Source organism: Cynocephalus volans, chromosome 6 (assembly GCF_027409185.1).
Source record: "Cynocephalus volans isolate mCynVol1 chromosome 6, mCynVol1.pri, whole genome shotgun sequence".
Classification (NCBI taxonomy): Eukaryota; Metazoa; Chordata; class Mammalia; order Dermoptera; family Cynocephalidae; genus Cynocephalus; species Cynocephalus volans.
Genome location: NC_084465.1, coordinates 80,165,411 through 80,230,543, shown reverse-complemented (window position 1 = coordinate 80,230,543; position 65,133 = coordinate 80,165,411). Strand labels below are relative to the sequence as shown.

Genomic DNA, 65,133 nt, shown 5'->3' with positions numbered 1-65,133 from the left:
CTGCTGCTCCCTCAAACTGTCGTCCCCTCTCTTGCCATCAATTTCCTGAGTTATCCATATTTAGTTTTTCACAAATTATTCTCCACCCAATCACATCTTGAAATGCTAAAAAAAGGCTTTTGCTCTCAATCATCTACTTTCATGTCATATATCCAGACAATTGTTCTTCAGCAACACATCTGGAGCACGTACTATGCTTGGTACTAGGAATACAATAGTGAGTTGGAGCTTACAATCTAGTAGGGGAGACAGCTAAGAAACAGTAAAACAAATTTTAAAATACATGCAGATATTGAGTTGAAGGAAATGAACAAGGAAAATGCTAGATGATCACAAGGGAAGCCTACCTACTTGGGTATTGGTCATGGAGACTTTTCTGAAATAGTGGTCAAAATAGCCCCTTGTTCTAAGAGGAACATAGGGCGAACCTTCAGAACAGAGCAATCAGATCTACAAAGACCTGGAGCATTTGAGGAAGGATCCAGCTAAGTTCCCAGGTAGGGCATAAAGTGAGGGACCAAGAATCCAGGAAAGAGACCTGCTAGAGTCAGCTCCAACTGACTTGAATGCTCAAAAGTCTGATGCTAATAGTAGAAAATTCAGTCAGGCAAACATAAAACATTATCTAGAAGTGGCAATTAAGTTTAGTTAAGCACTTCCAGAGGAGAAGTCTAACTTGGAGGACCAGGGAGCACCACAGAGCACAGAAATACCTGGAAGCAGGCAGCAAGAGGGAATTCTGTGAGCACATAGCAGAGCCCCAGTTACTGAATGCCAGTTCCAGGAAGGTTCTTTAAGAGTAAGGATGGGGCCCTAATGCAGAAGGATAAACACAGGAGGTGAACTTCGGTCCAGGGACAAAAATGAAGACTCAATCACAGGAAATAACACAGAAATCCATTTAACAAACTTGGGGTAACTTGTGGGCCTGAGCTCTTGAGTCTGAGCTTTTGACTGGCACAGTGGGAATAGTAGGAAAGTTTAGATTTAAAAAACTGTTTTTTCAAAGATTAAATCAAAGCTCTCCTTTGCCATTTTTTTATGGTCTTTTTTCAGTCTTCACCATCCACTGTCCCTCAGACACAAATATCTATCCTATATTTATTCTCTTTCACCCAGCCACTAGAAACCTTTTAGTATAAAAATCTTGAAGTAAAATACATCTCCTCCATTTCTACACCAAATTGGTTGCCAGTTTAGTCTATTCTACATCTTCCACCCCTTCTTTTCATTCCCACTGGCACAACCTAATTTAGTCTCTCATTAAAGTCTCATATAGAATATCAAATAGTCTTCTACAGTAACTTTTCTCTTTATTCAAAACAATATGACAGATTTTTTTCTTGATTAAATGCCCAGCTTGAATCACATGACTCTCCTTTAAAAACATCATTATATTAAAAGAAAAAATTTAAAAATTAAAATAACAGAGTTTATTTGAGCAAAGAACAATTCCCAAACTAGGCAGCACTCAGAACTAGAAGAGGTTCAGATAGCTTTGCCCAGTTGTGTGAGCCCTGAGCTTTTACAGGTGGAACATGGAAGCAAAGTAGAGAAATTACCTAATTGGCTACAGCTAGGCATCTGCCTTATTTGGGAATGGTGTGCTGAGTTGGCAGCCTGTGATTGGCTGAAGTTTGGCTGTTTGTGATTGGATGAAACCTGGATATTTGTTACAAAAACTATACTCTTAAATCAGGTTTCAGTTTGTTTCCATACTAAGTTAGGTTTCAGTCTGCTACAAAGTACAGAGACAACCTCAGGCTAATGGCCTCCTGCTTATCTAATTTAATGAATAATTTCTTTTTCTGACCAAATCAAGTGAAAGCCTCTTTCTGTGGCAATCTGGGTCTCCCCATGTTTGAGCCACAGCTGTGCTGTTTGGAGTCTCGGCTCCTACTTCTTCCCTACACATAAACAGACTCCAACCAAATGAACAGTGTGTATTTTTCTATCTCCCTTCATTCACTCAATGTATGTTTATTGAGTTCTTCCTGTATGTGAGGTCATGCTAGGTACTGGCCATTGGGGGTGGACAAAATAGAGTAGTAATGAAGGGCTTGGTCTACACCAGAGGCTTTTAAGTGTTTTGTCTCTAAAAGAATTTGCTCAAAAGAAAGTTTTACTCAGAAGTCCACTGTGTAAAATGCATAAAGGGAGAGTTGTTCTAAATGAGATTTGGAGCTGCCTATTTCTCTTCCTCCATAGGATCCTTCAGAGATTCTGCAAAATACCTTAGGAAGCCTTGATTTTGATGAACTATGCTTTCACACACTCGCTTCTCAGAGTAGACCATAAATTTCCCTAATTTCTGCCAACTGCTTTTTGTGTTTTATTCTCCCTCAGTCATGTACTCTTTTATGCAAACTCTGGACCAAATTTTATTTGATAGCAGCTGTGCCACTACAAAAGACTTTATTATTATTATTATTATTATTATTTATTTTTTTTTTTTAATTTTTTTTTTTTTACAACCTCAAGCATCAGTTGGGTGTGTGGTGAGTCAGTTTACTTACAGGCAAGTAGCTTAGTAGATTATCAGATTACAGATGTGATATGTGAATGGGCAATCCTACAATAGTACCATAACTTCTGAACAAATCAAACACTTTTAGCTTCTTTGCATGAGTATGTAGTGTATTACAGATTCTACAACCTTAGAAAGATTTTTAAAAATCCCGTACAGATGCAGGTGAGATACAGATAAAAATTCCAATTCTAATGTACAAATGACTGGAAAGCACAGAAATTATTTTTAATTTATATATACATATATTCTCACTTTTAGTTATTTTTTACTTACTAAAAACTTGCTGTAAAGATAGATTGACATACTATTCAGTAACATTCACAAAAGTTTAATTCTAGAAGCTCACTTATCCATAAACTACTGTAGCACTTAATTTAGGGTTTTGAAAACTTTTTGCCCCCAGAGTTCACAGGATCTGTTTATATATTTATCTCTTGAAAGTCTCCAGATTGTTCCTCATGAAGGCAGAAGTTGTGTTATTTGTTTTGCAAGCATCAGTTGTCAATAAAAGTAGTGTAACTAGAGAGGAACAATAGCTAGAAAAGGGGAAGGAGGAGTGAGTTTGCTTGGGATAATATTTAACATCTGTAGAGGCTTATTGAGTTCTGGGTAATGTTCTTAGTACATCACAGATGTTAACTCATTTGTTCTTCTAAAACACACTGTGTAGTAGCTACTATTTCATTTCTAGTTTACCCGTGAGAAAACTGAGCTACAGAGAGATTAAGAAACTTACCTAGGATTCCTCAGGTAGTAGCTAGGACCAAGCCCAGTCTTGGTGGCAACACACTGTCCAGCAATGCTACAGACTGTCCTGTCTAAAACAGGACACTGAAGATCACAGATAAACACAATATCAACTTTTGCAGCTGCCTATGTCCTCGTGTTTTAAAAATTACCAGTTAAGTTCTCTGTCCCAACAACTGTCTCCTATACTCTCAGTAATGGCTGAAATTCTGTCATCAGTAGAATTTCATAGTTGTTTGTGCAAGTCCCTTTCCTCACCAGCCCTGTCTTATGCTTCAAGTTCCCTGGGAGCAGGTGTCATGTCTCACTCCTCTTTGTACCTCCCTAGCACAATGCCATACCATACATGCAGCTATGTGCAAAAGTAACTTTCTGTGTGCAAGGAATCAAAGTAAATTATCCTTGAGTCTTAAAGTTTATCTTCAAGAATCCTAGAGAGGCAGAGTGCTAACCTTATATGAGTATCAGGCAAGCCCTGGGCAGGGACAAGTTTATCAGATGACCTCGGAAGCATCCCAGCTGAGCACAGGATGTGGAGGGAATGCTGCTGGGATGCAGGATGGGCTGGGATGCAGTAGGAGGTGAGACAGCTTCAGAGAGGAGCTTCGTGGGCTCTGCCTTTCTTTCCTAGGGCTCACCCTGGGAGCAGAATATGCCCTCTCTGGCACCCACCTATAATCCCAACCCACCCTTTAATCCAAAGAATCCGTTCATTCAAATACTACTGAGCTTTTGCCCAGTGATCTCAGTTCCATGGAGACTGCACTTTCTGCCACCTGCTGGACCATGAAATCTCCATGGCCCCTCGGCCTCTCTCTGGAGCCAGTGCTCTTTCCTCTGCCTGGCTGGTTCCCTTCTCCATCCACCCTTTCCTAAGTACCCTATTTAAAATAACAGATACCCACCACCAAAGCTGCCTGTCTCCCCTACCTGTTTCATTTTCCTACTGCCTGCTTACCTCCATCTAACACACTATGTTTTACTGACTTATTTGGTTTATAGTCTGCCTTTCAGCACCAGAATGTAAATTCCTTGAGACCAGGAATCCAGGAATTTTGCTCTGTTCTACTCACTGCTGAATATTCTGTGCCTAGAAAAGTGCCTGGAAAGGGTAGACATGTCACATTTTAAAAAAAAGTCTCATATCTCCTTAGGACAAAGTAGCACTAGACTATGGCATCATATGGAGACCTTCAATCTTTGTTTATAGTGTTAAGAGTTCTTGGTTTCACAGCCCTGCTCACCCTGTTTGAAATGACCTAACAATTATTTTTTTATTGAATGAAGTTTCCTCCACCTTTACTATTCATTCATCACCACCAAAGATACTACCTGGTATATGCGTACACACACACATACATACATATACACATACACGCACATATACACACGCACACCCCTGGATACTATATCAGATATATGAAAAACTCGGCTGGTATTAATCACTCAGTTTTCTTGGAATAAAGACGTCACATCCTGGGAAATCTCCTAAGTTACCCTCTGTCCCACTTCCTTAGATGTTTACACTAAGGCACACATACCATGGATGTTATCATTTCTCATTCCCAGGATAAACATATCAAAGCAGGGAATAGAGACCTTCTTCCACTTCTATGTAAAGAATTAGGTGCTATTGCCATTCCACTTCCCAGAATCAGGTCTCTGTGTGGGCACCCACCTGCTTCTCGGCACCTTTGTAATCCCCACCTGCCTGACCCAGGCTGGCCGCAGCTCCCTACCTCACCCACTTCCCTTCCTGAGTCTCCTTCTCATCAATCAATATAAGTAAAGCCCAGGGCTGGCTCCACCAAGACTTTAAACAAAGCCACTCCCATGTTACCATGGCAATAATCACTCCTTATATTATGATTTTTATGCTGTCCTTCTGTATCCTTCCTCTTTTCCAGGGAGCAAATACTTAGTAAAAAGTAATCACAAGAGCTTGTATCAGCAAATCAGTTTAGAGCTGGGTATTTCAGGAGACTGGGTTACTTTTATTCCCTATTCCCCTGCAACTGACAGTTCCAGAGAATATTCAGAAATGTCAAGTAGGTTCAGGAAAAGTAATTTTGGTGCAAGGAAGGGAGCTAAAACTGAGAGCTCTGCTGAAACTAGGGACCCTGGGAAAAGGCGGATAGAAAATACCACCTGATAACCAAGAAACCCAGGAAAGAAACTTGTCTTCTGCAGAGATCTGGTAAAGAAAATCAAAACAAAGTAAAACATGCTCTTGTGAAAATGCAGAATTCCAAGTCTGTCCTATGTGTGGGTGTGGGGAAAAAAGTTTACACTATCCTCCTTGTGTTGGAATCTTCTAAAAGAGAGCAATTAACATAAAAATGGCCATGGACCAGAGAGACCAGCCAGGCACCCGCCAGACACACACTCAAAAAGGCTCCATAGAAACCTGTCTACAACCAGCACACTGGACTCCAAGAGAAAAGTAATCCCCATGGAAAATGAGTTCACAAATAAAAAGTTTAGCAGTCCCCCCTCATCTGCAGGGGATATGTTCCAAGACCCCTGTAGATTGTCTGAAACCTTGGATAGTGCCAAACCCTATATATATATATACACACTCTATGTTTTTTCCTATGCATACATAGCTATAATAAAGTTTGATTTGTAAATTTGGCATAGTAAGAGATTAATAACAATAACGAATAGTAAAATAGAACAATTATAACAATATACTGTAATAAAAGTTATGAGTATGACATCTCTCTCTCTCGTAATATCTTACTGTACTCACCTATTTTGGGACTGCAGTTGACAACAGGTAACTAAAACCACAGACAACAAAACTGCAGACAACGAGAAGTTCCTGTATAGACCATTGCAAGAAAATATCCCCACAAGCAAGAGTCAACAGCAAAACAAATAGCTCTGTTTAGCACTTCCAATTCAACTGTTTAAACTTATCAAAGAAATGTTTAAAAAATAAGAAGCAATAAAGGAAGAATGTTACAAAAATAAATATGTGGATTGACAAAGAACCCAACAAAAGTTCTAGAAATCAAAAATAAGACCATTAAAACATGTTGAGTGTTTACCAGGTCCATGCGGCAGGCTGATGAAAGTGAAATGTCATCCAGGTACTCTCTAGGAAAGCTTGAAGTGATTCCATCTGCATTCTATAAAAGGGAAACCTTCCCAGGATATCAAAAGGTCAGCACTGTGCCCCAATTCTAACAATAAGAAGGCACATTAATTCTCTCTGGAGCCCCAGTGGCACTGCACTAACAGACTCAGTTCTTGTTGACACAATTTCTTGCCATAACATAGCTCTCTGCCTAGTGAACACACAGGCATCCTTAGAAGAGAAGCCTTGTGGACATCAAGTCTAGGGGCTGGGACAAATGCTGAGGGTATAATGATGGCCAAGGAGTCTTCAGGGTCATGCCCTTAGGTGGAGTAAGCAATATCTTATTTATTCTCCTTTTGCATTAAGCGCTGAGTGCAGGTATGACCCTGGAACTATTTGTTTCTTGAACTTTAGGCAACAAGACTGACTCACACAGTGTTTTCTGTGGCCATATCATTGACACTGACCTGTGGCTGGAAATAAAATATAAAACTCTTTGCATTTATTCAGCATCCCGGAATCCTGGCAATGAGCAAGCGTAAACTGGCCCCCTGGGCACCACTTTTGCATTAGTAACTTCCTTCTTCTTAGCTTAATAAATCTTTGTTGGGTTATTGCCTAACCTGAAATGTTCCTCCAGGGTACCTTGCAAAAGGGAAAATGGCCACAAAATCAGAACCTCAGAATGGTGTGCAAAGCTCCCTTGTGAAAGCTGTCATTTTTTAAAAATTGTGTACTAGTCTTGATCTTAGTGCCACTGAAATCTGTGGTGTTTCTGAGTGACAACAGCAGGATGTACTATTGTTTCTGGTATGGTGAGCTTTAGGGATTAGTTTTTTAAGTTTAATCTTCTTGGATCACATATGCCAGAATAAATATTATATTACTTCATACATGGTCTCTTGTTTACTCTAGTTCAGAACATATAGTTGGTCAACAAACAGAGGCAGTTTTGCCAAAATTCAGTAGTGTCTACTGTTCAAAATTTTTGCAAAAGTTAACACCTCAGACCCATAAAAATATAAATTTTATTTTTACTTATAAGAATAATTCTGTAAAAAAAATTCTTTCTTAAAATTCATGCCTTAGTAATCTTGAGCAATCATTTTAGGTCCCTTTATCAACTTTTCCATGATCCAGTAACACTAAACTATCTAAATTACTCTAATAGGCAAAACTATGCAGGAAAAGCTTATGATAAATAGTTGGCAAATGATGCTGAAATAGTATGACCATGGCAACCAACTCACTACAAAGTATAAATATTGAACATAAAATGAGTGACCAATTACATTTTGAGAATATCATGCTTAATAAATGAGCACTATAACTAAACTTCAGAAATCATAGCTATAGATATTGATGATTTAGGACACATACTAAGATGTGCTTTCAAAAAATGTTATGAAAATTTTAACATCTTCTCTGCTTTATTTTCTTTCCCTGTCTTCAGGAAGTTATTAATTCCCATTTTCTAAATGAGTTTCAGATGTAAAGTTTAGACAGATCACCTAAAAGCCTTTTGAAAGCACTCTGAGGAAATAAATTTTTTCATTTAAGAGCAGTATAAAATGAATCTGAGCCAGGATAGTAAAATGAATCAAATGAGACTAATCTTTAAGTTATACATAAAATATCTATGTATTCATTTGAAATTTTTTAAAAGTTATTTTACTAATGGGCACAGAGAATGAGTATGCTTTGTAATGATGAATAAGCTAATTATCCTGATTTGATCATCACATATTGTACACAAGTATTGATAGTCAACTCTGTACCACTCAAATATATATAATCAATTATGTTTCAACAACAACAAAAAGTTATTTTACTATCCATAGTTTGGTGCTTAAAAAACAAAAACCATCTTAGTTTTAATTCTGATATTTTAAGCAAAGTGACCTAATGATTTTCATAGAGAAATCTCCTTACTGAATTACTACATTTCAGGCCCTGGATACATTCAAATATTCTTCAAATCATATTAGCAGCCTCCAGAAATTCACCAAATGGTTTAACGTTTATAGTAATTAACTGGTAGAATTACCTGTACTAAGAGAACCTTTTATTTGGCAACTCAACATAAAATGGGAATAATAGAAAACTGGTTTTACTGTAATTAAGACATGCTTCTAAGATTACATTCTAAATATTCACTGAATTGAAACCCAATTTTTCCCCATTGTGCAGAGTCTAAAGGCCTATAATGAACAAATGTGATCTTTTCCTATAAGCACAGAGAAGAAAAAAATGCAGTATGGTGCACATAGCAAAGTTTAGTCTTGAAATGATGACGAGGTCTTTAAAAAATCAAGTAGAAAGTAAATGTGACAAATTTCTTCTCTGTTTGCTTTTTGGGCTGACCTATTACTAAGGACTGTAATAATAAAGGTATTACAGAATGAGTCATATAGAAAACACATGAAAACAGGAGAATATTGAGAACATAGTACATGTTATTCTTTCATTGATACTTAAAGAATAAAATATAAAAATTGAACAGTGCAAAGTGTCCCAAAAAGATCTATTTGTGACAGTAATATGTGATCCTATTTCTTTAAGTAACAATCATAGCAGCTTTTTTGAAAGCCCCCAAATTATCCAAAATGATTTTTGAAGCCAATTCTTTTGTTTGGAGAAATAATACAACAAAATCAATTGGTATAAAAGATACATTACACACAAGCATACTCACTAGATGAAAATTTGGAATCATAGAGTGCAGACAAATTATTTTGGTCTCCCAAGAAATATACTCAATTATATGCATCAAAAAAATTGAGGTCTTGGAAAGTTATTTAATACTATTTGACAGATGAGAAAATTGTAAGCATAATAGTACTTTCCTTTTGACCCTATTTAATAGTAATGTGTGTTTCCTGGTGTAGGTTCAAAATATTAAAATGCATGGGTTTTTGCCTGTTAAAGCAAACTTCACAAACTGAAGTATTATATCACATGACATACCATGTGTTTTATTTACCAAGAGAGTACTAATATGCAATGTACTTGTTATTTCCATATTACATCGGTATTGATTTACCACTGTCCCTTTCAAAACACCTACCATTTCAGTACATTGATGGATAGATAATGAGATATAAAGCTCTAGTCATGACCACAAGACAATCTGTTCATATTTGATAGGAAGATAACAACATAATAGCTTTTAAAGGAGTAAAGTGAAAAAAAAATCGGAGTAAACTTCATAGAACTTAAAGTATTACAAGACTTTTACAGAAGTCACTTCCATACTTAAGGAGGAATGACAGCTTCCGCTTATTCAGTACTCCACCCTAAGGATTGCATTTGTCATCCAGCAATATTGACTCTAGGGTCAGATTCCAACTGCTAAGGACACGTCATCTTAATGCATGTGAAATCTGCCTTTTATGTATTGCTAAAGTAGTTAGATTTTTTTGTTAAAAAATGACCCATTTCCAGCCTATTCAACCACATTAGTAGCATATCACTTTGATGGGAACTTCTAAGTATTTCCTGAAATTATCCACTTCAAATTCCAAAAGAATGATATTTTTGTCTCCTTTATAAATGCCCATTTTCAAAAAGATCAGAGTTCATGGGGAAATCACTTAACCTCTTTGGATGCTCATACATTTTAAATTACTTTTTATTCCTTCTACTCTATAAAGTACACCTCCACCATGATGTAAAAGGATTCCAGGCTGTGGAACTTTATACCAGGAAAAAAAGAGACTTGAATAGCTATGAGACTAGGATTCTTTCCAGCTTAGCACAGGGTATAAAATTTCTGATAGTCAGGAACAAATATTAGATTATGCCATAAAACGAAGTGTGGCAAGCTAAATGCCAAATTCTAAAGCTGTGGGCTCTTTGAGAATAGCTAAGCATAGAAACTTGAACAGTAAAGCAAAAGTTTCTAACGTGGGATCTATGAATCCCTCAAAGAAATCCTTGGATTGGATTTAGTATATAAGTAAACTCCCTGAAATAATTGTAAAATTATGTGTGTAAATACTGTATATGTACATTTTTCCTACATAGAAAGTTGATAAGTTTTATCATCTATACAATATGATTTATTGTCCAAAGCATATTTTAAGAATGAAAGAGATGATCTCAATTATTATGCCCAGCAATAGGCTTAAACTGAGACTGTTACGGGAAAACTGTGAAGTATTGTTATGTTATCCACGACCCAAAAATGCAATACGTTACTGCACCAGAGGATCTGGCTTTCCATTATTTCAACCCAAGTACCATCTGTGATTTTTTTGGGGGTGGGGGCATTTGGCAGGTACAGGGTTCAAGCCCTGGACCTTGGTCTTATCAGCACCACACTCTGACTGAACTAACTGGCCAGTCCCATTTGTGAATTCTAACTTAAGGCAACTGATATACACTCAGGTGTATCCCCCAAATGTCTTCTCACCTGCATTCAACACTGGTTTTTTGCCTTGTGATTTGCAGTTTCTACTAAACTTGGATTCAGGGCCATAGCACAGTCCTCAATGTGCTCATACTTTCATTTTACTTTGTGTGCTTTGCAAGTACCTCTTTCTTCGCCCTCCTAAATGCATGATTATTACCAAAGCTTGATGCTGAGCCTTCTGCTCTACACTGTCCCACAGGAAACACATCTAACTTAATGACATTAAATGTAACATATCAATGACTGTGACTGTGTACTGTAGAGAGTCTTCACAGAGGAAACTGAGTTAAAATAGGTCATTAGGCTGGGCCCTAATACAATATGGCTGGGGGCCTTATAAAAAAAAGGAAATTATGAACAGACAGGTAAAGAGAGAAGATCATGTGATGACACAGGGGGAAGATGGCCATCTGCATGTCAAGGAGAGAGGCCGCAGAAGAAATTAACCCTTCTGACATGCTTTACACTTCTGGCCTCCAGAACTGGGAGAAAATATATTTCTGTTGTTTAAGCACCCCACCCAGTCTGTGATATTTTATGACAGCCCTAGCAGACTAATAAGCCAAGTATTTTCTCTTTCCTTAGCTCATTTAGTATTCAAGTCATGTATGATAATAGTATCCCCATTTTATAGACAGGAAACCCGAAGTTTCAGAGTGAACATGCATCAGGAAGCAGGACACAGATTGGAATCTCGTAGATCCAAATCGCATCACTTTGAGCTTTCAGCAGATGATGAACTAGAGAACACCTGAGCTTTGGTCCCAGCTCTGCCCTAAGCTAGTAATGGGACCTCCAGGATATCAGTGACTTTTTGACATCTTCATTTTTTCCATCTGCAAAATGAGGAGGTTGCATTGAATATTCTAAAATAGACTAAGCCATTCTAGTTTTAAGAGATTAGCTCAAATCATTTTTTTAGTCAACTCGTAAAGAAATTATCTCTGTGAGCTCATTGAGATTTGAAAGAAAATTTAATATTTTGAGCAGCACTATTTTCCCCAAAGAATTCAAGGCTTTATTGAAAAAAAATACATACTATATTTGAAAATGTTTTGAAATATAATGAGCTTAACTCATTTTAACATGTGATTTTTATAGGGCTGGCATCCCATTAGTTAATTTCCTGTTGTTAAAGATTTCTCCATTGTCAGCTTTTAAGGACTGCACATAGCTTCATGAACAAAACACAGGATTAAAATTTTCTGACAGAAAATTTGAGTTCCAGTCTTAAAATTCTTTGTGAATATAGTAATTGAACAATCTTGAGTGACAAAAAAAAAAAAAAGTTGCAGACCTTATTTTCTAGGTCTGAAAAACGGGGTAAATGGCTTCCTGAATGCCTAGCAGGAAAGTGTGCCGTTAATAAGAGAATATCTGTGAAAAACTTTTGAACTCTTGGGTGGGAAGTTGCCACATATATTCAATGGCAAGGTAATTATTATAAGCTCATAGTGTTAGGCTGTCTTCTTTCAATAACCTCTTCATTTTTGAAATATTATATGGGTACTTGATTTGTATTTTTTTCACACCTGTAACTTTTTTTAATACCAAGAAGGAGGAAATGTATTGTGGAAAATAATTTGTACCATAATGGTATATGGTACAAATACAGGTTAGAATTGTGAATCATCTCTCGTGTGTTTCCAACTAAATAAAGGTAATTTGTTTAAGAGGGAGGAAAAAAAAATCTACAAACCACGAACTCCATCCAATCACGTAAAGACGAATCAGCCTTCAGGCAAATCAAATGTCTTCATTTAAAGCTTACCTGGATTTGGCACTCTGCCCATTTTCCCCCCGAGCCTCTTAACAATACACTTTCACAAACAGTTACAAGCATGCATACTGAAAAGCATACCCTTTACAACATTATTTTTAAAAACAAGGAACTTTTTAACCCACGGAAGACAATTGCTTGGGGAAAGGAAGGTTTATTTCCAAGTGAGCAACGTGTAAATACTGGACTAGAGGGTGGGGTTGAGGTGAGCTCCGGTGCATAAATAGAGACTCCCGCCGCACCAGCACACACTGAAACTTGGATTGCATCCTGGCCAGCCGGCTCACACAAGACAGGTGGGTGGGGACATCCAGGTAAGGCTCCTGACAACAGCTTTGGAGGAGTGAGCTTGCTAGACTGAGCTTTGGCCTCTGATTGCTTTGTATAGTTGCAGACATTCAACAGAGGAGTGCAAGGTTTCAAGGGCAGTGAAGTGGGATCTGGAGAGAGTATGGAATTCCTACCAAAGGTTTACAGGGGTCTTTCTTTAGCTAGAGCTGGCTCAGGGTTACGTTCCTGAGCACGTTCAAAGTGATGTTCTCTCCATGTTTCTTCAAGTTTAAGGATGGGTGAACTCTAGGAGTTTTCAAGGCTGGGACAGGACCCAGGGATTTCTGTCTAAGTCACTAGCTAATGCTCTGCGTCTCTCCCACTGGTTAATGCAAAGTTCTGCAGGCTCTTCAGCTGTGAACCTCAGCTCAGATTGCCCACGTGGGATATGTTACCGCAAATCAGGAAACAGTTTTCTTTCACTGTCTGGTGTAAAGATATTCTTGCTGCTTCTTCAGTCTTTAAATTCATGGGATAGGCTGTCAGAGGAGAGAGCTGGTTGTTTTCCTGAAACATTTATGAACAGGGACACCGAAATCTCCTGCAAGTTCATTTCTTGCTAACGAGAAGACGACAGGGATATAGTAACCAGCAAAAAGTGCTGATTTCAGAGACTGTGTGTGTCTGTGCGTCTCCGAATTATCAATATCTTCCATGGTTAGCATTCTGGTTTATGCAGGAAATTCACAGAACAAAATTTATTTGTATTATGAAAACTCGGTAGAGCGAATCTCAGAAAGTCAGCCCAGAGCAGGATGTTTGCACAGCAGGAGTTACATTAGCCTTCCTTGAGTCACCCTGCCATAAAACACATGTAATAGAGCAATAATCTGTGGAGCTATTGCGAGCAGTCCTAATAGACTTAGGACAACAAGAATTATCAGTGGGCTAAATAAATAAAGTGCTTTACCACGAATTTACTATTCATTTTTCAAATATGAAAAGTACAATATTTTTTCAAACACAGATGCTGTTATAATAAAATACAAAATCAAATATTGATAAATTCAAAGTCATTATAATATATTTCTGAACCTACTAATATTCCAAAAGTAAAATTATTCTCATATAAAAGTTCCTGAATTTTTTTAAACATTAAAAAGAAGTCTTCATACCGAGAGGGCTGGGTATTGCTGTTCTATAGTACACTTGAATTGTTTTTGCAGAACTCTAGAAGACAAAAATTGTTATTGGCATTTCCACATCTTCATAAGCGTAGGCAATGAAGAAAGCATATTGCTACTTTTTGCCTATGTCTTTTCTGAGTAAGTCATTTTGTGGCTACATACTATGACTTGGATAATAATTTAATTCAAGACATTATTTAGATTTGGTAACATAGGAACTCCTTTTTAAAAAATCAGCTAGTGCTTAGTAAAGCTTCCCACTCGAGCTATCAGATCATGAGAAACTTGCCTCGTAAAAACACTGAGCAATGGTAGTCTATCCTACCTCCTTTGTAGAGTTTATTTGCCTTAATTCAAACCCTCTACCAATATTAGAGTTAGATGCTGTAGTTTCATATTTCTTTTTATGCAATGTTAGTGTTTGGCTTTACCAGAATCCCAGATCTCCAGATTTCCACTTATGGCCCCCGGGTAACCTTAGGGACTTGCTGGTGCGACTTTGTGTGTGAGCTCACTCCCTCCTTCTCACTCGTGGAACTAAGAGCCTTTCACTTTCCTTTCATGGACATCTGCTTCATCTTTTCCTAAAAGTGAACTGCGAAACACCAGAAAAAAAAATTAACAAAGAGCCCCCCTGCCCCGTGGGGTTTGTTTTTGTGTTATAAATCTCACGGATATTTTTGTGCACTAAAGTGCATGCCTACAACCACCCACCTGCACAGGCCCACACAGAGAGTCAAAGAATTGTGTCACCGGAAGGAACTTGTCATTGATGTGTATTAGTCAATTCAGAGCTAATACAGAGTTGGTAAATGATACCCTAGGGAGAGAGTTGTGTGGGTGAAAGTCTTCAGTTAAGTGACAAAGTTGGCAGGTTCTAAATGAAATAATCATCTTATTCATACCTCATTCTTCAATGGCAGTGTCCTCATTTCAGCTGAAGGTTAAAGAAGTGTGGATGTTTAGAGTAATTGTTGCAGGGAGGGAAGACGGAAGCCAGCATTGCAAAATAGCAAGATTCAGAAGCCTTTGTTCTGGACCCATCTCATAAATCTTCATCTCTCTGAACCTCAGATCCTTTATCTATACAATGAGGCTTTGGGGAGGTGGGGAAAGAGGAGTAACCCCTAAGGTGCTTTCTGGTACTATATTTTTGAAATATACAAATTAAGTGTAAATTTTCTTAGCTATAAGAGTATATACATCTATCTAGCTATTAAAATTTATCTACTTCTATATAGACGTATAACTATTTAGATAGCTCTATATCTATAGAGATGTTCATCTTTATATCTATGTGGATCTATATCTATTGATGATATATAGATAATAGATAGATATCCATGCTATATATTCTTAGGAAGATTCCATGGAAAGGAGCTTTCACTTCAATCTCAGTTCCACTGTTATATTCCACTGTTATGATAAAATCTGCAGATCTTGAAGACAGCTAATTCCTTTTCGTTTTACTGACTTTCTGTTTTCCGTATCAGATTTGCCATGGAGAAAATTTCAGTATCAACATTCTTGCTCCTTGTAGCCCTCTCCTACACTCTGGCCAAAGAAACCACAGTCAAACCTGGAGCTAAAAAGGACACAAAGGACTCTCTACCCAAACTTCCTCAGACCCTCTCCAGAGGTAGGAGTCAGCTTACTGTTGGCTTCCGACTGCTAATTAATTGGGAAAGATTTTCTAACTCTTGGTGCTGAAACCTGTGTGCTGAACATATTTTGCTATGTGCTTCTTCCAGATTTACCATCATTTATAATTATTTCCATTTTCTCTAGAGGTTTTTCTTTTTTCATATCGAGTACATATTTATCCCAGTCTTTACCATTGCTTTTCAACAGCTTTGAGCCTGAAATTATAATAGCTTTAAATATGCTGGTCCTTTTGTTCTAGGTTGGGGTGATCAGCTCATCTGGACTCAGACATATGAAGAAGCTTTATATAAATCCAGGACAAGGTAAGGGTGAGGGTTATACGGAGCTCTCTCAAAGCTCTCAAGAGCACCATCTAGTGATATCTAGCTATGCATGGAATCTTACTCATTAAAAATTATCCAATCTCTTTGTCTCTTAAAGCAACAAACCTCTGATGATTATTCATCACTTGGATGAATGCCCACATAGTCAAGGTAATTTATTCTTCTAAATACGATTTCCTTTATACGTTTTTAGCCTTAGGGCCAGGGTTTGGATCACTCATGTTTGTGTCTTTAGAATCTAGACCAGTTGAATAAGAAAAAATATTTTATGCAGTAAAAACATATTTTAAAGTAACTTCAAATATTTACACATGTTTGTGTTAACCATTGGCTCATATTTTGGAAAACAAGCTCTAGGATTCATCCTCAACTTCTTGATTTCTCTTATATCCCACACCCAATACATCAGCCAATACTAGCTTTACCTCCAAATATATCCTAAAGCCAGCACCAGCTTCATGGCATGCCACCTGTGCAGCCACACAAGGCCCAGAGCATAGAGGTTTCCCACACTTGGTTTGATGCTTTGTTGTCACTGTCAGAAAATTCTTACTAATTCTTGAACAAGGGCTTCTGTGTTTTCGCTTTGCACTGGGCCCAATATATTACGTAGCTGGTCTTTCCCAAATTCAACCACTTCCTACTGCCTCAGTACTACTGGCTTGGCCCAGACCAAAATGACATCTTGTCTAGAATCATGTAACAGCCACCTAACTGGTTGCCCTGCAGTCAGTTCCCCTCATGAAAGCCAGAGTGAGGCTGTTAAACATAAATCAGGTCCTGTCATCACATGCTCATGTAGCTTCTCATCACAGATAATTGAACCTAAACTCCTGACCATGGCCCACAAGGCTGGACATGATTTGGCCAGGGGCTATCTTTCCTTCCCTTCCACTTTCCTCTTCCTCTCTCCACTCTGCCTAGTCTGGTCTGACCTTCATGCTGTTCCTCAAACACCTGAGCTCATTCCCACCTCCAGGCCTATTCCTCCTACCGTTCCCTCTGCTGAGAGTGACCTGCCCCAGCATGGATCACTCCCTCCCTTTACCATCATCCCCTCAGAGAAAGCTACCCTGACCACATCTTAGTCCTTAAACCCCTTGCTTAGATTTACTTTTCTTCAGAGTACATATCACACCTGAAATCATTACATATTCATTTGTTTACTTGTTTACAGTCTCCTGCACAAGCATTTGAGCTCTATGGAAAAAGCAATGCTGTTTTTTCTCGCTACACTATCCCCAGTGCATAAAACAGTGCCTATCATAATGTAGCCATTAGGTAAATATGAGCTAAAAATTCATAATAAAAGAGTGAATGGATGGGTGATTGAATGAGTGAATGTAAAGAAGAAAAAATAGTCAATGGCATAGACAATTACTTCACTAAACATTTGCTGAAAGTGCAAAGTAGGATATTGAATTTAATCACAAGATCGCACATGTGTAATCTAAAAAACATAAGGTTCTCATAGAGTAGGATAATGGTTATCAGAGGACAGCAAAAGGAGAGAAGGGGGGAGAGGAAAAAAGATGGATTCGTGGTTACAAAGTTATAGGCAGAAAGAATAAATACTGGTGTTCTAGGCTGACTAAAGCTAATAATATTCTACAGTATGTTTCTAAATAGCTAGAAAAGAGGATCTTTACCATAATCACCACAAAGAGAAGATAAATATTTAGGTAATGGATATGCTCTCTACAATAAGTTAATCATTGTGCGATACACACGTATTGAAACAACGCACTGTACCCCACAAATGTGTACAATTAAAAATAATTTAAAAAGGAATACTGTACTTAAAATGCCCTTCAACTTAAAATATAACGGAGAACAATGGTTTTAACCAACGCTAAGATGGATGCTTAATGATTTTTCTTCCTATTACAGCTTTAAAGAAAGTGTTCGCTGAAAATAGAGACATACAGAAATTGGCAGAGCAGTTTGTCCTCCTTAATCTGGTTGTAAGTTTACTTTTTATCATCACTCACATTTCCCCAAAGCTCATTATTTGAAAAGGATGATTCACTTTTCATATACATCTCAGTCATACTGCATTAACTGGGATCTCTTCCAACCAGCCTATCTCAGATTGGAGAAAATGAAAAGATTTCATTTTATTAATAATCTACCTGACATGTCTATCTATTTTTATTTAGTAATTAATCATCTTAGGTTGTCTAAAACATACTCTCCTGTGGTCAGGGTTTTCTCTGTTGCTATAACAACTGGAAGGTTTCTGTATTTTGCAAATTACTTCCTGTGCCCGTCCCCCTACAGTCCCAGCTTCTTTACACCTATTCTTAATCCTTGTCTCCTCCCTCCTTGGAAGAGACGGCTCTCTGACGTGCATCTAATCATGCCTCCAGCTTTAGCTTCGTGCGGTTCCGTCTTACTTCTCCATCACCACCCCTCCCAAGGGTCAAGCTTTCTGTCTTTGCAAGATCTTTCCACTCAGCATACACATGTTTTTCATACTGCTTCTAAAAGCAAGCAAACAAAGAATGACTCTACCTAATCATATGTCCCCTTGAGCTGCTCTCTCTCCCACTCCCTAGGTTGACCTCTTCAAAGAGCAATGTATACCAGTAGTTCTTCCTCGCCTCCCTTCCATAGGCTCCTCTTCCTCTTCCTCTTCCCACTCCTTGATGTTAGTGACTTGGTGAATCTCTCCTCGACCCACTTGTCTTTTCATATTTTATATTCTCTATGGACGATTTCATCAACACCTACCTTTCATCAATTCTTACACATATTCCGATAATTCCTACATCTTACCCAAACATACAGCAGCTTCCCACTTGTCTATCCAACCATGTTCCAGATAGCTCATAATTACCTTAAGCCTAACATGTGGCACACTGAGCTAATCATCTTGGTTCAGGCTTTTCAAACAGCTCAACTTTCTCTATTTCCTACTTCACTGAAAGTGGTGCTTTTCTAGACTGGGCTCCCCTACTCACCTACAACAGTCAAGAAGCTCTGTGCTTTTAAATTTTAAGTATTCCTGCTATTTGTCACTTCTCTATAAACTCAGGACCACTGTTTCACTGTAAGACTTTTTCGCTTTGCCTAACTTACTGCAGTGTTACTAATTGGCTCCCGGCCTGCAAGATAAACCCCATCTAATCCCACGTGGCTGTCAGGGTGATTGCTGTAAAGATCAAGCCGGGATCACGGAACCTCTTCTATCATCCCTCCAGTGGTTCTTAACTATTTCTGAATAAATGAAAATGCTGTGACATGGTGTGCAGGACCATTCACGAGCTGGCCCCTGAGGTGGCTCTTGCATCTTCTCTCACCACCACTGCGCTCATGCACCCCCGTCCTTCAGTCCTTCCCCCAATGCCCTTCCTCTCCATACTTTTGCACAGGCTCTTTCCCTTGCAATGGCATGACCTTTTCCTCGTAACTGACGCCTATTCACTGTTCAAGATTCCTCCATCCCCACTTCACAAAGTCCTAGTGGAACCTGCAAACTGGATAAATGTCCTCCATCATGACATTTCACCCACTGGATCCTCAATATTTATTTTCCTACCTGTATCTCTCAATAGACTGTGCATTTGTTAAAGATAAGCACTGTGTCTTGCTAAATAAATAAAATTCTAAATAAAAATTGATAAATGGATGGATGAATGCTCAAGAAAATCCTGTCTGTTCCTGTAATTTCCCAAAAAATGACTTCTGCTTTTTTAGTTAATCTCCTCCTGCCTCATCTGAGATGTCTTCCCTGAACACTGTGTCTCCTTCCAAATTCCCCCTTCTAGAACTTTTTTGCTCTTTGTGCATTGCATCCGCCCAGCTCTTTACCTGGTGTTCTGCATACATTCTGCTCTTATTATTTCATGCATATAATTTGTCTTCCCATCTATATTATAAACTCTTTGTGGCACCAATGTGCCTTATAATATCTCAAGGTAACTGGGCCAGTAATGGACACAAGTTAACAAGTTTGAAAATAATTGAAGAGTAAACAAACTACAAGTGTCTTTCTTTTTTAATCTTAGTATGAAACAACTGACAAACACCTTTCTCCTGATGGCCAGTATGTCCCCAGAATTCTGTTTGTTGGTAAGTGAAAGTGACAGTGAGATGAATCTCACTCTGAAGATTATACAAGTGCCACCACATCCCTCCCTCTGTCCTCCACACCCTCAACTGCCACCTTCCCGTGGCCAATGTCATGACCAAGCTCTAGCGAGTATATGCGGTAGGACACTGCTTTAAGTTTCACAACATATTTTCATTAGAAAAATGTGAACTTCTGCCTATTTCCACATATGACTTTTTTTTCTCATCTGCTAATTTTAACTTTTCATTTTCCACCACAAATACATTTGAGCAGAAAATACCGATTAACTGTTTACATGTATTCATAACTTTCCTGAATACATCAGGCCTGTATATATTTATCTTTTAATCAGACAAACTTTAATTTTTGTGTTTTTCTTTCTGACACTTTTGATAATTATTTTTAGGAAAGTTAGGAATATGGGCTAGGAAAAAAGAGATCGGAGGAGCCATGCTCCTTCCTGCCACTGGTACTTTTCACATGCTCTTCCCTCTGCTGGAAAGCTCTTCCGGCTTCCTCCTCTACCCCAAATGTCTCCTCATTAATTACCCTATTATCACTGTCATTAACCCACTTGGGCAAATCCCCACTCTGTGCCTTTTCAGCACCATGTTTCTCAAATTGGTAACACTTTCCTCAGTTTTAATTTTGCATTTATTGGGTGATTATTTAATAAATATATTCCCACACAGGACTATAAAGCCCAAGTGGCAGGGCCTGTATCTGTTTCCGCTCACCAACATATTCCCAGCATGACTCTGTGTTGGGCTATCAATAAATATTAGTTACATTATTAAATAAATGTATCGAGTTTGGCTTTGTTCAAAGTCATACTGATTTAAGGACAATCCATAATTAAATCTGTCACATGGCAGAGCTCACTCTAATCAAGTGGTTCACCTTTGTAATTCATCAAAGTTTACATTAAATGTATAAAACAGAGGAAAGAAAAACAAGTGATAGGAAAAAAAGGAGGAAGGCGGAACTAGAGCATCAGAATTTAGAACATTTAGAATCCTGACATTGAAAGGGAATTTGTAGGTCACCCAGTCATACCTTGTGCAGGAATTCTTTGTACAGTATCCCTGTCTGAGGGCATTTTAATCCATGGTCATCCATCGTAGGAAACAAGTATGAGGCAGCTTGCTCGTCCGGCTCTATAGTTCTCCACTCTGGCTGCTTATTAGAGTCACCTGGAGGATTTTAGCAATCACGCCACCCAGGCCACAACTCAAACCAATTAAATCATTATCTCTGGGGGTGAGACATGGGCCTCTGCAGTTTTTAAAGCTTTTTAGGTGATTTCAGTGTGCAGCTAGGGCTGTGACTCACGGGCTGGGTGTTTAAGAAGCCTTTCTTATGTTGTTTATTACAAAGATTAGACCACATCTTTGCATTCTCAAGCAGAAGTACAGTTGAACAAATGAATGTCTGCTTCTTGTAATTTGCCTCTGTTGGTCCTAGTCCAACATTCTGAAATGACAGAGATTGTCCTGTCCCGTACCAGGGACAGACTGCAAACATGCAGATAGCTCTCCCATATCTTCTCCATCCAGTTTTCAGGACACGTGCCTTAGGCTCTTGCAATCACCTCTTTCAAGGCAAGGTTTGCAGACCTCTCTTTATCCTACTACTCCGCTTTCGGGTGCATCTTATTTTTAAAATACCATGAATTAGATGACTTGAAGCTAAATATAAAACATGGCAAAATAGATTTAAACCTAAAGGAATATACATATACCTAAGAGAAGACTCAAATTTCTATTTTAAAAATGCAGCTAATTAACAACATAATGAAAAATAGTGAGGGGCACTATATGCTTATTTGACCTTTGCTGTTCTTAAGGGCTTGCCTTCTTTTATTTATCAAAAAAAAAAAAATTTTTTTTTTGAAAACCAGCATTGTATATGGGTTTCTAATTACCTAGGTTGAATTCTTAATAAAACATATCAACTACAACATAATCATTTCAAAAGTTTACAATAATTTTATAATAAAGAATGCTAATGTTTTCACCAAAAAACAACAACATAAAAACCACCACCAGCAAAATATATATTATTCTGTTTTCAGGGGACTATAGATAGGATGATGGGGTCCATAACTTTTCCCACAAATAACACAGCACAGCTGTCGAATGCTCCTTGCCCTGCATTGGCTACTGACTGCCACAGGCTGGGGAGCAGAGTAGATGGAGCAGAGCTGGACCCCACGGGACACACACTGTGTTCCTTCTCAGGGCATGGATGCATAGGCTTCCTAAGGCGATAGAGGTTACTTGAAATCAAAGCATTTCATTCCCTTTTTCTTTACCTTTGCAGACCCATCCCTGACTGTTAGAGCCGACATCACTGGAAGATACTCAAATCGTCTTTATGCTTATGAACCTTCAGATGCATCTCTACGTAAGTGTGACCTTCAACTTAGAGATGTCCAAGTGTTGAGCATCTCTGTTGCTATAGTGATGGGACCAGAGGGCTCTGCTTAGGGATGTCAGACAATCAGTGTGACTCTAATTAACCTTGTGTCCTCAGACAGATCACAGTCTCTTTCCATCTCAGTATTTTTTTAAAATCCCAACTAAAGATAAATTATTTAGGTTAGGTACCGTTTTCTCTTGGAGGATTCTATGACCACGTTATCTGCTCTTCAGTTAGGCACACTAACAGCTCCTATCAGAGAATTGAATGTAATTGTTGTAAAAATCTGGATGCTTTAATTTTTTTTTTCACAAACGAAAGTGAAATAATTTAGTCCAGCATGCTGAAGTTGAATTCACGTTCAATTTAAGGCTCAGTAGGAAAGGTGATCCAAATAAATAGTTCCCTGTGGTTGCCATAAATGAAAGGGAAAATAAGAGAGAGACTTAAGGCAGATGAGGTTCCTAAATGAGAGGCTGAACCTAGCTATGAGATCTGATTAGTCCTTCTGGGAAGAAAATTTGGTTTTATCCTAGGAACCAATTCTGATCACTTAGTTGCGGCTGCCTAGAACTACACCATCCAATATGTTAGCCATTAGGTACATGTTGCTATTTAATTTTAAATTAAGATAACTCAGTTCTTCAGTCACACTAGCCACATTCCAAGTACTCAATGCACAGACACTGAATATTTTTATCATCACAGAAATTTCTACCAGACAGTGCTGACTTAGAACATTATGTTGGAAAGGAGTGTGAGGTTATGTCTGGGCAGGAGGAAAGATCATCATAGTCCATTAGCAACATCTCTAATGGATGCTGGGAGGACCAGAGGAAGCACATTCCAAGTACTGGCCATTCTTGAGATAATAGATAACATATATATATCTTAAGTCTGAGCTTTTGAAAGGCAGGTATCCTAAACAGGTAATGTCATAGTGTCTTGTAGAACAGGCATTTAGTATTTGTAGGAGTGATAAGCAGCTGCTCGGTGCCTGTCATGTGCACATCTTATTTTAGTAGAGCACATATCTCATTTTCATGAATTGCTGCTGAAGCAACAGTGACCTAGAGTCTGGGCTCTGGAGCAGCAGCTCCATCACTTGTTAACTGTGTGACCTTTAGCAAGTTACTCAGCCTCTCTGTGCTTGTTTCATCATCTAAAAATGAAGTACTAATAGTTTTTGTGAGAATTAAAGGAATTCATGTGTGTAAAACACTTGACTTGCTTTTATTTTTCATTTATATTCCACCTATTTCTTAAACAATTTGCAATAGCTGCACATACCTAACATACTTCTTAAGAACATGACTTAAAATTTACTTCTAAGTTAGCCAAAAGTATTTTCTGCTGATGGAGCTTATAAAGGAATTCTTTTGTAATTTGGGGTTGGAGAGGGAAGATCTGAGAAGGAATGAATACACTAGAGAACTGGATTATCACAAAAGCCTTTTCACATAATTTTAGAAAAAAATTTAAAATAAGATTACAACTATTCACCCTAGGATTAAAAAGCACCCCATTAAATGATGAACAGAGTAACATAATTAGGGGGCCTATTATACCTATTAATGTAATTTCTGATGGTGTCTTGACTCTCCTTTTTTTTTCCCCCATTAGTGCTTGACAACATGAGGAAAGCTCTCAAGCTGCTGAAGACAGAACTGTAGAGAAAAAACAAAACCTACAAGCTCTTCCCTCTGTGTTAGGTCTTCAGACTTGGAACCAAAGGAGATTTTAGAAGACTGGAGTACGCAGACGCACTGATGGGCATACTGAGTAGATTATAGTTTAATGTTACAACAGCTACTTTTTAAAAAATGTTGTTTCATGTACACATGTATGAAAACAATACTGTATACTACCATAGTGAGCCATGATTTTCTAAAAAATAAATCCTTTTGAGGGTGTTCAAACTGAAGTTTGGTTTTGTTTTTTTCTCAACTTGATCTTTCACAGAAAAACTGTCTGGTTCATTCACCAAATAGGACTAATGGACACACACAAAATGCTCTAGGAGGGGACAAGACAGAACTAGTTCAAACAATGAAGACCAAAGACAAATTTCTCACGATCACTCACTCAGCACACCACAGGTTCTCACTGTGACTAAAAGTAGGCACGAGCTTCACATCGACAGAAATATCAAACAGCACACGCTTTAGTGTGAAAGAAGATGTGGAAAGGCACCTCAAGAAAATCAGCTGCCTACTTAGAGAAAACACTCCCCACCCAGACCAGAAACTCCCATGCACACACTTTAAAATTTAGCAATTCAGATTTTAGTCAGATTTTGCCCAACTTAATGCTGTGTCTGGGAAAGCCTCTGGCAGGTAGCTTTCTCCTTCAGAAGACTCATTTCAGTGAAAAGGTCATCCAGGAACATCTACACCCCTGAGCACACCCTAAAGAAATCCTGAGAATTGGTCTTGTAATAGATTTGGTCTCTCAAGGTTCTAGAATGCTGCCCTGGATAAATTCAGTTTGAATTGCTCCCATCTTCTTTGACAACATGTGACTAACTGGGGGAAGAGCGAAGGGCATTGAGCAATATTACATCTTTGAGGCAGATAGAGATCAGAGGTCACTACTCTTTGGAAAAGGTTGACAGAGGGTGCGGCGTCAGGTAGGGGAGCAGTTTTAGCTACTTTTAAATCTATATTCAGCCTAACAAAAATAAGAACTGTGTATTAATTTCTTCACTACATATTTAATTTCATATTTATTACTGTATGAAATTCCTCTACTACCCAGATCCCACTGACTTCTTCGGCTCCTGGACTGTGATGGTCTATACAATGCTTTCCATATTCGTTATCTACTGCTTGTCCTGATTAACTTTTTTAGAAAGATCCTTTGGCATCATTAATTTTACCAGGGTAGATAATATATTTTCAATGCTTTTCTGTCTCTTACAGTAACTACTATCATCAAAGGTGCTGAGCATATATTGTTGATTTAATGATATACAAATCCTTGGCAAAAGTATCACAGGGGAATCAGTTTCCTTCTCATAAATAGGTAAACTACATGTGCTGAAAACAGTAAAACATTCCACTTAGCTTTCTGAGGGCTACTGGGGGGAGAAGAGACATTTCACTTCAATAAACTAATATTTTGAATGACAACTTCTAAGCAGTTCAAGCTTCTTCTACAATACAGCAAAACAATGTTTATTTTTTCACTGGGCTGATAAGAAATGAGATTGTTGGATCCTTAAGATTTATTGAATTGACAAAATGTTATCTTAACACAAATAAATGATTTTTTAAATATAAATCTTTAGGAAATTAAATGTCACAGTTGTAGGGATAATGAGTCCACCTTGGAAAAGTATTAAAGAAACACAGAAGTAGAGTCATAAAATACACTGACTGACTTTGACCCAGTCTCCTCTACTTCTGAGAATTCATCCTCAGAAAGTCATTCAAGAGAAAGAGTTCTATGAAAATGCCAATGGCAACATTATTTAAACATACAAAAAATAGCAACCTCCAAATATAATGGTTACATAGAATATTAACACAAAATGCACTATGTTGTCATCTATAAAAGTAATCAACATTGAGAAACAGAAACGGCCTAAATTCTAAATTTAAGAATTTCTGTGCTGTAACTGCACTACAGAACATGTACATACAAGGTTAAAAATAGAACTGAAGTTGCAAATGTGAAAACACTTGTTTTAAGCTCATGGAAATATTAGCAATGCTGTTCTTTCTACCAAATCCCTCTACTGTCATCTCACAAACTTTCATTTGTGTTTAAAGTTCAAGTGAAAGCCTATCTTGACTATTTCTCTGACTGCAGAAAAGTAGAAGAGTACAGTAAGACTAGAGAATAGTATTTTAAACCACTGAATAAAAATGCTGTTAACATAATGGGAAGGTAAAATGGTGCAGCCATTGTGGAAAACAACAGTGTTTCCTCAAAAAATTAAACATAGAATTACCATACAATCCAGTAATTCCACTTCTGGTTATATACCCAAAAGAACCGAAAGCAGGGAACAGATATTTGTACCCCCATGATCATAGCAGCATTATTCACAGTAGCTAAAGGTGGAAGCAACCCAAGGGTCTAGCAACAAAATGAATGGGTAGACAAAAGGTGGAGTAAAGGAAATCCTGGCATATAAACAACATGGATGGACCTTGCAGATTTTGTGCTAAGTGAAATAAGCCAGCCACAAAAGGACAAATACTATATGATGCCACTTATGAGGTACCTAGATTAAGTAGTCTTCATAGAAAATAGACTAGTGGTTGCCAGGGACCGGAGAAAGGCGGAGTAAGGAGTTATTTAATGGATGTAGAGTTTCAGTTTGGAAAAATAAAATGTTCTGGAAATGAATGCTGGTGATGGTTGCATAATAATGTGAATATACTTAATGCCACTGACCTGTACACTTGAAAATGGTTAAAATAATCAATTTTATGCTATATATATTTCACCACAATAAAATAATTTTTTCTCAGTTTTATGTGAAGTCCTATAGCTTGGTGGGGGTGGGGGGGACGAATCAACTTTAAGAAAATGTTGGTAATATAACTCATCTGTAAATGCCATTTACACAATCAACACTCCTGATTAAACCTTTTTTTTTTTAAACCTATTTTAGAACTAGTCTTCATTAAACGATCATCTATGACTATCTACCTGTTTTGTTTTTTTTCTTGCAGTCAGGAATTCTCAGTAGCTACTGAGGACCTTCTATTTAGCGATCGCTGGTGAGAATGGAAGCCCAAGAGAAAACAGAAAAAGCTCTAAGGGAAGGAGAGAACTTGTCAAGGAGCTAGACTTCAAAGTCCAAGTCAAGTCAGCTTAACGCATTAAAAGGCCACTTGTCAAGTTAGGACCTCAACTACCTGTAAAAAGCAGGATCCTGAAAGTAAAAGTGATTGCACCCTCCAAGTGACGTCAAAGTCCATTCTTTGACATACATATTTTTAATTCACAGGCAACTCCCTCAACCTCTCACTTGAAAATGAATTCCCAAAGCTGGTTTTCCTAAAGAGAGTTATGAGAAGTGGCTTGGCACATGGTAGGGGAGTCCAATTGTCCCCTTTCCCATTGTCTTAAGAGGTATTTCAATGACTACAATTGCCCAGTTGAGATATGACATTCAAGAAAAACTTCAGTGTGAGGACCTCTATCTTCCCTCTTTCTCTCTGGTGGGGTGGAGGTATGGGGTAAAGAAATAATGTAGTTTCATTTGGAATAGACTGCCTGGTGTAGAAGTTATCTGTTAACTCCAAACATACCAAGTACAGAGCAACAACTTTACACAAAAATCTCCTCACTTATCCAGAAATCTGAGAAAGTTAGTCTTTAACTTTGTCATCCTAATAAAACAATTCACATATGAATAACTATTCATAAAATCGCAATGTATACAAGTGCTTTTCTCCTATAAAATACTCTGTAGAAATGTGATTGTAACTTCCTCAGCTTAAAAGTGAAATCATTTCATGTATTTAGTGTATTTTCAAAAAAAAGAATAAACTTAAGGTTAGATAAATATTTAGAAAAACTTGGCTCTAGGAAACTAAGAACTAAAAGCCACACCACTAGTTTCCTTTCTGTCTCTGAAAGGTTCCATTCAGCAGCAAATTACTTCGGTTGAACATGCAAAACTGGTTTTCATACTGAACACATTGTTGCTTAAGTAACAGAGTATCTGAGAAAAATTTAAGCCACAATGAGCTCAGATTTTAGAAATTCTAACCCCACCTTTTTACCTTTGTATTAGAATTATATTCTCTAGCTAAAATTTCACCTTTAACATAAAGGTTGACTGGGCAAATGTTCCAAAGAACATTCCTCCAAATGAAATATGTAAACAGGAATCAGAGATTTTTTTTTTTTTTTTTTAAAGTAGTATGGTTCCTTTTAAAAGAAATGCTAGGTTTGGAAGAGAGGAGATCTAGTGTCTTGGTTTGCCTTTCAGCCATTGGTTGTAACTTGGGGACAGATCCTGACCTGAAACTCACCTCCTCTGATGCCACGTTTGCAGCAGCATTTCTGTGCACTCAGGCAGTGGCCCTCCTGTAGTCCTGGGATCAGCCTGACCTCTTCAGACTCATAGCAGGGCCATTTGGGATTCAGGATGAACCTATTCAAGAGGACTTTCCAGTAGATATTATGATACATTAGGGAATGGGGGCTATATCTCTGCACCTAGATACAAAGATCACAGGAAATGTCATAGAAGAGTCTGGGTAATCTTTCATCTTCAGATCTGCCTGAGAGAATTGAAAGCCTAGATTAATTGACTTGGTGCTTAAAAATGTATATTCCTGGAGTGGCTAATCATCAGTTATTACCCATTCTTATAAACCTATAATTTAGTGGCCCTAAAAATTCATCTTTACCAGACCCTGATTTTTCATGAACTCATCTTATTAAAATCTTAACATCCTCTTAGGTAATAGCTTTATATATTTGTTTTATTCAATAGTTTAGATACAAATATTTTTTCTTAGCCATAAAGATTTAAAATCCTAATTTAATTAACTCAATTTCATGAAGCTTGAGTAGCATTAAATGAATTTGTTAGCATCAGGCTACTTTCACAAGTGTGTTTAGATTTCTGATAGCTGATACGCTGATAGTTGTTCTCTTTGCACTCTGCTTTTCAAGTAATACACTTGAGGCAAGGTGACATCAGTCAAGACATATATGAACAGAAAAGAGAGCTCTCTGTGTTAGAATTTCCAGGATGCATCACTTACCTTCAGATGATGCATAAAACAAACTGGGTTGACCTCAATAAGGCCATTGCAAGTAGAGCACAAAGCAAGGTATGGGCTGGTTCTCTATGGAATAGCCCTTTCCACATATAATCATTTGTACCAAGAAAAGTATTACATTAGGAGATTCCAGAAACTTATGGGAATTTCAAAATGTAACAAAACAAACAAGGAAAACACAAAATGCCTTACAGGAAGATAGAATTCAAAAATCTCCCTTCATGTGTCACTTACAATCTCATCTTATGGTACAAGTGGGAACACTGTTAGGACTGTCCCGGAGCTCAACATGACATTATGGGAATGGCACAACTTTGTTTTCCTAGAAAATTAGCAACTGTCACAGAGTCATGGAAGTGACCTACCTAACAAAATGCTCTAAAATTCAACAGATCAACAATTTGCCCTCTTTCTTGGTTTAAAACCTATCAAGACAATTACTGATAGAATCCACATGCCACCTAGGACAAGAAATAGTAAGTTTTGGTAATGGTAAAGAACTTATATATTTTTCCCAAATAAATATGTATGACTTCTCTTAAAAAACCTTTCTTGGGAATCCTCCCACACGGTTGTCGGGACTGGAAATTGGTGCAGCCATTAAGGAAAACATTATGGAGGTTTCTCAAATAACTACAGATAGAATTGCACTATGATACAGCAATCCCACTGCTGGGTATATACTGAAAGGAATAGAAATCATGATGTCGAAGGGATACCTACACTCCCATGCTTATCTCAGGTCTATTTACAATAGCCAAGAGATGGAACGACCTACCTAAATGTCCATCAATGGACAACTGGATAAGGAAAATGTGGTATATATATATATAATACTACTCTGCCATAAAGAAGAGTGAAATTCTGCCATTTGCAGCAACATGGATAAAGTAAGAGAAAATTATGTTAAGTGAAATAAGCCAGGCACAGAAAGAGAAATACTATGTCCTCAATCATAAGAGAGAGCTAAATAAATAAAGATACGATGATTATAACAATTTGTTGAACTTTCAAAAGAAGAAAACAGAACTGAGGCCAGCAGAGGTGGGAAAGGGGAAAGGAAGTTAGCGAAAAATTGGACATAAAAATGATTACATCTTGTAATGTTGAATACACACTAATTATCCTGAAAAAATAAAAATAAAAAATATAAAAATAAAAAACTTTTCTCACCATGAAGATAATATTAACCACTGAAACACTTCAAGAAAGGATTTGGAAATGGCTACAATAGACATTAGTGCTTGATTATATACTATAAGAGCAATATCCAGTTCTAAGTCAGTCAAGGAGAACCTAAAGCAGAAAGAAAAAAACTCTACCGCATTTAATTCATTTACCAGTTCTTCCATTACTTTCTTTTAATTCAAACATACATACACAAAGAAAGGTTTCCATCCTTTAATTTTTTAACATAATATACAGAACCACAATACTACAGCACTTCGATTTCAAATTGTGGGAGATTACATTCAAATATGCTTGGATTTGACAAGTTGCTTTTTTACAGCACTGAGAAATTTCATGAAAAAAGGTATTTAATGATTTTTAAGACAATCAAATCTTTTTGCTACGTGGGCCAATGCATTAATAGTAACCTGTTTAAAAATGTACTCTCTTGGACTTCAGATTATTATAAAGGAATATCAAGATTATAAAGATACACTTTCTGAATTTCACAAACTCATTTCATTTTGAAGGCTGATGGTAAATATTATACATTAGAGCATTTCATGAGACCGCTTCTCTTTGTACTTATCTAAAAAGGCAAAAACTAAATCACAATTTCCTAAAGACATTGCTGTTTCTAGAATACACTGATGTAATCATAAAAGCTACTAGAACTAAATTATCACTTTTATATCAACACTTTTTACCACAACACATCATCTTTCCTAAAAAAGACAAACATATTGGGAATTTGGATTTCTCTTTTTGAACTTAACAGAATCTCATACTTTCTGGCTTTAATAAACTTCAACTGTTTTTCCAGTAGGAACTATCTACACAGCACAGTGCTACATACAATTATTCCAATAAGCTGTATATTTATATTCACAATATGACCAACATAATAGGGCCATACAAAGTTTTTCTGCAGGTAAAAATGCTAAGAAAGGCCACAGTGGACAGTGGCAGACACTGTGAATACAGCAGATTACAGGTACCCCTGAGGATCAGAGGAGACCACAAGTTTCAAATTTTTTTCAGCAATGAGTGAAAACAACATAAAAGGAATAACAGAGAAACGTAAGAGTAAAAATATGTAATTCCACTGTCAACAATGTAATTTTTCACATACTGTTTCTTTCATTTAATGGGCAAATTAGCTTAACATAAAATTAGAGAACATGAACAAGATCACGATATGATTTTCCTTTTCTTCTCATCAAAGGAATGCACTGGGATTAGCACGAGGATCTTTCTGGTTCCTGTATCTGTAGGTCAGCCAAACACCCAGGATCTGGAATGCAAGAAAATAAAAGAAGAAAAAGAAAGTAACATTTGCGTATATTTATTCAGTTTATCCATAAAATAGCTCTGGAACCTCTGAATCACTTGCATTTTTTGTTCTAAGGGGAGAGATTTCTTTTTCTTTTTGAAATGGAGTAAGCAAACCAAATGAGAGGCCCTAATAAAAACTAACACTGTGGTAGCTGAATGACTGCCCCCCAGGGATGTCCATGTCATAATCCCCAAAACCTGGGAATGTGTTACATTACAGGGTAATAGGGATTTGGCAGGTATCATTAAGTTAAAGATCTTGAGACAGATACCCAGAGGAATGGAAATCATGCCAAAGGGATACCTGTACTCCCATGTTTATTGCAGCACTATTTACAATAGCCAAGAGTTGGAACCAACCCAAATGTCCATCCATTCACAACAACATGCATGGACTTAGAGAAAATTATATTAAGTGAAACAAGTCAGACACAGAGAAATACCACATGTTCTCACTTATTTATGGGAGCTAAAAATAAATTAAAAACACAAACAAATGGGGGGGGAGAAGACACAAAAATCACAGCAATTCCTTGAACTTATTAAGACAAGTGAACAGATATGATGGGGGGGGGAGGGGAGAGAGGGAGGGGGAAGCGAAATGGGTAAAGGGTTATGAAAATCAACTACAATGTATATCGAGAAGTTAAAATAAAAAACAAAAAGATCTTGAGACATGGAGATTACCAGGTGGACTCAATGATGTAATCATGGGATCGTGATAAGAGGGAAGCAGGAAGGACAAAGTCAGAGATATGGAGAGAAGACAGTGTAATGACAAAAGCAAAGAGAAGAAGAGTAAGAGGGAGAAGATGCCACCCCACTGGCTTTGAACATGGAAAAAGGGGCTAAGAGCCAGGCTTCCAGAAGGAGCCTTTATTTTAAGTTTTTGATCTCCAGAACCGTAAAACAATAAATTTGTGTTGTTTTAAGCAACTAAGTTTGTGGTAACTTATTACAGCAGCAATAGGAAACTAATACAAACACTGAATAGTCTAAATAGCTAAAATAACATATATTTTGATAATTCAGAAACTGAGTTAAGTAAAAAATAAGGAATAGCCAAAAATCTTACAATAAATAAATTTTCCAACACAGGTCATAAAACATGTTATATTTCCTACCTCTTAAGTGGGGAGGAGCCTATTATTTCAGAAAAATGATTAAGTTGTTATTGAACAATTTCCCACACCAAGCCCATTAAATTGTTTACCAATATAGCTTTTCTAAAATTAAGAAATGTGTTTCTGCTATTTCAAAGCTGATTTATTATAAATCATCAAAACTTCTAACATTTTAGACCTAACGGGATATACAATTTTAATGGAACAAAATGAATTTCAAACCATATTTCCCACTTTATGTCTGCATCAATATTTCATTTATTTGACTTCATAGCCACTCATTTGCCCAAAATAATTCTAGAGAATTTTGTAAGTCACACATTTTCTCCACGGACCACAATAATAATCTACAAATTACTATAAAATTCATGACTGGCAATGTTTATAGCTACAACATGTATGGGCTGATGGAACTATGGTTTGTGGGTTGAATCAGGAGAGGTAAGCCTAATTTGAAGAAGTGGAAAGTCTCCTTCGGAGTCTGTCTGAAAGGAGGTGGGGGGAAATAAATGTATTTATCAAACACACGAAGAATACTTTATGAAAGAAACCATGTGGCAAAATTCTGATAACTGCTGAATCTGGCTGATGAGTGCATAGGGATCCCTCATTCCAGTTTTTCTCTATCTATATATTTTTTAAGTTTTCATATTTTTTTATATTTTTATACTTTATATTTTTTAAGTGTTACAATGTTACATATCATGTAACTTGTAACAACTAGATTTTAAATGTTTGGTGATATAATAAAAACTGTTGTGAATATAACATACATTAAATCAACCTTTGTAGCTAATGGCATGGAAGATGTTGACAAAAGTTCATGTTTATTAAAGAAAAAAAAAGGAGAAATGCACTAAATTATTTTCAAGCTATATATGAATTTTCTTGAATCAACGTCAAAACCAACCCACAAGTCAAATAGCTCATTCCTGGAAAAAAGTGAAATGAAATAGTCAGAGAAGGAAGAACATCAGGGGAAACTTCTTTTAAAAAAAGGCGAAAGATTTATACGATCTGAAGAGAAACCAGAGTATGGGGAAACTTCTTTTAAAAAATGAATATTAAGCTTGGTCTTTTCTCCCCCACTTTACTAATAACATCTAAATGTGGATTTTTCATTCTTGAGGGCAAAAATTGAAACTAAATTAGAATAAAATATATGATAAATACACACACAAAATATCAAAATGAGAAAGGCTTTTCTAAGCATAAAATCAAAGGGATAGACTATCCAGGGAAAAAAGTGATAGATGACTACATGAAAAGTAAAATCTCCTTTAAATTAAAAAAAAAAAAAAAAGTCATAAAAAAAAGCTGGGTAAATGCCAAAGAAAAAAAGCAAATACACAGAAAAAAATAGTGAGGAATTAGTGAAAGCGGGGGAAAAAGGAAGGGGGTTAAAGAGGAGAGAAAGGAAGAAAGAAAAAGGAAAGGGCTCAGCCTGGGTCATGAGGCCCAGCTTTGGGCTATGGTTTTCACATGCATCCCACCCTCTGAGGCCACTCTGGTATTCTTATTAAAAGTCCCTGTTTTGCATATGCTGTGCTGAGTTTGTTACATGCAATCCAAAGGGCCTAAGCCAAAAGTAAAAAAGGCAAATCAAAAAAGAAGAAACATAAACAATCAAAAAACATAGGAATGTGTGGTTAAATTCACTAGCCACTTTTTCAAAAGAGCAAATAGAATTGCAGTACTATTTTTAACCTATAAAACTGTCAAATATTTTTTATAATAAAAATATCTAGAGTTAGTGCTTGAATCAAAAGTTGGTAGACTCTCCACAGAAGGCAATGTGACAATATTTACTAAAATCTTTTAAAATATCCTTAAACTGTGTCATATTTTACATCTAGAAATATATTCAAAGGAAAAGAGCTAGAGAATACAGATACAAAAATAGGTACAAGGAAGTTGGTCATGGAATTATTTATTATAATGACCTACTGAATGAAAAATTAATTGTCCAACAGATTAAACTCCAACCATACAAAACACTTAGGATTTTTCTGATTTTCTTTTAAAGATACATGCTCACTCTTACAAATAGCCTACCATATATTTCTAGAGCTATATGCACAATCTTAAAAGAGTTATTCTATACTTGTTATTCCATTATCTGTTTAAAGCAGGAGTATGACGTGGACAACTGACCACAACAATAATATAGGTCTCATTTTCTTTTTTTTTTTTAATAGGGCATAATATGGTTACTAATATATCTATAATTAATTAATGGCTACAAAATGACAGCTAAAACACAGCACCTGCCATGTTCACGCACTAGTCTAAGGATTACAAGTTTCATATGTACTAATTCTTTTAATCATGACAACAACCCTACAAAGCAGGGCAATTTATTATTATCTCTATTTATACATATGAGGAAATAGAAGCATAGAAAACTTAAGCAACTTGCCCAAGGTCACATAACTAATAAGCAGTGACACTAGGTTTCCAACCCAGATGGTACAGCTCCTAAGTCCATTCCTTAACGATTTGCTCCTGTGTGTTATACCTTAATTTAACCAGCAAATTGTTGAGAAACACAAGGTGGCCCAAAGGTTTGCTGTCATAAACAACAGACATTCTTGAGTATTCAATTTACACAGTTATACAATTATCTCCATGAAATAAAATTGTATAAGTGGAATTTATGAGTTAAAAAAATTTTATCTTGATAAATATTGCCAATTCAGAAGCATCAAAATATGTCCATAGATACTGAGAGTTTAATAAAGACAATGAGGAAAGAACTGGCATCCCTTAAAAATTATCAAATAATACGTGTGGTTTTGCTTATAGACATATATACTATATAAAAATGTATTAATTATAATAAACATATTAATATAATATAAATATATATAAAAATTAATAACAGTGGTTACCTATAGGTTTTGAAAGGCTAGGAACAGAGGGGAATGGAAGAGAGTGTTGGAAGGCAATTTTTAAAAGTACATCTTTATGTACTGTATGTATTTTATATTAACACATATATTAAACAATGTGAATGACTTACCTTTCCCAAAATTAAAATTATAGTTTTTCATATAACTAGAAATAGAAGAGAGCCCAGAGATAATCCAGTCCAATCCCATTTCATTAGTTCATTAGACTTTACATAAAAGGAAACAGATCAAACATTTCACCCTGTGCTAAAGTTAGTGCTAGTGTGTGTTCTGATTGCAAGCCAAGGTTCCTCCATTTACAATGCTGTTTCTCAATAAAACTATCCATTGACACATTCCAAAAACTAAATGCCACGCTAAGGCGAAATGCCATGCCCTTTGCCGTACAAAACAGCAATCCCTGGAGGAAAAACACTGAGTTATTTGCACATACCTCTGTAAAACTGAAGAAGAGGCCAATGCCACCAACAAATCTCAAAACCTCTCCAGCATATTTTCCTATTATCGGAGCACACAATGAGCACGGGTGGCCACTTTTAACACAGCTCTGTACCAATTAAAGATAAGAACTTTTATTTCAAAGTACATTTATAATGAGCATTTAAAAACTGCACACGCAAAATATTCCTGTCTGGGGGTATTATATACAATTTGGGAACTTGGTTTTATAGTGTGCAAATTTCTAAGATTCCTGCCCCCAGTGTACATGCCCTATATGATTCCTCCCCTTGAGTGTGGGTGGAACATGTATATTTGATGGGATAGTCACTCTCATGTTTATGCTGTGTTCCATAAGACCCCATCATAACAGAAGGGAGAGATTCTCATGCTGACTTGGATCTGCCATGTTGTGAGAGGGCCGCATAGTTAGGACCTGAGAGCAGCTTCTAGTTGTTGAGAGAGACCTCCAGAAAACAGCCAGCAAGAAAAAAGGGGCTCAGTCCTACAACCGCAAGGAATTAAATTCTGCCAACAACCACTGAGCTTCGTAGAGAACTGCGAGCCTCAGGTGAGATGGCAGCCCCAGCTGACACCTTCATTTCAGCCTGATAAGACCCTGAGCAGAGGACCCAGCTAAGTCATACCCAGACTCCTGACTCATAGAAACTGTGAGCTGATAAATGGGTATAGTTTTAAGCCACTAACTTTGTGATAATGTGTTACATAGCAATGGAAAACTAATACAGACTCCTATGAGGAGACAATACTACAAAAGAGGCCTCATTGAGGGAATACCTGGCTCAGGGCTCAGAGAGGTGGTAATAGGCATTTCCCCCAAATATAAACACATGTAAACTGATGTATGGTTATTTCTCTTTCACAACTTGTTCTACAAGAATAAGGGAAGCAATTAGGGACAATAAATCAAAAGCGTCTGTGTCCGGCAGGACCCTAAAATTTTCAGCACTCTTAGGAATGGATATTTGAGAACAAGCAAACGATATAATAGTTTCTATGGAAATACAAGTATATGTAAAACAATTGTGAAATACAATTCAGCATCAGAAAGTCCATTTCTTCTACAATCATTACTCAACAGTGTGTAATACATTTCCAAAAAATATTTTATATTTTGTACTTACAGCCTGACAGGTGTCATTTGGGTTAAAACTTCGGAACCCACAGCAGTTTAAATTTCTCTGGATGTCATTCCGAGCACTTGCTGTATTGTTCCAACCAACCTCCAAAAGCTGACCCTAGAAAATGTATTTAATATATACAATAAAATGTATCACTGCTGCCTAAAATGTATAAAGCTAGAGCCTATATCTTTTAGTACTGAGTGTGCCTAATTTATAAGACCATTAAAATTTTTCAAAGGCTTATCTCTCAATCAACAACGAAAATTAAGGTGCTATTTCTATCCTAAGGAAAAAAAAGGTCTTAATTTTTACATGCCATTTAAAAGAAGCACTTGGTTCAAAGGCTCAGTTCTCAGGGTGTAACAAGACAACCTTTCTGTTGCCCCAAGACAGAAACCATATTTCTCTACAAATTAGAATCTGAAAAGAGTTGCTAGAATGGAACTACAAATATTCTGGAGTAAATATTTCATTGCATAATGGTGGGAGAAGACTGGGTGAACATCTTTTAGCAGTAGCACTTTTTACCCAGTGAAAACAAAATCCTATTGAAAGGATACAAAAAATAGCAACACCTGATGGTGTCTGGCTCCAATTAGCCCCACTAATGCAATCAGGAACAAGAGAGCTTAGCTATTCATGGTAAAATGGCATTCTGAGCAAGAAAAAATTATTTTATAATTCAATATTTCTCTCCCTTTTTTCATACTCATGCTATGTGGTATAATAAAGTAGAAGGAAAAAGTCTTCGCTTACCTGCTGTTCCTGATTCAGGGCTAAACAAGCACAAGATACAGAAAACTGAACAATAAATACAAGTAAGAGAATAATCATATACTGGGTGGAAAGTTAAGGATAGCTCTAAGTACTCTCGAAATAGCATAAAACAGAGGTACTGACAACTTAAGAATGTAATAGAAGCAATTCGCCCAGAAAACAGAACAGATGACACTTACAGAAAGTTCAGAAAGAATACACATAATTATTATTATGATAATACACTGTAGCTACAAGTTTATAGAGAAAAAGTCTAGTGATAATGATAATGAAAAACAAATCCACTTGAATTTCATTCAAAATGAAATAAAAATTCTTATAAATATAAAATAGGAAATAAGTATACATGAAAGCATGTAAATTTTCTTAATATAAAGCCCACCCAAAAAAAAAAAAAAAAAAACACTGAACTTCCCAGCCAAATACTGATATGCTAGAAAGGGCCTAGAAGTCACTGAATCAATTCACTTTAAATCTGAATTTGTAATACATAAGTAGAATGATACTGACCTTGCAAAATATATTCTTTATGATGTGACAAGGAGAAAGTGGAAATATGTAAAAATACAATAAATTTAAGAAATGTGCCTAATATTGAATGTACAAATATGCATAGAGCTTTCTAGGAGTTGATTTCTGGCAACTAATTTCCTAATGATAATATTAAATTAGTTGTAGCTGTCAAAGTAGTAATCAATAATGAGTAAGAACTTTACCCAACTGGGGTTAAAAAAAACCCTGATTTTAAAAAAGGATACAAAAAATAGCAACACCTGATGGTGTTTCACGGCTCCGATCAGCCCCACTAATGCAATCAGGAACAAGAAGATGCCCACCGCAATGACCACGCCGACCACCCGGAGACTGGAAATCAGCCCAAAGCCAATGCCCCACGCAGCAATTCCAATTAGCAACAGACTAACCAACTGCAAAAACAACAGGGGGGGGGGGCAGGGAAAAGAGAGAGAAAAGGGAGAAAGAGTCAGCTTATATAATATTAAGAACATTTTTTAGGCACCTACTCAATACCTTACAAACAAGTGTTAATACTAGAATACACACAAGATCTCAGTAGATAGCACTGTTTTAACAAATTATATTAATCTTCAGTCATGCTTTAAAAAAAGACTAACAATAACCTATAAAATTATCATGGAGTTTCAGATCTGGTTTACTAAATCCAAATGCATGCTACTTAAGCTTTTGAAGTAAGAGCACATGTAAAACTTCTAGAAGCCGATTCATCTCAATCCAACATACTGATCTCTTCCCATGGAAATCACTCACTTTCCTTCAAAGCCCAGTTGGACTGTAACCTCCTCTGTGAAGCCTTCCTGGTCCCCTACAGACTGAATTAATCCCTCCCTTATCTGAACAATCTCCGTTTCTTGAATATGGTTCCACTCTTACTGCTGTCACACCCACATTCTATTTCCAAGCCTGTTTCTGCAGGAGATGAAAGAAAGTCATGAGGACCCCCATCTTTTCACCTCTGTATATCCCATATCCCCAGCACCTATCACAGGACCAGGCCCCGGAGAACACTCAAAAATTGCTCACAGAATTGTTGCTGAAATAAATTGCTTTCAATATCATTATTAGTCTACTAGAGTTCATATTTGGAGAGACCACTAAAACTTTTAGCAGGATAAAAAGAGTATAAGAGATTTTAGCTATTTAGAATGAAATGGCATGCTAAGCAAGAAGAAATTATTTTATAGTCTAATCATTTTATTTACATTTTCATAACACAACACCAGGTGAATAAGTAGAATATATAGTTATGACCTAGAAAATTCAGTTACAATTACTTCTTTAAAATAACACTTAAATAAACGGTATGCCACATAAAGACAATAACTAATTAATTAGAAGATATAGCTTAAATAGGTATCAGGGAGGAGAAGGCGGAGAGGCTGCGGGCAGAAAGGAGACACAGCCAGTTCAATCGTGAGTTCAACACTTCCTGGAACAACTTGTTAGAAAGAATCAAAATATAAAAAATACATATTTTGGTACCATTTAAAAGCCTGATAAGCTCTGTTTAGAAATATAAATATAAATCACCATTTACTCAAGTGGATCTTTTTTCTGCTCAAATGTGTAATTTATCATATGCAGAACAATAGTTTATTAAACGAATTTTACACTTACTGGTATATAAAACTTCTTACATATGTAGGGATGCAAGCAAAACTGCTAAATATTGAGCATCTATTTGTATTTTTTTTTTCTTTTTCTTTCTTCCACTTTTATACAGGTAAAATGTAATTTTATCCAAAGTATTTTTTTATTTTTGCCAGAGACAAAACTTGAGAGTAAAAAGAAGCCATCTGTAGGCAAGACAGAACCAAGTTAATGCAGTTATATAACTTGGTGGTCTCCACTGCAGCTGGTATGCACAGAAAGCTTTTGTTTTCAGAGGGAAATATTCTCACAAATTTTGGCCCCGAGAAATTTGTCTAGTCCCTCTCATTTTCTCATTTTGCTCCTTATCAGCACGCCCATTTGCTTCTGTCTCATGCTTATCATACCCACTCACATTCTCACAACTTCAAACAACCCTGGGCTGAGAAAAAGGCCTCTGCCCCTTCACAAGTGAGCTTATTTCTGACTTGTGCTGTCCAAATATCACACATTTCTTTACACAAGCTGTAAAAGGCAGAAGCCTGGAGGAGGTGAGAAGAGAGAAGAGAGGGCTGTGCTTAGCATCCTCACTGTCCACGTTTGCAACACACTGGAGCAGCTTGCTGTGTCTGTTTCCAGAGCAACAGAACCAATAAGAAATATTCTACACCTATACCTATCTGTCGAGAATTAATGAGACAGAGACAGATTTTAAAGAATCGGCTCACGTGATTGTCGTGACTGGCAAAGTCAGAAATTTGTAGAGCAGACCAGCAGGCTAGACACCCAGGCAGAATTCCTTCTTCCTCAGGAAACTTCAGTCTTTGCTCTTAAGGTCTGCAACTGGTTGGATAAGGCTCACCCACATCATGGAGCATAATCTAACTCACCTCAACTCAGCTGATGGTAAATGTTTGTCACATCTACAAAATGCCTTCACAGCAGCATCTAGACTGGCATTTCGCCAAACAACTGGGCACCACAGCCTAGCCAAGTTGACACATAAGACTAATCATCCCACCCTGCCAACATCAAGTCCTGGGTGTGATGATTATTTCCTAATTTCATTAAATTCATGGACAGGACTACTGCTCTGCATTTTTAGTTTTAGAGCCAAAAAAATCAGAAGCATGAATAATCTGATAATATAAAATTCTTCTAACCCCATAGTTTTAAAGAATCTGTTTGGGAATCACACCAATCCTTACTGTATTAATGAAATTCTTAAATATTAGGAATATTAAAGTTAAATATTCTTAAATATTAAATTAAAAGTTAGTTACTCATCAGCAAATGTTTGGTGCCAACTATGTGCTAAGAGCCAGAGGCAAGACATCCCTACTAGAACAGAAGTTCACAAATGTTTTCTGTTAAGGACCAGATATCGGTTATTTGGCCTTGCGGATCACATGGTCTCTGCCACAACTACTCAACTCTGCCACTGTACACAAAAGCAGCGACAGACAATACGTAAACAAATGAGCAGGGCTGTGCTCCAATAACACTTTATTTACAGATACTGAAATTTGAATTCATGTATCACAAAATACTATTCTTCCTTTGATTTTTTTCCAACCATGTAAGAGTGTGAAACCATTCTTAGCTAGCAAATTATACAAAAATAGGCAGTGGATGGATTTAGCCAATGGGCTGTAGTTTGCTGACCCTTGCTCTAGAAGTCAGCGTAGGAGAGAATAAAAAATTACAATGGGACAAATAATTGCTATATCAGACTTTGTACAAAGTGGGTCAGAGTACAGAAAAAAATCCAGATAAATAGAATAGACCAAAGACTGCAAAGAAATAGTAAAGAGGCCAGTAAGGTAATAGGTGGGGAAAAAATAGGTCTGGAGGTCAGAAGTCTGACATGGGTCTTACCAGGCTAAAATCAGTCAAGCTGCATTTGTTCTGGAAACTCCAGGGGAGAATCCATGTCCTTGCCTTTTCTAGCTTCAAGGCTACCTACGTTCTTTGGGGTACAGCCCCTCCCTCCATCTTCAAGCCAGCAGTGTACCATCTTCAAATCTCAGATTACAACCTCAGCACATCTTTTCTAACTCTGACCCTCCTGCTTCCCTCTTATAAGGTCCTTTGTGATCATATAAAGCTCACCGATATAATCCATAATAATCTCCCCATCTCAAGATTCTTAATTAAATCACATCTTCCAAGACCCCTTTGCTATATGTAAGGTAACATATTCACAGGTTCCAAGGATTAGGATGTAGATACCTTTTAGGGAGACAGAGGTCATTGTTCAGCCTAACACAGAGTTCTGAGAACAAGGGCATCTGAGTTACCATAGAAGCCTTCCTGCTACTCCCATAGACCAGAAATGAAAGGAGAACTGAAAGCCAGAACTGAAAGTACACAACTGGTACCATGGGGCCCATGAGAGGGTAGGGAAGGAGTCTCTGGATCAGATCAGTCCCTAAAGGGAAGGAACTTAGGTTTTAAACCCGATAGAGTTGGAAAGTGAAACTGAGATCCTCGCATAGCTAGGATTTCCAAAATGCTATATTCTCAGTTTAAAGGTATATAGAAAAACTAAAACAATACATCCAGGAAGACAGCAAAGACTTCTGAGTCTCTTCGAAAAGTCTGCAAGAAAGAGAAACACCAAGCCTATCACGCCCATGTGTGTAGTCTAAATGTACTCTATCGTGGGCCTGCAGGAGTCTTCAAGCCAAGCAATTTAAATAAAAGCTGATCATTGGCAGTTATGGCATTTGAGGGAAAATTTCCAGAAATAAATCCAAATGATTCAGGAGGAAAACTTTCAAATCTCAGCCTTCACAAAGCATTCCCAAAAAGAAAAATAAAAAACTTTGCAGCCAATCAAAACTCACAAAACACATAAGAAATGAATTTACCACAAGAGATGCCACACACACAGCAAAAGGAGGATCAGAGCTCCCAAGAATTTAATAGAACTAACTAAATGAGACTAAAATTAACATATTTAAATTGATTAAAAAGATAAAAGGGAAATAAGAACAATGTAGAAATAAAAAAAACATATTTTAAAAAATGCAGACTTAAAATAGTCAAATAAAACAAGCCCAAAGAAAGGAAAAAGAAAAACATAAAAGAAAGGTTAAATAAAGCTTCATTTTAATTTTTCTCTTTTAAGAGGGAAAAAAAGGCAGCCCTTCAGCAAAATTACTTTTTAAGAAAAAGAACAAGAGTAAATCCCCTCAAATTTCCCTAACTGATAAAGAATAGCTACCAAAAATCCAAAGCAAAAATCCTACTCAATGATAAAACATGAGAAACATTGCCTCCCATATTCAAAAACAACACAAGGGTATGGGGATTTCACCAATTCTTTTCTCCACTGTCAGACAAGTGAAGAAGAGTGAATACAGAACAAAGATGGGAGAAGGAAAACACAGCTGCCATTATTTACAAATTAATAGGGGTATCTACAAAGGAAATCCAAAAGAATCCACAAATTACTAATATTGGTAAGAACCAGCAAAGTTGCTAGAAGCAGGATCAATATACAAAAATCAACAACATGTAGATGCACCAAATTTTTTTTTAAGCGTATTTTTTTAGGATCCAATTCGTAACATGCCCACAAAACTTGAGGTACATATGAATAAATCTAACAAAAGTAGGATAAGACCTCCATGAAGAAAACTGTGAAATGTATTGAAGAACATGAAAAAGACCTAAGTTAAATGAAGAGGTATATCGTGTTCATGGATGGGAATGCTCATTTAAAGCATTAATTTATTCACCATTTAACCTGCAAATTCAATGCAAATCTAGTCAAAGTCTCAGTAGGCTTTTGGGTGGAACTTCACACAATGACCCATTAATTCACATGGAAGAGGAAATGTCACAGAAGAGCTAGGAACATTTTTAAGAAGATTAAAGAGAAAAAACTGTGTCTGCTGCACTTTTTCTCAGCCAGCTATACTGTCACCAGCACCATACAGAAAAACTGCTCCTGATGGCAAATCAGTCCTTCCAGTGGTTAAACCTAGCTGTCCTGAACTCTGCCTTTGTTGCTGTTTTCACTCATGCTCTGCAAAACTTGAGCCTAACTCTACATCTTTTGAACGTTTCGTTTTTTTATTAGTAAAATAATTAAAGTTAAAAGAACTAAATAAGTTAAGAATCATCCTAACAAATACCAGAACTCACTATAATGGTTCAGTAATTAAAATCAAGTAACTGACATAGTAATTAAAATCAAGCCAATAGCATGGTTTTTCAGAGATACGAAATTCTAAATCAGTAGAGAAAAAGTGGGCTTTAATAAGTAGCCCTGTGACAATTACCTGGCCATTTTGAAAAGGATATTACTAATCCCTCTCTGATTCCATAGATTAAACCCTACATCGAAAAAGCACAACTTAAACTTTTAGGAAAAAGTACAGAAAATATTTTAATGACTTTGTGGTTAAAGGAAAATTTCTTAAATAAGACCCCAAAAAGCACATACAATATTGATATGGTATTTTCAATGTGCAAGAAACTATTCTAAATGCTTTATATTTATTAACTAATGTAGTCTTCACAATAACCCTAAGAGTTAGGTAGTACTATTGCCTCCATTTTCCAGATGGGAAAAGTCATGCACAGAGACATAAAGTAACTCTCCCAAAGTTACACAGCTTGGATATGAACCCTGGCTGGCTGGCTACAGATTCTGTGTTTTTACCTACCACACTATACTACATGTTAAAAACTTTTAATTCTTTATGGTATAAACTACCAGACAAATGTGAGATAAGACTAGCACTAGAAGAAGAAATTTCCAGCACACATATATGTTAAGAATGCCTACAAATCAACTTAAAAAAGACAAAAAGCACACTGAAAAGTGGTCAAAAGTAGTAAGAGGTAATTCATTGAAAAAGAATCCAAAAGGCCAATCAACACATGAAAGACATTAAATCTCATCAAAAAATCAGGGAAACGAAAATTAGACAATGAGATACCATCTCACCTGTAGACACAAAGGATGTGAGGAACCTAGAACCCACATACAAATATAAATTGTTATAGCCACTTCACAGAACATTTTGGCAGCACCTAGGAAAAGTAAAGATATGCATCCCTTACTAACCCAGCAATTCTGTTTCTAGGTTAATACCCAAGAGAAACATCCAAGTCCCCAACTAGACATATACCAAGATTCTGCTGCAGCCTTGTTTGTAACAGGAAAAAATTAAAAACAACCTCTAACACATGACTAGGGAATTCATAAAATCTGGTGCGATCACACAAAGAGAATACAAATGATTTTTATCTATTTCTATGACACCGATAAATTTCAAAAACATAACAGAATAAATCAGACAAGTTGTATAAATAAAGACAAAACATACCATATATGTAAATTTTCGAATGCAAAAAATAATACTGTATGTTCTTTGTGGATGTTAATATGTGAAATTGCCATAAACATGCAAGAAAATGACAGATGTCGATTTCAGGATAGTGACTACTTTTGAGAGGGGAAAAGTGGGAAAAGGGCTGGAGAGTGGGGCTTCAGCTCTACTGTAACACCTAACTTCTTACAGAGAGAGACGTGGCAGGACACTGGCATCTGTGACGTACAGCTAATGGGTTCACAGGAGTCTACCATATTATGTTCCGTGCGTATAAAATATTTTCTAATTAAAACTAGAAAACTTTTAACAGCCGCACCAAATCTAAACTCTCCTCTTTCCTCTGTAAATTGGTCCAACTCTCCTCATCCAGCCTTAGCTCCCAACATTCCCCAAACCTAGTGATTTATGTCAAGGCACTCTCACTTGTCTTTCAATTTTTTTTTACTAATTCTCATCTGTACATCATTAAGTATGGTCCACGTTCCCTCCTATAATGTGCTCTCATTTAGGAAAAAGGCAGGCTTTCAAACGAAGGTGGTAGATACCTAAAGGCAGTAGACAATAATTTGTTTCTCCACACATTCATAACAAAAAGCAATTTTTTAGGCCCATGACACTTGGTGGTCCCAAGTGTGAACCAAGACACCACCCTTCCCCCTTCTCACACCCAACTCCCTGGTGCACATACACCAGCCACACACAAACAGACACACACACAAATACACATTTTCATCTGTAAAGGCCATTCTCAAAGGTGGAAGAGAACATAGATTCAACTGTCTAAAACAAATTTTGAATTTTACTACAATAGTGAAACCGTACAAACACGAATTTATTTGAGCTAATCCATTTTCTGATACCCCCCTCCCCTGCCAAAATACGTTCGGTTTGCTTAATTAAAAAATCGAGAAAAATGTGTTTTCTTTCGAGTGGTGTTTCTAACACATTATAACTAAAAGCCCCCAAATATTCATAATTAACTTTTAAATTTAGAAATAACACCTAATGATTTCTAATAAGCCTCTAATTAGATTTGATTATCTGTGTGTTCTTTCACTTTTTCAAAAATAGAACCTTTTAAAAATAATAATAAAACAGTTTATTACCAAGTAGTGATAATTGTGTGTTATGGTTGGTTTGTAACTTTGAAGAGAATGAGATTATACAGTCTTCCAAAGTAGTGATTTAAAAATTATTGATTCAAATACAATTAATCCTAACTGCATAATTAAAAAGCTTAAGTTTGTCACTAGAACTTGGTAGACAAAGGAACTGCCAAGAATCCTTTGTTCAATTATAATAACAGTTTCCTTATGAAACCAATTATAACAATGTAAATTTAGCCCTATGACAAATAGTTTCCTTCCTTTGGAAGACATAATGCTGATAAAAACAGGTTCTGGATCTGTTAATTCGTTGATAGCAATGTTGTTATGAGCAGGAAGCACCAACCTTTCCTGTTTTCTCTTTAAAACAAAGAAAAGTGAATCACATATAACAAAAGTTTAAAAAGAGTTAAAAGAGCTGTCGTGGAAAAGGCACACCAAAGCAAGACATGACATTGCTTCCACAAGCAAATCCCAAGAGGCAGCAGCAGTGGCAAAACTGCCAGTGCACATGAGTAGATTCTGATGAAAGTGAAGAAACACGAGGTGCTAGTGCAGGGGACATAGAAATTCTCGCCAAGCCTCGTGAAGCAGCAGAAACTCACCGAACACCAAGGAAAAAAGGCCAGTGATCTTAATGTAGTCCCATCATTCTCTAAGTGAGGAAATCAGAGTGGCAAAGTGGCAGGCCAGTGATACAGTGGCAGAGTTGTAGCAAACTTACTGCTGCGTGCAATTTTTTTCTCCCTGTAGAACAATATCACAGGGCCTAGCGATATATTTAAGTAATTGTTAACATCGAGATGTAATATTAAAGGCCCTTATAATGCATAAGAAATTATAGTTCTTTTCATAGCCAGATCAATAGGTATTTGAATATCATCTCTTTCACTTACTCTCTATGGGACCTGGCTGCACAGTGACGTATAAAGGAAAAATAAAGCCAGTCTACTCGTATGACCTTTCCATTAGTGAAGTACCAAATGCTAGCTTATTCATTTGTTGCTTCTTATTTTTCTTTTATCTAACCCAGAAATTTCGTCACATACACCTATATTCACACACAAGCACAAGAGCACACAGTGAGTTGCCTAGAGTGGGGGAGCAAGAAATTCCACTGGAGATGAAGAGACTTAATCTTAGCAATCACTCTAGCAAACAGAATTGTTTACAACTAATCAACGCATGTTTATGCACCTTCTGGATTGATACAGGCAATGCTATTAAAGAACAAAGAAAAATATGTGCATAATATTCTTTATCATCTAGCATTAGTGGGTGTTGAAATGTTAAAACATTATGCCTTTCAAATGATAAAGAATTGTCAGAATGTTCTAGGATTAAGAAAAGAAGAACCAGGGCTGGCCAGTTAGCTCTGTTGGTTAGAGCCCAGCTTGCAATAACAAGGTCATGGGTTAAGATCCCCATACCCACCAGCCATCCAACAAAAATAACAGAAGAACCAGATGAATTTTTGCCCACTGTAGGAATGACCTCTGCCGTGGATATATGTTGCTTTTGTAACCCAGCACACGTATTTCTTGTACAACCCTTAATCATAGTGCTTCACTGGCTTCCCCAGACTACCACCAGCAGCAGACATAAGATTCAGGCCTACCAATCATGGCTGCCCATCCTTCTGTCAACAGTGATTGGTCCAAGGGATGGATCCATAAACCAACAGAGTCAATAAGTATGTCCCCTAAGATCTGATACAGGGATATTGAAAGAAAAAAAAAAATGGATTCCTCTAATATAGCATGCTTTTAGGACCAAATTAATTCCATCAGTGGCCAATTGCATATAGAAAGACCTAGCCTCAAAAAGAATCTAAGTAGAGGCAAGCTCAGCTGAAAAGTAGATAGAAAAAGCGAAGAATCCTGAACCCCTCGACGCAGCCAAACCTTATGACCCAACTATAGGATGTCCTGGTTATATGAGCCAACAAATTCTTTCAAGCTCATCAATTACCCATAAAGAATCCTGATTAATATAAGCTCCATCTTGCAAGTGTTTATCATGATTTTTTAAACACCTGCAAACTTGCATTGACCCTGTCTACCTTCACCACTATGAAGACCTTACCTAGACCAAGTCTAAATCCTTGACCTTGTCACTGAACTTTAAAAAACATGAGCTCTCCCTCTTAGCTGAAAAGACCTCCCTAAAGCTTCTAACTCTAAGGTCAAAAGAAGGGAATCAATGAGCCAGAGTAATGTCCTAGGCCAACTTTTCTCTGCCAATACGTTCCCTAGGCTTACTAAATTTAACTCCAACCTAAGGTTTCCTGCTGACCAGGTCAGTGGTTGGCCAGGAATTGGGATTAGGGGTGGAGGAGCACGAAGGAGGGATTACAAAAGAGGATGAAGAAGAGGGGCCGGCCCGTGGCTAACTTGGGAGAGTGTGGTGCTGATAACACCAAGGCCGCGGGTTCAGATCCCTATATAGGGATGGCCGGTTAGCTCACTTGGGAGAGCATGGTGCTGACAACACCAGGTCAAGGGTTAGGATCCCCTTACCGGTCATCCTTTAAAAAAAAAAAAAGAGGATGAAGAGAGTTTTGGGGATGATGGATATGTTTGAGGTCATAAATATGGGGATGGGTTCACAGGTGTATAAACATGCCAAGAATTATCAAATCCTATGTGCAGCTGATTATATGTCAATAACACCTCAACAAATCCATTCCTCTAAAAAAAAATGCAAAGCTTTACAAGGAAAAGGATTTTAGAGCATCTTCCTTCTTCTGGCATGGAACAAATCATGGTGCCTACAGCTACAGGTGTAATCTAGAACTACAGGTATAATTTAGCAATAAGAAGACAGCCACATGCCAAGGATGGTGGGTCAAGAAAGCGGAGGGAGACTGGGCCCATTACAACTTGCTTGAATTGTGTGTGCCCCTGCTCTGGGTTACCCACTGCTTAACTTCTTTCTACAAAAAATACATAAATAAACCACATCATTTTAAGAAGTGGTAGCTGGGTTTCTACTAACTGAAACTAAACTCTATTTCTAACTACAATGGTGGGGGTTTTTGGTTTTGTTTTGTTTTGTTTTAAGGCCAATCAGATCAGGTCATTTCCATGTTGGTTACCCTTTGTTTCTGATCTTAGGATAAAGTCCATCCTCCTAGGCTAACAAATCCCAGGTTGTAAAGGGGCTGGATCACCTCTGGAAGTAATTGATTAGCCACTATTCCTCACCCCAGCCATATTTTGAATTCTCTGATGAGCCCTTTACACTTAAGTGCCACAATCAAGGCACATGTTGATCTTTTCCCAGCACCTGGCTAAGTGCCTAGTATGGAAGAGGTGTTCAAAACAGACTACTGAATGAAAGAGCTCATCATATCTCTCCTTATACTTTAGGGACAGGCAAATGGTTATTCTCCAACCTATACAATATTTGGGAGGAAGAAATTCAGCCTAATGACATTCCATATTATTCTTTGTCTATATAACCTCTTAAGGAGACTTTCATTCTTTTATCAAATATCCCTCACATTTCAAAAACAAGATAAAAAGGTAGATTAGAATATTTCTAAAACACTTACTTTTTTTTGAGCACCAAAATTCTACCAGGATAAGTAAATTGCTTTAAGGATAAAAGAGGAATTTAGAACATTTTCAAAAAACTGGATTAGATGGTATAAATTATTCAAAAATGTTTTGTTAGCACAAAAGCAAGAGAGAAGTTATGACGGAAGGCAAGCAAATTTAAAACTATAATAAGATATAGAAGGACTATTCCACCAAAATGTAAGACAGCATCCATAGACATGTAAAGAAAACGAAGGCCCCAAGCTATCTTCCTCAATATGACTCACCATTCCTAATGAGGAATTATACTTGAACATTAAACTCTCTTCTAAACTTCTGCTTAATGCAGAAAACTGAAGAGCAATTCCGGGACAACCAAACATGTGTTTCTATGATGCTGAACATCTGGATGGAAATGTGACAACTGTATAAATAATCTAGATATTGCTAAATAACCAGACATTTAGTGTGGAAGCCAAGACCTCAGTTCTTTCATTGTTTTTCATTCTTCGAATGACTCAGAAAACCTGAAGTGCTCTTGCACATATTTTCCTTCTTTATGGTTCTCCATGGTGCCATTTTTATCCTCAAAAATAGGCACAAAATACAAAGCATATAATATCTCCTGAAAAGAAATTATATAAAGGGAATTGGAAGTAAGGGGCCTGACTTGTCATTTTCCAAGGACAACTAGTTTGAGGTGCACCCAGAGCTGCCAACACAGTTTCAACCCCACCCTAACCCCTTCCCTCTTTGGAACACTTCTGGGAGACAAGAAGGGGAGTTATGCGCAGAACCCTACACTGATTCTTGAGTTCAATTAACTCAATGCCAACCATATACCAGAGCTCTGAGGGGCACTCAGGAAAGCAGAAATGACTGGAACGGGGTCTTTACTGTTGAGGGGATTATAGTCTATTATAAGAAAAATAAAAGGGCAACTGCTCTTTTCAATGGCTTCTTCACTGATAAATTCAAGAATCAAGTCACAGTCCTTATCTTATTTATCAGCAGCATTTGACACATATGTTTGATCCCATCTCCTTGACACAGCTCGTACTTGGCTTCTAGGACACCAGCCTCTATCTGGTTTTCCTCCTACCTGACCAACCCTTCCCTCCCCGGCTCCTTTTCTGTATCGTCCTTTTCTCCTGGACCTCTTAATGTTTGAGTGTCACTGCTTCAATTCATGGACTACTGCCCTTCTCTAATACCCTCACTAACCTGTTGATTTCATCCAACCTCTAGTCTTTAAATACTCTATGCTGATGGCTCCCTGAATTTAAATCCCTACATAGACTAACAACACTGGAGTTCAGGTGAGAGGACTAAGTGCTACCTGACATATCCACTTGCGTATCTATCGGCATCACATCTAATACTGAACCCCGTATTTTCACCCTAGAGCCTCCTCCCCCACAAGTCTTCTCTCTCCCAGCAAATGGCAAATCCATCCTGACAGCTGCTTAAAGCATAAATCATAGGTAATTTGTAATTGTCTCTTTCTCTCAGGACATCAGAGTGGCCCCACCTTCAAAATGGGCTCAGAATCTATTTCTTTTAATTTCATTACTACCATACTGGTGCAAGCCTCCACTGTCTTATGCCCGAATTACAGCAATAGCTTTATAACTAGTCTCACTGCTTCCACCTGTGCAATAATCTGTCCTCAATTCTTTAAATCTATCATCTACTCTCAATTCAAAAGCCAGATGGTCTCTTACGTAAAAATCAGATCATGTCACCTCTCAGACCCAAACCTACCAAGGGGCTCCATTTCACTTGGTATAAAAGCTCTAGTACTTACAGTGCTCTCAAGGCCATTCAGAGTCTGGGCCCCATAACTTCTCTCACCTCATTCCCTACCCCTGTGCCGCTTGCTCATTCTGTCCCAGTCACATTCCACTCCTCGGTCCTTTGCATAAGCCAGGAATACTCCTCCATCAGGGTCCTTTCAAAGGCCATTCCCTCTACCTGAAACACTTTTCCCAGGTATTTGTCCTTCATCTCCTTCAGGCCTTTCATCTAATGTTGTTTTCCCAAGCAGGCCAACCATGACCACCATGTATAAAACTGTGCGCCCATCCTCACCCACCCACCCACAGCCCCACCACTCCTCATCCCTGTTACTCTGTTTTATTGTTCTCCATTGCACTCATTTCACCTTCTAATGTGATGTGCAATGCACTCATTTGTTTATCCTCTGCCCCCATTAACGTAAGTTCCATGAAGGCAGGGCATTCTGGTTTGTTTTATTCACTGCAATTCGTGCTCAATTAATATCTATGATCGAAATGAATAAAAGAAAGAAAATGACTTGGGTTCATCTTGTAATACACTTTTATTAGACTCAAAATAGAAATAAAGAACCCCAGCCAACTGTAATTATAGTACAGTTTTGTAGGACATAGATTTGTTCCTGGGAAAAGCTACAGGAAACTTTCAGAGGTGTTTAAAAGGTTGGCCAAGAATGGGACAAAAAAGAGTATTCCAAGAAACATCAAGGACTGGCCAATTAGCTCAGCTGGTTAGAGTGCAATGTTATAACACCAAGGTCCCCATACTGTCTAGCCACAAAACAAAACAAACAAAAAAAGGAAACATCAGATTCTACAGTGGTTAGATAAGTGTAATTCCTACCTAATTTTGAACCTAATGCTAACTTTCATGCTTTAAAATATTTGGCTATGCTCTGGATTTAATTTTGATCATTCTGGACAAAAAGAAACAAAGAATCATTTCACTCAAATTTCCTTAGGCGAGTTTTACCTGCAAAGGACAGCTGAATATGGGGCAGCCAGTTCAGGAAGTATTTAGAGTACACAGGCTCTATGTTTAAAACAAAAACAAAAACTGAATGATGCAACAAGCAGAAAAAATAGATAATTGAGAAAGCTATGATCTCTGCCAACAATAAGTTAACAATCTAGCAGGTATGAAAAATAGGACCACAGCTATCTATAATATGTAGCACTGGCACGGTCAATGGTGAAGACTAAGTAAAAAATCTTACACCAGTTCTCAGCTCTCACTGTGAAATTAAAAAAAAAAAAAAATCACATCCCCTCCACCTCCCCCCATTCCTGATTGAATTAGTCTGGGGTAGCACTCAAGCATTAAGATGCCAAAGAGAAAATTTAAAAGTAAAGATTTCTTTTTGATTGAAGAAATTCAAGACTTTATTGAGCAACTTTCCAAAGACAGAGAAGGGCACAGTAATTAGCAAAGACAGAAAGGCAGGAAAGGGCAGAAATGTTTGGGGACTTCTAGGTGGCTGGAACATATAAAGCAACGTACACGGGAGGTTAGCAGGTGGTGAAAGATCTTGAACAGCATGCTGAACGATCTGGGTTTATTCTCCTAGAGTTTCCACACATTACTAAAAAAAAATAACGTGTGGGTTTAGATTATTCCTTTTACAGTGGTAAAATGGTTTGGAGATGAATTCAGGTGAAAGGAAGAGGGACCAAACCTGCCTGCCTTCATCAGCAACTCAAATGTGTTTGAAATAGCAACACCCACTATCAGGCCACCTAAAACTATATATAAATTAAGCAACTGAGATGTTCAAATCTCACATTTAAAACACAGGCTGAATTTTCCCCAAACCTAATTGTTTCTTTCTTTGGAAATGCTTCAGTAATTTCATGGTTAAACTTTGTGAATGTCAATAAGCTCATTTTAACTGAAAAACATCATGAATGGGACATGTCTGATACTGTAATTTTTAAATCAAAAGTTGGGAAATTTTAAGAACATATTTACCACAAAAACAGAGCATAAATACCAGCATAATAACGTCTTCTGAAAATTTCAGGTTCTGTAAATAGTGAGTCATTTTCTTAACTCAGAAAGTAAGTTAAGTATGCAAGTAAGAATTCAGTAGTTTGAACAATGACAGAGAAATAATACCACACACCTACTCACACATTAAAATATTAAAGTAGAATAATTTGGAAAATTATCAGAATTTTGAAAAATGGCAAATGCAACAATTTAAAAGCAACTGCAATAAGTGTTTTTTTTTTTTTTTTTTTTTTGGCTAAAAGACTAGTGTCTTTCATTTATTTGGGGGTTGACACTAAACAAAATTATAATTTTCCAGCACTCTAATGAGATTTGAACTAAAAAAAAAAAAAAAAAAATCTAAAAATTGCAATTCTGAGCTGGCCCGTGGGCTCACTTGGGAGAGCGTGGTGCTGACAACTCCACCAAGGGTTAAGATCCCCTTACCGGTCATCTTTTTAAAAAAATAAAATAAAAAACTAAAAATTGCAATCCTGAATTTGTACTTACCACACCTCAGTCATTTTTTCTTACAACTGAAAGATTACTATTTTTATTTTGAGGGTATGAACTCTTGCCTTCGGTGGCCTGTTGACTTAACACCAGCCTGTATGGGTTAAAAATATCAATAGCTTAAAATCTTTTCATTATAGCATGCAGGTTTATAATTTAGAAGTTTAAAATAATTCAACTTTTCCACTTCAAGCTACGACAACTTAATTTTATTTCTTTAGTCCATCCAAAGTATTTATACACATTATCTCATTTTATCCTCACTACAACTCCAGGAGGAAAGAATGGATCCTCAACAAGTATCAACAAGACTCACACACTATTTCTATATTTCCCCAATTCAGTCATAACATCCGTATTACAATTTCTCTAACCCACAAAGATCTCCCCCAGTCCTAAATTTTATAGTACCTAAACTCAGTACATGCTCTATGTAACATTTAATTTGGTATACAAATGGAGACCACTCCATGTCCCCCAGCCAGATCCTGTCTTCACAGAGTAGGTATTTGCCTTTGTATGTAAGAGGGCACTTCAAAAAGTCCATGGACAGACTCGTATTATCTTTTAGTTCCATTTTTCCACTAACTTTTTTGTAGTACTCTCGTATTTATTATCAGTTCTCAGTAGAGTGTACACAATAGGCAAAAATTTACTGACTGAATACGTTCCTGAGATCATATGTAGAAAAGGTAATAAATAAAAGAGACTTCATAAAAACATATTGATTGTAAAGCCCTGTTTGGTTTACTGTTTTATTTCCAGACTAAGACTAGAGCTCGACACTTAGTATGCACTCCATAAACATCTGCTTAGTTTCTTTAAATGTAGGAAGTTCTGTAGGAAGTCATTCTCTCTCTTACAACACCACGAAGGTGCATTAAGGTAGTGCAGCTTCCCCCTTTTCTTCTATACATACAAATTGTTTACATTATACTAATTTAAGGTTGTTCAGTATTAGGGATCGTGTTAATTAAAGCAATCAGGCCATTAACAAAAACAAAAAATCAGCTGTTAATCTCTGCCTAGTGATCAAATTTCCATGACAAATCTGGGAATGTTCCTTCCAACGTGTTTTAGTGACATGCTTTCTGAACTGGGCATGAATCCAACACAAATCTCAGGTCATTAGCAAAACACCTGAAGACGCAGATAGTTCAGATGGTAGAGTACTAAATTCTTCAGGAAAAGCTACCACACAACAGTGATGGTGCTTAAAGCAGGCCATGGCCTTTATACCTGCCACTCATATTTGCAATCCTGGTTTTACTAACCCTTTTAGAAATGACCTCAGACCTAATCCTGCAGCTTTGAGCCTATTTTAGAGGCAGTGACCAGGGTAGAATTAGAACCTATAAAGGGTCCTTCTATTGATGCCTTATAAAGAAATGTCTTCCAAGTTTTCAATCTTGACTCTGCCCCCAACTACCTCACATTTTTTCATCTTAAAATGTTAAGAGAGAGACCAGGGAAGATACAGAATCCCAATAATAGCCATGACACATTTTCAGCATCTATTTAAGACCTGGTCCCATTTTACCTGTCATTTTTCTTCAATTTAAACTGCTGAACTTCACAGTGACCCGAGGCATGAAGCAGGGGACCGGACCCTCCTCCCACAACCAGACACACCACACCAGAACCTCGGGGCCGCCCAGGGACCTGAGGCATGTAGAAGGGGACTGGACCGCCCTCCCTCAACAAGGCACACCGTGCCAGCACTTCAGGGCCTGCCCGGTGACCCAAGGCATGGAGAAGAGGATCGGACCCTCTTTCCACAACCAGGCACATGGAGCCAGTGCCTCGGGGCCCGCCCAGGGACCTAAGGCATGGAGAAGGGGACCAGACACACCCCACACCCAGGCATACTGCCAGCGCCAAGGAGCATGGCAAAAACATCACCTCCTTTTGGTGGCCCACCACAGATACCACAATAACCATGGCTGCTGTGAAAGTGGCTGGATGCCACAACCACCAGACAGATGGTCCACCAACCAGTGGAGTGCATTGACACAAGGAGAGTCACCAGCAGAGACAAAGAAAAGAAGAGGATGTCTCTCTCCACAAAGCCCATTCCAGAGTGACAGAAGAAGCATCTGCTCTATGATAATATTAGGGGACCTGATCACACCTCTCAGCATTGGACAGATCATCTAGGCAACAAATCAACAGAGTAACCATTATTCTTTCGGCAGGAGAGAAGTAATCTAGAGTAATTGGGGGGGGGGAATGGGGGAAGGGGAGAGATTAGACAAGGGACATAAAGAATAATTATGATTTGTAACAATATATATGCTAGTAAGATTGATTTGATCAACATATCTCAATGTTTAACCCCCAAAATATGTATTATCGATTTTGATTCAATAAATAAATTAAAAACAAACAAACAAAAAACCACATACGCTGTAGTTTCCAGGAAATATGTCAACATATTAATAAAAGTTATCTTTGGATGGTGAAATAGTCAGGAAAAATAAATAAATAAATAATAAACTGCTAAACTTATTTAAACCTATTCACAATGTATAAGAAGCAAGTAGCCACTAATTCATTTTAAGAAATGCCCCTTCGTCTAAAAAGCCTAAGATTTAAAAGGGCTAACCATGTTTATAGTCCACGAATTTCCAATTCATTAAGTTTTACTGCATAGCTATTAAAATCAATAGAATACACTTTGAAGGTCAATAATTTAGAATACATATTAAATAGTCTTAGTAAGTCCCTTTAGAATCACCTTTATTTTTCCTTGCTTTCCTAGAATGCTGTAAATATAACTAAAAATGATATATCTTCAGAGCAATAGAACTTGATTTTAAAATAACTTGCTCTGTTTTGGAAATATATATACATATATATTGCACATTAGTCTATGTAAAGCCGTCAATCAAGTCTGAAAAGTGGACATTCTATTGTGTGTGAGCAGACTCTACAAGATTAAGTGTCTGGTAAACATATGACTAAATCATTGACAGGAAAAAAAAAGGAGAAGTCAGGGCACAAAATAGGAAATTTGACGTTCTAAGCAGACCACTTGTGAATAAAGGGAAATACCTGGAGAATTGGTCAGCATTTACTTAATAAACAATCAATGTGATATGCTTGCCTCAGGTGAGACAAAGGTGGATTTTGATCTGAAAGTTGACATGTATCTCCAATTTCAAGGAGCTGTATCACCAGTTGTTCTAGAATTTTTTTTCCCCAAGTCTACCATTAGTAACCAGGTTGACCAGATTCCTACTAACTGGCCAGAAAAGCATACTTGAGGCCTGTTACCGTCTTGCCTTCAAAGCTTTGCAGTCATGTTCACATACAAAGGAACGGTAACGGTAAAAAGACCCGGCCTGTCTCTGCTGTTGGTGACCACAAGGCAGCCTCTCTGTTTCAAGGATGTAACCTAAGCTTGCACAGATGGCCCAGCTCTCTGCTAATGCAGGGGAGCTGGGTTTGTTTTCAGGGTGGGTGCTGCAAAACGCCAGGTGTATTTATAGAAGGGAGCACGACTATGATGGAGGGATGATGACAGAAGAGGAGAAGTTTCTTCCGCCCGGTAGAGGCAGCCTGTGGAAAGATCTGGATTCCAGAGCCCAGGTTCCACTCCTGACTCTCCAATTGCCAGCTCTATACATTTACTAAAACCCCTTTTGGTGTGTTACCTTACGTATAAAATTTAGGCCATGCCCCTTGACTTGATGGTTGTCAGAATGACGAACGAACATCGCGTATGGAAAATCTGGGACGCGGTAGACATTCAATACACGTCAGTCTGTCCTCCCCATCCTTCTGTTCACCCAGAATTGCACGTCAAAAATCACGAAGATAGCCCGCAGCGTTAAAACTAAGAGGCCCAAGCTAGTTGGCGGGGGGTGGGGGGTGGGGGGGACACGAGTTGGATGGAAGCTCGCTTATTTTATTGGAGGACTTCGCTTAAAATGGAGTTAGGATATTCATAAGGAAGAGACACACGGAAAAAGCATCAAGTATAAGCAAAACCGGCAACAACAACAATAACAAAAAGACATCCTTTTATGTAAGCGCAGAACAAACTTCGGAAGCTGCGGATATCCTGTGAACCTACTCTGTGGCCTCAATTAAAATCACAAGAGCATGTAGAGCCATCCGTGAGACACACCATCCATACGCTGCCTCGTCAGTTGCAGACCACGCTATCCCGCACAACTGTCCTCAAACCCGCCCCAGCTGGCTTTGCAAGCCAGGAGCGAGCAGCCAAAGGGATCGGGATGAGGAAAGTGGGAAAGTCTGGACAAATGTCTGAAAAACAAGGCGGTGGGTGAGGGGGCGGGGTGGAGCAGTGTGGCAGAGCCGCGGCCAGCGAGCCTGAAAGACGGCGGCTCCACAATGAGGGAAAGGAAGAGACTGCGACAAGCGCCTGCTCCCGGTCCCGGGCGGGGACTGATGGCGAAGCCGGGGGCGCGCAGAGCGTGGGAAGACGGGAAGGGGCGCGGGATGCAGCGAAGGAGACGCCGGCCGGGCAGGGAAGCGAAGGAGCGCCCAAGCAGGTGCAGAGCGCCCGGGGGTAGGAACGGGCTCGGGATACTCACGGTGTAGAGCAGGTTGAGGGCGCACAGGCAGTTCTTGGAACACGCGAAACCCCCGCAAACCATCTTGGAGCCCGTGGTTGCCGGCAGCTTCAGGTAAATTCGACTCCGGCGCAGCCTCCCGGCCAGTTGCTTTATCCCTGCCTTTGAGGTCCGACCGCGGCGGGACAGCGGCGGCGACGCGACTAGGGGACCGGGGACAGGGGCTGCAGCGCGCGGCACGCCGGCCGCTGTTCGACCCGCTCTGGAACCTGCGGCCGCCGCAGCTCCGGCTGGAGCCCGAGCCCCGCCCAGCCGCCGCCTCGCCCCTCGCGCTGATTGGCCGCCGATGGGGAACAAAGGTAGACATATGCAAATAAATGCGCTCGGCCGCCGGGATCCGGCAGGGGCAGGGCGATCCCCGGGCAAGAGGGCGGGGGCCTAGGGTGGTGGGGGAAGGAGCCGGAGGCCAGAGCTCGTGACAGCGGCCTCTGTGTCATTTCCCCTGGAGCAGGTGAGGGAGAAGAGGGCGGGGCCCCACGGAGATCCACGCTGGCGGACAGAAATATGACAGCACCTCTGGATTCCTGGCCCTGGCGGATGACGTGACACCATCTTGAATAAGATTTTGGCCTTGTTTGAAAGAAGAAAGGAAGTAATGAATGAAAGAATGTAAAAGGTTTAAGATAGAGAATGAAGTGGGGGAAATGAAGAAAATAAGAGAAAGAATAAAAGGAGAGAATAAAATCTCTTCTTCTCTCAGAAGATAGATAGGATAGGGGGCCTATAATTTTGACCAGTGTCAGGTCAGAAAGACTTATTCTACATGGATTTGCAAAATACTAACCAACTTTACCAATACAGGCATGCGAAAGAAAATCAAGAGAGATTATTTTTGTGTGCCAGTCCTGAATTTCAATAAGCTTAAAACCTTTAAATAACACAGTCTTCACCTCGGTTAATTCATTATCACTTTATAGCTTGTCTACTGGAGAAATGCATCTTGTATCCTCAATTTCTCACCTATAAATTCGGATATTAAAAGTATGTCAAGCACTTTTTGCATAGTGCTTGGCACAGTGTAAAAGCTCAATAAATGTCAGCTAGTATTAGTAGATCTAACACTTTTTAAACACCTACTGTGCTCCAGGCACTAGGCCAAGACCATAAAGATTTGGTTATTTCATGGTACCTTCTACTAAAAAATGGTTTTACAAAGAGATTTTCAAATTTACAATACTTATATGGAACCTGAAGGTTCATATTGATATAAAATATGTGATCGCAAATGTTAAATATGTGTTAAATAAAACATGGCAGCTGATTAAAATAATTTGAATTCTTAGAATCCTTTGCTCCTTCTTCCAGCCTTTCCTTACCTCTTCCAACCCCACCACACCAACAAGGCTTCAGTGATTCTTTAGCTTTTGTATTCCATGTTAACCTTTTATATATACCCAGAAATATGCCAAAAATTAATCTGGAAAATAACTCTCAAGCCCAAACAATACTTTGATGCTCAGCTTTCCTTTTTAAAAGCCAGAGGTTTACTGAAGAAGAGGTGTTAGTGGGGAAATCTATTTATCCTCTTACTGTTCCTGGATGTCACCAGCATTACTACTACTTCAACCATCACTCAACCAACTATGGCAACTCTCTCTTTGCTTCTTCACAGTATTCCTCATTATCTCCCTGTGGGTTGAATCACTTGCTTTTTTTTCTCAGAGAAGTACCAACTATCAGTCAGGGAACCCAGGGGAGGAAATGGCTCATTTAAGTAGCATAATTGAGAAAAGCTTACTAAAGGGACTATTTTCAAAAGCATGGACAAGGTTAAAGGAAGCCAGCAAAGAATGGTGAAGCAGGTCGAGCTAGCAAGAGCAGGGAGTTATAATTATCTCTAAGTCTGAAGGGAGCAGTTACAGAAGCCAGGCAAGAGCTGGGTTGTCTGATGGGAGCTGTGGCCTTTGATAGAGGAAACAGAGGATGTATTAGTCCTTTTTGTGTTGCTATAACAAAATACATGGAACTGTGTAATTTATAAGAAAACAAAATTTATTGCTTACAGTTTCTGAGACTGGGAAGTCTAAAGTCCATGTGGGGGTGGTGACAGTGACCCAGGGGTCTCACATTGCAAGATGGTGGAAGCAGAGAGAACAGAGAGAGTGAGAGACAAAGACTCCTCTTCTTTCAAAACCCTCCGAACCACACCCCTGACCACCATTTTTAATCCATTCACTATTGCATGGTCCTACATCTAATCACCTGTTCAAGTCTCCACCTTTCAATTATCATAATAGGATTTCCCACCCTCTTAATAGTCACAGTGGGGGCTAAGATTCTAATATATAAAACTTGGGGGACACAATTCAAGCTTCAGTGAGTTTTGGTAGGGCATAAGTCAATCCATTACAGAGGAATTACTGCAAATAGGGAAAGAAAACATATGGACATGTTGAGATTTCTCCTTCTGATTAGGATATAGAAGTTTTCAAAAGACCATTTGCTCCCACTCTAAAGACAATGAGCTAGATAAGCTACACAATTGTAATTTTAAAGAAACCTGTCAGAGAATGGGGGCACTAAAGACATCTAAAGATTCTTTTTCGATGTTTTGCAATCAACTTCAGCAATCAACAGCAACACATTCATCGCTCCTACAATAATATTCAGTCTCCCTTTTGCTAGGCAGGATGTTTCACTATTTATGCCAGAGGAGTTCAAGTCAGAATTCAATTTCAGAAAATGTTTTTCTTCCAACCACAAATTAAAGGTGAAATTTTTTTCTTGTGCTTACCAGCCAGTTGTTTTATTAAACGCTTCTTTTTCCCCCTCCATATGATGACACTAAAACATGTGCATATATTTAACTATTTTGTTATATGATATTGGCACTAACATCTCAATTCTGAATTTCTGTGACTATTTTTAGTGGCCTGTTTAGCTTTTACAGTTTTCATACAATTCCAGAGCCTGAAAGGGCAAATCCATCTTAACAACCAGACAAATCCAGCCTGAACACTGATCACCTGCCTTTAATGACAGGGACAATCAGCTTTAATGATTGGGTAATCCACTTACTTTTTGCCTCTTTTGTCTCCACATTCTCCCTTCCAACTGCTCTTTATTCTATACTAAAAATGCACCAATGAGATTACAATTTAGAGTAAATTAACAATATTTTTAATATTTCATCATACCTAAAGAACTTTCTGTAAATCTACCATATTTGGATCCTGAGGCCTAAATCAGTTTATATTTTGAATATTGTGGGTCAATATGTGTTGTGTTTATTTGTCCAACAGCTACTTCAATAAATATGTGTTTTTTGTATCTGAAAGCTAATAATACTACCTTAATTAATAAACATGTATCAGAGGGTAATAGGTAAGAATGAATAGAAAAAAGTACAATTAAAGTGGTCATATGAGTTTATTTAAAATAAATTGTCATTATGTTTGAGAAAATGGAAGTAAGCCTGGCATTTATAAGGGTGATTAAATGTTCATAAATTTTATAAAAATTGTCTTTTTCCCTGCCTCTATCTATGATAAATTTTGAGTTCTAAAAGTGAGATTGATGCAGTCTAATGCAGCTCGTAGTGCACTGGTAATCCCCCAAGCTGGGAATAACTCAAATATCCATTAATAGTAGAGATGGATAACTGAATTACGGTACAGTCACATAATGAAAACCTATACAATACCAGAAATGAAGTAAATACAGTCCCTCAGCAATATGGACTATGTCTTACAAACATGGAATTCAGTAAAGGAAGTCAGAAATACAAGAATGTGTATTGTATGATTGCATTCATATGTAGCTCAAAAACATAAATTTTAATGATAGTATTTAGGGATGAATGTTAAAATGTGAAACTATAAATAAAAGTGAGAGATTGATAACCGTAAAAGTCAGGATAGTCATGCATTTTGGGGGTACGGGGTATGGAAACAGTGAATGGGAAAGGAAATTCCTGGGGTGTTGATAATGTACCTGGATGGTCACTTTTTGGTTAAGCTGTAAAAGAGTCCAGGGGGAAGATAAATACTTAGAGCCCAATGTACCAGTAAATTTGAGTTTAGATTATATAAACAATGCTATTATAGGAAAAAAATAGTAAAACCATCTGTGTATTTTTTCAAACTTAATTTCTTACACAAATTTTTCTTTCGAATAGTAACTATTTATTAAGGAATATAGCTAACAAGGTGACCTTTGTCATTTAATTTCAGAGGGCTTTTATACTGGCTGTTACTGCTGAAAAATGCCAATTGTGTCTTCATGCTATTTCTGGCAAAGTTTACCAGGTACAGCCTAAAGCAAAGAGACATAGTTTTTGAAAATAAAAGTGTGTCAGAGTTAAGTCATATCCTGTTTACCTGCATTCAAATATACTGGAACATGTTCTTTTGTGCTTTCTTGAAATAAGGCGCATGGTAAAATATTTAAGAACTTATACACCAGTCAGAAAATACTTTTCTTCTTCTTTCTGATTTGACTGAGATTTTCACAGTGTATTGAATTCTAGGTTGGAAATTATTTCTTGTTAGAAGTTTGAAGGCATCTCTCTGTTAAGTGTTATCTTCCAGTGCTGCTGAAAAGTCCAGAGCCATTCTGTTTCCTGATTTGTATGTGGCAATTTGTGTTTTTTTCCTTCTCTTTGGAAGTTTATACAGACTTCTCTTTGATCACGGTATTCCGAAAATTTGCAGAAGCTCATTAAGGAAAACAATACCAAAGTACAAAAAACTAAATTAGGTACAAAAGTAAAAATTTATTTCAAATGGGAAAAGGAAACATAACAAATTACAAAATTTTAAAGAAATGATAATAACAAACCTCCCTCACATAATCCTGAAAAATGTATAGTTTTCACTAACTGCCTTATAAAATGTTATAATAAACTGCCTTACAATACATAAATAGCCCTCTAATACACTTTTCCTACCATTTTGGCTGCTTACTCTTTGATCTCTTCTTCATATAAGAATAGTTGTGTAATATTTTCCACAGAGAGAATAGAAAAGTAATTCAGCCTTTCCTCGAGCATGACTGACTAAAACTTATTTTTTATTATCTGTTGATGAAATTTTTTCTGTTTTACGACTTACAGTCACAATTCATTATTGGTAATGCTATATAAATTTGAGGAAATCCCTCTTCTCAATTACTTATTTCTATATAATACATTACCCCACAATTTAGTAGCTAAACAAAAATAACCATTTTATTATATCTCACAATTTTGTAGGTAAATAATTTGAGCAGGGCTTGGCTGGCCAATTCTGCTCTCTATGGCATCAACGAGGTCACTTGGTGGTATTCAGGTGACAGCCAGGCTGGTCTGGAGGGTCCAGCCTCACATGCTCAGGTTCTGCTGGGATGTTCTCCCTCTCCATGTAGTCTTGGGACCTTTATGTGGTCTCTCAAGCAAAGTTCGTGGACTTTCTACATAGAGGCTCAATTGCTCCAAGAGACAAGATGGAAGCTGCCAATACCCTGAAAGACAAGCCTCGGCACTGGCACTGTAACTCTTCCGCTGTACTTGACTGGGCAGAGCAGTCACAGGCCAGGCTAGGTTCCAGGGGAGAGGCAGTAGGACCAATGTCGTGATGGGAATTGTAGCAAAGATTTTGTGGTGATCTTCATTACACCCCAGTGATTCTATTCAGTTATCTACTGCTACCTAACAAAGCACCCGCCGAAGCACAGAAGTTGAAAACAACAATTTATTATTAGCCTTCATGGTTCTGTGGATTGCCTGGACGCAGCTCAGTGTTCCTCACTTGAGGTTTCTCATTCTATCGCCGTCAGATGGGGGCTGGGGTTAGAGTCATGGCTTCCACAAGCTGGGGATACACAATGGCTCCCTCACCACATCTCTGGAGCCTAAGCTGGGGTAGCTGAAATTGCTGAGGAACATTGGCCTTCTCCACATGACTGGCATAAGCTGCCTCATAGCATGACAATCTCACAGTGTTGGACTTCTTATACCATGTCTTGCTTCTCCTAGA

At 37.7% G+C, this 65,133-nt stretch overlaps 2 protein-coding genes across 2 annotated transcripts; one reads left to right on the top strand and one right to left on the bottom strand.

Annotated features, from left to right (window-relative positions):
• The first annotated feature begins 15,513 nt into the window (after positions 1-15,513).
• AGR2 (anterior gradient 2, protein disulphide isomerase family member) lies at positions 15,514-24,170 on the top strand. Its single transcript, XM_063098535.1, has 7 exons — positions 15,514-15,652; positions 15,917-15,980; positions 16,099-16,151; positions 17,892-17,965; positions 20,012-20,075; positions 22,399-22,482; positions 24,121-24,170. Exons 1-7 carry the CDS (start codon positions 15,514-15,516, stop codon positions 24,168-24,170), a joined length of 528 nt encoding a protein of 175 aa, XP_062954605.1.
• Positions 24,171-30,523: 6,353 nt separating this feature from the next.
• Positions 30,524-59,378, bottom strand: TSPAN13 (tetraspanin 13). The gene is made up of 6 exons (XM_063100434.1): positions 59,141-59,378; positions 38,912-39,079; positions 38,133-38,213; positions 37,377-37,490; positions 36,227-36,340; positions 30,524-31,716 (listed from the first exon to the last, which is right to left on the bottom strand). The coding sequence occupies exons 1-6, from the start codon at positions 59,201-59,203 to the stop codon at positions 31,642-31,644; spliced, it is 615 nt and encodes a 204-aa protein (XP_062956504.1). The 5' UTR covers positions 59,204-59,378; the 3' UTR covers positions 30,524-31,641.
• Positions 59,379-65,133: the final 5,755 nt, after the last annotated feature.

Coding starts and splice junctions, on each gene's coding strand:
- AGR2 (XM_063098535.1), top strand. CDS start 15,514: ATGGAGAAAATTTCAGTATCAACATTCTTGCTCCTTGTAGCCCTCTCC. Junction 16,152..17,891: donor TGAATGCCCACATAGTCAAG/GTAATTTATTCT, acceptor TTCCTATTACAG/CTTTAAAGAAAGTGTTCGCT. Junction 20,076..22,398: donor CCCCAGAATTCTGTTTGTTG/GTAAGTGAAAGT, acceptor TTACCTTTGCAG/ACCCATCCCTGACTGTTAGA.
- TSPAN13 (XM_063100434.1), bottom strand. CDS start 59,203: ATGGTTTGCGGGGGTTTCGCGTGTTCCAAGAACTGCCTGTGCGCCCTC. Junction 39,080..59,140: donor CCCTCAACCTGCTCTACACC/GTGAGTATCCCG, acceptor TTGTTTTTGCAG/TTGGTTAGTCTGTTGCTAAT. Junction 31,717..36,226: donor TCTTCTTCAGTTTTACAGAG/GTATGTGCAAAT, acceptor CTTGCATTCCAG/ATCCTGGGTGTTTGGCTGAC.